The sequence below is a fragment of the Megalops cyprinoides genome, chromosome 25, assembly GCF_013368585.1.
Source record: "Megalops cyprinoides isolate fMegCyp1 chromosome 25, fMegCyp1.pri, whole genome shotgun sequence".
Lineage (NCBI taxonomy): Eukaryota > Metazoa > Chordata > Actinopteri > Elopiformes > Megalopidae > Megalops > Megalops cyprinoides.
In genome coordinates, this window is record NC_050607.1 from 13,506,021 (window position 1) to 13,575,181 (window position 69,161).

At 45.4% G+C, this 69,161-nt stretch overlaps 6 protein-coding genes across 10 annotated transcripts in view; 3 read left to right on the forward strand and 3 right to left on the reverse strand.

Moving 5' to 3' along the window:
- Positions 1-4,658: 4,658 nt before the first annotated feature.
- yeats4 (YEATS domain containing 4) lies at positions 4,659-7,274 on the reverse strand. The gene is made up of 7 exons (XM_036520141.1): positions 7,034-7,274; positions 6,737-6,856; positions 6,529-6,595; positions 6,150-6,244; positions 5,674-5,763; positions 5,465-5,552; positions 4,659-5,031 (listed from the first exon to the last, which is right to left on the reverse strand). Exons 1-7 carry the CDS (start codon positions 7,082-7,084, stop codon positions 4,862-4,864), a joined length of 681 nt encoding a protein of 226 aa, XP_036376034.1. The 5' UTR covers positions 7,085-7,274; the 3' UTR covers positions 4,659-4,861.
- A 429-nt stretch (positions 7,275-7,703) lies between these two features.
- On the forward strand, positions 7,704-15,447 carry LOC118771996 (T-complex protein 1 subunit beta-like). The gene is made up of 16 exons (XM_036520213.1): positions 7,704-7,769; positions 9,205-9,279; positions 9,377-9,442; positions 9,629-9,740; positions 10,120-10,196; positions 10,559-10,671; positions 11,118-11,320; positions 11,873-11,973; positions 12,585-12,712; positions 12,925-13,028; positions 13,144-13,263; positions 13,361-13,489; positions 13,582-13,685; positions 14,003-14,102; positions 14,518-14,659; positions 15,286-15,447. The coding sequence occupies exons 1-16, from the start codon at positions 7,767-7,769 to the stop codon at positions 15,314-15,316; spliced, it is 1,608 nt and encodes a 535-aa protein (XP_036376106.1). The 5' UTR covers positions 7,704-7,766; the 3' UTR covers positions 15,317-15,447.
- A 2,177-nt stretch (positions 15,448-17,624) lies between these two features.
- lrrc10 (leucine rich repeat containing 10) lies at positions 17,625-18,440 on the reverse strand. The gene has a single exon (XM_036519720.1). The coding sequence runs from the start codon at positions 18,438-18,440 to the stop codon at positions 17,625-17,627; it is 816 nt and encodes a 271-aa protein (XP_036375613.1).
- Positions 18,441-20,397: 1,957 nt separating this feature from the next.
- On the forward strand, positions 20,398-25,962 carry nots (nothepsin). The gene is made up of 9 exons (XM_036519721.1): positions 20,398-20,463; positions 21,487-21,664; positions 22,191-22,308; positions 23,040-23,158; positions 23,539-23,738; positions 24,110-24,235; positions 24,766-24,910; positions 25,279-25,377; positions 25,780-25,962. Exons 1-9 carry the CDS (start codon positions 20,405-20,407, stop codon positions 25,960-25,962), a joined length of 1,227 nt encoding a protein of 408 aa, XP_036375614.1. The 5' UTR covers positions 20,398-20,404.
- A 781-nt stretch (positions 25,963-26,743) lies between these two features.
- LOC118771913 (bestrophin-3-like) lies at positions 26,744-37,651 on the reverse strand. Its single transcript, XM_036520081.1, has 10 exons — positions 37,583-37,651; positions 37,218-37,378; positions 36,049-36,143; positions 34,049-34,282; positions 32,944-33,098; positions 31,812-31,889; positions 30,608-30,760; positions 28,586-28,666; positions 27,961-28,112; positions 26,744-27,646 (listed from the first exon to the last, which is right to left on the reverse strand). The coding sequence occupies exons 2-10, from the start codon at positions 37,367-37,369 to the stop codon at positions 26,842-26,844; spliced, it is 1,905 nt and encodes a 634-aa protein (XP_036375974.1). The 5' UTR covers positions 37,370-37,378; positions 37,583-37,651; the 3' UTR covers positions 26,744-26,841.
- A 2,397-nt stretch (positions 37,652-40,048) lies between these two features.
- Positions 40,049-69,161, forward strand: part of LOC118771832 (RAB3A interacting protein (rabin3)) — a 32,258-nt gene continuing 3,145 nt past the window's right edge. The window contains exons 1-11 of one of the 5 annotated variants that reach the window (XM_036519921.1): positions 40,049-40,270; positions 53,015-53,099; positions 54,540-54,809; positions 55,695-55,923; positions 61,174-61,269; positions 62,320-62,397; positions 63,317-63,520; positions 65,549-65,677; positions 67,311-67,423; positions 68,222-68,245; positions 68,963-69,062. In XM_036519921.1, coding sequence (XP_036375814.1) covers positions 54,565-54,809; positions 55,695-55,923; positions 61,174-61,269; positions 62,320-62,397; positions 63,317-63,520; positions 65,549-65,677; positions 67,311-67,423; positions 68,222-68,245; positions 68,963-69,062 — 1,218 coding nt within the window. In that variant the 5' untranslated portion in view covers positions 40,049-40,270; positions 53,015-53,099; positions 54,540-54,564. Of the gene's footprint in view, positions 40,271-52,347; positions 52,515-53,014; positions 53,146-54,539; positions 54,810-55,694; positions 55,924-61,173; positions 61,270-62,319; positions 62,398-63,316; positions 63,521-65,548; positions 65,678-67,310; positions 67,424-68,221; positions 68,246-68,962; positions 69,063-69,161 lie in introns of those variants that run through there. The other 4 variants (XM_036519919.1, XM_036519920.1, XM_036519923.1 and 1 more) reach the window with 4 other exon arrangements.

A 69,161-nucleotide genomic window follows, 5' to 3' on the forward strand; every position in this document is an offset into this window, starting at 1 on the left:
AAACCCAAGTGCCCTAACTTTAGCAAGGACACCACATATATCATGTTTGTGAGTGAAGTGCCACCACCGATTGAATGACAATTCTGTAATAGTGTGATAAACCTTGGCATGCCACCTGCAATAAGCACAATAAGTCATTAAAATTTATATACAGTCATGTTTGCTTCTTATACATGTTTATCTAGCATTGTAGGGGGCATATTACCCACAGTGATCATCAGGAATGTAGTTTATTCCAAAATCAGAAATTGCTCTTGTAACTTGTTACAATCATTAAAATCACTGTTTGTCTAGGTTACAAGTAAAACGTAATTTGAATTGGCAATGGTGTCAAGTTTGACAATGGTGCTTTGTGCTATATGACAAAACAACTTTCAGATCTTCAAGTAATACAACTGAAAATGTATAAATGAACAATATAATGCTGTACAGTTTCTCTAAATTCATGCTAGTTTCAGGTAAGTTGGTGAAGGCTCCAAGCCAAAGACTGAAGAATTAAAGCTCACAGTGAAACATGCATTTCTGTTGAGGGGGAATGAAGTGTGTGTGTATGTGTGTGCCCTAGAGGGAATCAACCTGATGACCTTTTGCAATGCATCATGGTGCTTCTCCATAGTTGGTATTGTAAAAATAAATCGAATGATACTGAGTTCTTCCCACTTGAGGACTCCAGCAGCTGAAGGATTTGACTTGAACACCTCCATAGGATTCCTGTGCCACTCCCACCATGTGTGTGCACTGTTCTAGATGCCAGAGGTCTGTGAAAGTGGGTGAGTATTCTCACACACAAACACATGCCAGTATTAAAACTAGGAATTCTGGAAACGAGAGAATTTTAAAGGCAAGTGTGTTTAATGTTTTAAATAGATGTAATAAAAAAATAATGAACCTTGCCTCAAACTGCCTCCTTGTTTACGTCAAATACCTCCGTCATCACATTGTTTTGAATTCCCTTGCTGTGCTTGTAGCTGCTCATATCATTATTATTGGATTGCACAGATCAACACTGGTCATTCGTGCTCTGCAGATGGCAGAGCTGTATCCTGTTATGAGCTAAGGGACCCGAGTGATGTAGTCCCAGAGAACCACAAAAATACACTGATACACAAGATAATACATTGGTTGTTTTTGCATGCAGACTAAAACACAAATGAAAGAAAGTGTATAAAGAGGGGTTTGAATTCAAGGAGACAGATTGTTATAGTAATTTTATGACAATGTAATCTACTTATTGGTCTTGCATTGTGTTCACTATATCTATATCTATATCTTTTCACGGGGGTCAGACTGGATTTTTTCATATCCTTTGGCTTTAACTGGACTAACTAGGGATGGATGCTTGCCCTAAATGAATATACAGATTGCATAATGCAACTACATCTACGTGAAGACCTCCACTGGTGCTTCAGAGGAGTGTGCATTTTTGTACTGATAGTTACAACAGCAGACCACTTTTTTAGGGGTAAATCACAAATAGCTTCTATAATGATTTCAGAAATATTAAAATTACACATTGTTTAGGCAGTTTAAGTGATTCATTCAAAACTGAATATCCACAATGTGCAGATGCATAAGCACCAACATGTAAAAATGTGGCCTACAAAAGGCCTACAAAAACAACAGTTCTGAATTTAACATTTGAACCTCAGCCTGGTCATATCGCCCTCGCAGCTTGAACTCCAAATGTTGCGGGTGGTTTCAGGAAATGTTCGCCTGGAGAAAAAAGCACAACTACAAGTTCCCATTGACATCATACGCCTGCCCACATACAGGGATGGTTTTACAGACCTGGCTCTACTCTTGGCCAAGATATGCTCCCGTAAATCAGCCAGAAGTCTAGGATTTGTCATGCTCAAGGTCAACCAAACCAGTGCAGGAGTGCCTGTCTTTATTCTGCCTGGTTGAGAGAAAGGCCTTATTTAATGCCTGCCAAGTCTTAAACTCTGCATGTGCACCCTGCGTCCTTGATATTTGTTATATGGTGTAATTAAGCTGTCCTCCCGTTTTACTGAATTTCAGCAGGTTTCGTTCACCTCCCCCCAAAAGTGTGCCATTACTTCCCTCTAGTGGTGAGATATGGAAAATGTAAGAACACTCCTCACTGTAAGTTTCTAACTGTACCTCAGGAAGCACTTACTTTAACTATGCAACTTTCAGAAATATTATGATACATACGAATGTATTGTTTCCAGTAAAATCACTATGGTAATATTTGGTAAATTAGCCAAGTTAAAGGCACTCCATATTCAAGCTTTTCAGGAGCCTAAAAAAGTGAACAAGTCTGAGATTTAATTAATATTTCATTTCAAATTTGATTAACGATTAAAGGCAAGTGATAGTTTTCATCAGTACACACACACTTTTTCACAATAATTATGGTGACCTCTCAACTCATCTAGGTTTGTTTATAAAGAAAACATGCAACATTTAATTGTCAGACATTCAATCAGTTCCTCTAATATATGGCTTTCCCCCCAGGTTTTCTCAGCTCTTTGTCCTTGCAAACGCATTGTCATGACCATCATGACAAGAATTACAGCGAGTTTACAGCATTCACAGGTTCGCTTCAAATGTGGCATATTTCCGAAGGCATGTCTGTAGATGTGCTTTGCACCACAGCTCAAAGACATCAGCCAGTGTGCCTTGCGGGTGACTGGAGCTAATGAACACTGTGCTCAAGGGTGAACAGCAACAGTATTGGCAACCTACACCATGTGGTAACATGCAAGCAGAGTGAGCCCTTCCCAGATGAGGTTTCCCCAGGGAGGAAGATCCTCCCCAAATTATTAAAATAAAATGGTTTAAAAATATAAGACATATAATATTGTGGTGCTTTCACCTACAGAGGTTAGAATTAAAGGGTTTCATCAGCAGAGTGCAGTTTTCAGACACCAGCTTTTGAGGTTTGCAAATCCTGTATCACTGCATTGTTTTGTATTACATCTGTGCAAGTTTAAACATGCTTTAAACGGTAATGTAATAAAAGGTAATTACAGTAGTTTAACCTTTGTTATGTAATTTACTCACTTTTGATAAAACTGTCAAGCACTACCCCACGACTTGAAAATCTCAGTATACTGCAGCGCTACAAGCAGGTCAGCTGTCTGTGTGTATATGCATGCATGTGTGTGTAACAGCTGCACTCCAGAGTACTCCAACGTAATTATGCGTCATAGGAGACCTGACTTGAGAGTGTGTTAGAGACTGGTTCTTTGCATTTGGAGAGCCCTTTTCTAGTTCCAGGCATCCTCAGCGACTGATATTGCTTCAAGCACTACCATTTCTTTACTTATCCAAGTTCTTTCTCCAATTACGGAGTATTCCTTTGTGCTTGCTTTATAATTCATTTCATTTGAACTATTCAGCCACTGCGGAGGAACACTGGCTGGCCATCTCTGTAACCGCTTTGTAAAATTAGGCTTTGAATCATTACGCAAAGCATTCAACAGGGTTCTACTTTTAATGTTCATGCAAGGCTCATATCTAAACAAATACATTTCAAAAACATTTTGGTTTGTCTTCACTCATACAAAAAACTTTAAAAAAAAGATAAACAAAACAGCATTTTAAACACAAGATGACAAAATATGATACAGCTGAGCTTATTTTATGAAGAGTCCCCATCGTTTTTGAAATTTGAAAGGGAGAATAAACAGAAAAGTACTTCCACAGATTAAATGACTTCAATGACAGGCGTTTGAAGAAAACAGTGCTCTCTGCTGGCAAAACTGGGAATAGAAATAGAAGAATAGTTCTTGGAAAATGAAATTCCCCGTTAAGTGCCAATAACTTTCCATGATGGTGACACCATCACTCAGCTAAAATCCTGCAGTGTACAGGTCACTGACATCCTTTACCTAAGGCATGCTGCACCTCCCTTATTCAGCGTCCTGTCTGCCTTTGAGTGTTTTTATACAAATTTTGAGATTTTCCTGAAACTTTCCCTGTTGTTTTACTTTCTAGCCTGTTGTCCAGCTAGGATAGCTAGGAAAGTTAAATCAAATTATATGCTGTTAGCAACAGCTATCTTGAGAACAGGTTACCCTCTGCTTCATGGTTGACTAATTTGAAATGGATTATTATAAATGCTTGTACAGTAGCTAGACCTGTGTCAATTATAATATTGTAGCAACAAGGCCTGTGTTCAGTTACTGTCATCTTCTTCCTCACAAGGGACTGCAAACCTGCAAGAATTATGTCATTATGATTCTATTCTCTAATCTGCCAGCAGTCATTCTACTTAATTAATGAGTGACTAGGTTCTAGGAGTCAGGGAAGCAGTTCCTGTACAGGATGCATGTGTGCACATGGGAAACATGAAAGAACACAGAAAGAATAGACACTTTACCACTGAACTCATACTCTAGCAGTTCATTTCAAAAGCAGTGACAAGGTAAAGGTGCACAGGGACCTTGAATCTTTTTCTGCACAGAGAAGCCTATTATGAATTTCCTGACTACTTTTATTTTCATGCTTCTGCACAAGAATCCAGGACTACAATATCTAACGCTATGCTATGTATGGCTACCTTGACCTAATATTCAGGTTTGAGGCCAGCATTAACAGTGCAATGATTGCATTTTAATACCCTTACCTGAAAAAAAAAATTAACTTTTTGAATTTCCATATAAACAGAAAACACTAAAGATCCTCTCATTTTTCCCCCAAATTTGAAACATATCAAACATTAAAACAATTAGACCTACATATTGGTCAAACAGTCTGTAAGTAGTTGAGTGGAGGAGGACTCAAGTACAGCTCAAATTTCCCCAGTCAGGTTGGAGCAGGTGGTGTCACTTCCCAGCGTGCATTGGGGCACCCACGGAGCTCCACCCTGCTCTAGAGCTACAGATCAAACCTCTCAGTGCTCCTTCACCTGGTCCTCCTCCTCCAGCTTGCGAATCTCGCTCTTCAGGAAGTTGATGGTCTCGCGGCTGGCCTTCAGTCTCTCCTTCAGCTCTGTGATCTCCTGACTGGTCTTCTTCTTCGCTGCCTCAAGCTTCTCACGTGTTCTCATCTCCAGCTCAGCGACTGAAATACAGTACGTGCACAGACCCTTGAGCAGGCAAAACCCTGCCATTCTCACCAGATCATTGGTGAATGGATACAACCGGTTCTAACCAATCAGCTCACTAACTGATGCAAAACTGCTCGGAGCTCTCCTTCTACCCAATCAGATTAGTGGATACAACATCCAATAACTCAACAGAATGTCATTGCAAGGACTCTGAACTATATTAAATTTGACTGCTCAATTCATTGAATCATTGTTTGCTTGACAGAGAGAAGTAAAGCAGGTATTAATTAAAGACTCAAAGTGCTGCCCCCAACGCCTGACCCATGACCAGCTTCCACACTGCAAATCCTACACACAAAATTTTGTGTGACACATTTGTGTAACTGTGACACAGTTATCCAGGATCTGCGCTTAAGGGCAGAATACATATGCATCTCTGTCACTCACACTCAGTCTCATGCTTGTAGGCACCCAGAGTCAGCTGTCTGGAGGTGGTCAGCAGCTGCTGCATCATGGCTGTGGGATCCTGGAAAATCTAACAGCAGAGAGACAATACAACAAATTCAGCTGCACAGAAATGTCCATACTCTTAGCCTCCCACCACTGGCTAAAGATAAACTAGCTCCAGGTTTTGGTGAACGAAAGTCGAGCCTCACCATCTCATCATAGAACTCAGACACCACAGTTTTCTTGGGCATGGCACTGGAGTCAGACTGGAAGAGCTTCAGCAGGTGGTAGAGTGTGACCTGAGGAAAGAGCAGTCCAATAATCTACTTCTTTGCTCCATAAAATTTAATGGATATACAATACAGTTAAAACAGTATGAATCAAGACAACAATTCTATTCAAATAGAATTTAATAACTGTTTGCCAAGTACAAATTATAGACAGTGTTGTTATGTCTTTGCCCATTCATAGAATGTCACACAGTACAATTTGCAAGTTACATGAAATCATATTAAATCACTCAAAATAACCAGAAGATGCATGCAGCATCATGTTTTATATCATCATTCAGTACTCTCTCAACATAGAAATACAAGCACACACCCTCTCATCCAAAGGATTTAAATGACATGGCAGGGTGCCTCTACAGAGCCATAATAAAGCATCAACAATGAGGACTACTCACCGATCTTTCATTGGGATCAATGAAGAATATCTTGATGATGATCTCAAACTCACCCCACCCAGTCTCTGTAATCTCATAAGGTGGCTTGGTGACCACTGCAGTTGGGGAGATTTACCATTAGTACATTGTAACAGAAAGTGGTGATGCTGGTGAAAATAAGACATCATAGGACTAGATTCACTTATTTAGCTGATAGCTGACAGCCATTTGCCAGCAACCTGCTTACTGATTTGTTACATCACACACATTTAACAGACGCTCTTATACAGGGCGAATTCCAGCACAAGAGAAACCTAAGTGTGTCTATTCAAGTTATAAAAGCAACATTCAACATGGTGCAGGTGCTACCCCAGCAACCGAAAGAGGCGGACTAGCTCACCTCTCAAAGGGTTTCCATAACTTTCATGGAGTTTGAACTGTATTTTCTTCACATACGCAGACATGTCCTGGAATCAAGAGCACAGAGTAAAAAAGACACGGAGACTGGCTGTGTAGCTGATCATTCTGGCATTTCGCTTAATGGTGACACTGTCACCACCACTAACTAATTTAGCTAGCAAGATGTTTTCACTGGATGGATTCTGTACCTCGTTTCTGTAAGGTTTCACATACACAGTCCACTGGTGAGTGTGTCCGTCCTCTTCTCTTTTCTTTCCAAAATATCGAGCAACGTTGCCAAATACTATTGGTTTAACGATAGTCACTCCCTGCGAAAAGAGAGCAAATCTTTTTCATCGTCTAGTTATAAGCTCTTGCGAAATTAGCCAGATAAGCGCGATACTCATAGACTACTAAAATGAGTACATTGGAAAATTAAAACGATCCATTGAAGACTGACCGAAGCTAAATAAACAACGTTAGCTAGCTAATGTTAGCTAACTCACCTTAACTCTCCCCCCGGAATCTGGACCAAATTCAGCCATCCTCTTAAACATAGTATAGTGAAGAGAATGTGGTGTAAATTCGTATCCCCTTATTGGTAGACTCTTCTAGTGCTGCGTTTTATGAAAATGTTTAAATAACGTCGCCATTACATCGATAATGCGTAACATCGTCCCTGTTCCAATTCAGCCCAAACCGGACGGATGTTTCCCCGCTCTTTCGGACCGCGTCCGACGTGCAGCGACGCACATTTTCACAGACGTACTTGGGTTCCGACCTGTGCCATTAATACTATCTGCTGCTTTCTACAAATAATTTTTCTACAAATAATTTTATTAGTATTAGAAGCTACGAATAACAATGTAGTAACGATTCATCAAGGCTCAGATTTTGGTATTGGGGTCTTAACCTCAGAAGGTAGTTAAACATTCATGGAACACACTTCTGAATATTAAATATATGGTATTACACATGATTTTTTTCTTTAAAAAATAACAGGAATAGAACACAATTACAATAACAAGTAATACTAAATAAGAAACTTAATGTAGAGTAAATACAAGTGAACGTTTAAAACTCTGTATAGTCAGCTATTTGCTAAAAGTGTAAGTTGTCTTAGAGCAAATTGAGAGGTTGCGCGGAGTAGCGACCTTCGCGAGTGGTTGGATGTTTGTCCTTCTTGGTACCCCGTAGTTGAATTTGGCAAGCGAGGCCGACACCCATACCGGCGAAATCATGGTAAGCGTATTCTTTTGTTATAATAATATGTTTTCACATCAAGCTTTTCTATGCTATGCCTGAATACACACAGCCACATTTTAAGTTGAAAAACCGATTAACAGATGTAGCTATAAAAATCTGTCGACATCATTGGCTGTCACTTAGACTGGTGCGCTTTTGACAGCGCAGACTGCACGTGCTTTCCTTTAGAGTCCGATGATCGTAGTAGTAGTTGTAACCACTGTATTTGCACAGTTTATTACGATTTGTAATAAATATACATGCGTGTTGAATTATTACACGCTAAAGATGGTACAGCCAATTGAAAAAATGTAAATTGAGGGTTACTGTAGGCATTCAGGGGAACCACCGATCATTAGCTGGCTAGCTAGCTAATTCGCATCTGAAGCTGGAGACTAGCTAGCTAGCGGTAGTTAATGAATCTTGAAGAGATGCAGATTTCCCTTGCCAAATCCTTTTTATGCAGTAATTTTACGTTGCTGAGTCAATGAGTAGTACTGTATGGTCGTTTGTCTAGAGGCTATACAGATTTAACAACGTACTTAAATTAAAGGTGAATTTCCGCTATTCATTGAACAAAGTCTAGGCCGGGTGTTTCTAGTGGTTTCTTAAGAGGAGGAACCAGCGTACATCGTACAGCTATTGAGGTCTCTGGGTAGCGTCTGAAACTGTGTCCATGTATGGGGAATTGCAAACAATACTGAATTCTTTGCAATAATTTCAGTTGTATATTGTGTTAACATCTGTAGCTTAGTAGCACACGCACCAGTTCCGTGGAATCGTTTATGAGTGTTATATTTCATAAACGATCTAAAAAACGCTTTAAAATGAATGCAGCCACTTTAAAAATAACGTATGCCTGGTGAAGCGATGTGGTGCGCTGAATGGAAGTAGTCAGGAAGAATGGAAGTAGCTGTTATGAATTTTGGGGCAGTAAATAATCATACAGTTGGGTATGTAATGTCATTACAACTCATTTAAAGCCAGTCAAGCTAAAATGACCATATAGGGGTTTCTCTGCATAACTAAACAAAGCATAAAAGATTTTTCTCATTGGAAAATGGCCAAAAAAGCCACTCAAGCCATGGGTGAATTAACATTGTCGAATGTGAAATTCCCCAGTGCTACAACAAACCGTACTGAAATGTGGAATGGTAATATTTCAAATGCCCCAGAGCATTTATAAAGAGTATATAAAAAAGAGAATATAAAAAATCGAACAATTCATAAGGTAATATTACAGGCAATGTTATAAAAGACCTAACATTGGCGTTTTAATAATGTGGTTTCTAAATAAATCAGGAGCATTTTTGGTGTTTAGTGCTAGCAATGTTCAGCTGCTGTGTCTCAACACCCAAGTCCAATAACCTGAAAAGGCTTTGTAAACATTACTGTTAGAGTGCTGGCCCTAACGATTCACACTGTCCTGTAGGCGTCCATTTCAATGGCTCCCGTTAACATCTTCAAGCATGGTGCCGATGAAGAAAAGGCAGAGACGGCTCGCCTGGTGAGAACTAAATACTTACGTCCCGTGCAGATTTTATTTCTAGTTGTGCCTTTGCAGCAGTTAACTCATACCCAGTGTTATTTGTGTGCACTCACAGTCATCCTTTATTGGTGCCATTGCCATTGGCGACCTGGTGAAAAGCACCCTGGGACCAAAAGGCATGGTATGTACACATTCACACTCACATGTGTGCATTTGCAATGGAAGGTGCTTAGCTTGTGTTAGTCTTAGTAAATGAGATTGTGAATAAGTGGTGGTAATACAGAGAATTCATAGCAAGACCATGTGAAATAATGTTATACTTAGAGTGCTCTTAACTTCCTCGTTTGGTGTATTGTCCACCCTGCAGGACAAAATCCTATTGGGAGGTGGCCGGGAGGGCTCTGTTACTGTGACCAATGATGGCGCCACCATCCTTAAAGCTGTTGGAGTGGACAACCCAGCTGCTAAAGTGCTGGTTGGTGAGTGGCGTTCTGGCAGTCTGTCTCTGTGAGCCTGATGTTTTTAGCCCTGTTCACAGAACCATCTGTCTTCAAGAATTTAAAAAGTGGCAGTCTGCAGGTGTTTAATATGATGATGCGAATAGTTAATTTTGTGTGGCTACCAAACTGTGACGTAGTTTCCTTTAATGCTGTATGGCTTTAGCAGAGCTAGCACATCCTTCATTAATGTGTGTTTTGGACTCTGGTGATAGAGGGGCAGTTCCCTCTCTAAGTATGGCCAGGGAGCCATATAAGGGGTTTGAATACAATAGAACAGAATACTAACATTGTTGTCTGATTTTTGCCGAAATGTTTTCAACTAGCCATTCTGCTAACATCCTTCACCACTCCCCCTCAGACATGTCCAAGGTCCAGGATGATGAAGTGGGTGACGGCACCACCTCTGTCACAGTGCTTGCTGCTGAGCTGTTGAGGGTGAGACGTGTGAACGAGTCTCCGCAGTGCAGGGCTGCAATAGCCCATTAGTAAATCAGCTTAATCTGTACCAGCTTTAGAGTGCTCCTCTGCCCTGTGGGCTGTAACAGCATGTACTGTTCCTGAAGAGCTGATATTCACAACATGCTTTTGCATATGCCTAGAAAAGTATTTACTGAGCTAGAAGGAGAAAGAGGTTATTCAGTTCAACCAGGTTGCTGAACATGTGTTGCATGGATGTAGTTACTGTAAGCATGGATGTAAGCATCTGCTGCTCGATTTGATCACATTTGTTCAAGTTCTGTAAAGATGATATTTTAGGGGGAAGAGGTGTGCAATGTGCAGATGTTGCTTTGTTACAGGAAGCAGAGCTCCTCATTGCTCAGAAGATCCACCCCCAAATCATCATCTCTGGCTGGAGGAAGGCCACACAGGCTGCCCGGAAGGCCCTGAAGGAGGCTGCAGAGGATCATGGGTAAGCAGAATCAATGAGATTCTCCTCTGTCTAACTACAATGTGCGGTGTTCACTGTTTCTCTTCTAAGCAAGTGTATCTTTTTGTTTCCGGTAAGTATAACTGGAAATATTACCAAATCTGTATTTACTGCTTCAAGGCAATTTCAGATGACATTTCAGACTTAAGTTGAATATGTGCTAAACTCCAATAATCAGGTCCTTGGACTTTTTTCCCAGAACAGGTGCCTTTGAAGTACAACACCAACAGGTGTAGTGAAGGTGTTTACTGTGCATGCAGATTTGTTGGACATTAGGCCCTCATATTCTAGAGTATAGCTTGAGATCACACAGAGGGGAAAAGGCCTGGGAAAGCATGTCATTGAGCAGGCATGAAGATGCTGTGACAGACGCTGTTGTAGTGATGTGTGCCCGCTGATGTGTGTGCTGTGCCCCCATTCTTCCTCAGGAGTGACCCAGAGCGGTTCCAGGAGGACCTGCTGAACATCGCCCGCACCACCCTGTCCTCCAAGCTGCTGACTCACCACAAGGACCACTTCTCCAAGCTGGCCGTGGAGGCCGTGATGAGGCTCAAGGGCTCTGGAAACCTGGAGGCCATCCATGTCATCAAGAAGCTGGGCGGCAGCCTCTCAGACTCCTACCTGGACGAGGGTATGAGGACCAGCAGCACGTGGCATTAATTTTCATCTGAGACAGAAGCAGCCAGCTACCAGTCTTTCACTAGCACACCTGAGATTATTATCTCATTACTCTCAGAGGTCTGGTGCTTGAATCTCCACATGGTACCCTGCCCTTAGTCACTTCAAGGAGAAAGCCTAAATATCTAGCCTGTTATTGTCTATACAGAATGAATTCTGAGCCCATAGACTCACACACACACCACCTACTTAAAGCTAAGGAGAACAGAGCCAAATGGTCCACCACAATGTAATACTGAATAAACAGTTGCTATCTCTGCTAACCCTTAAAACCTGCAACGAGTTCATCAGTTCTTAACTGTTTTGAGATCAGCAGTGTAGCACTCAGCTGATGGCCTTTCTGGTGGTGGTCCAGGCTATGAATTAAAGGAAAGAAGAGCCCAGGGCAAGGGCGGCATCTCTTTTGTTGTCCCAGGGAATAAGCACTTTAGGCAAAGTTATGACTATGTTATATTTGATGTGTTGAACTGGGTTGTGAGAGTGGTTGCTGTTCCTTTTTTGGTAGGCTTTCTGCTGGATAAGAAGATTGGTGTCAACCAGCCCAAGAGGCTGGAGAATGCCAACATCCTCATAGCCAACACGGGCATGGACACAGATAAGATCAAGGTGAGAGTCTGGATGTTTTTTTCCCCCCTGAGTTCACCGACCGCGGCACTCAGGGTAACCACAGCAGACACTCTCATTTCCAGAGATCTCTCCAGATTAAAGTCGCACATAACAATATGTAAACACATTCCAGGAAAGAGCGGGGAAAAAATATAATCCACAGATGAAAGATAAAGAATGAAATGGAACACTCTCCTGGTTTCAGAGTTTGCCTACAGAGTTCATCAAAGTTTATCAGTTCTGAAATAAAAATAGTCTTATGTTTAGTCATTTTCACTGGGTCAATTGCAAGTCCCTGATGTGTCACGTTCTTAAGGGTGCAGTTTCTGGGATGAGCAGACAGTAGCTGGGTATTCTAAATGGGATGTACTGGGATACGTATGTCACTGAAATAAAGTAAGGTCTTAATTTACATTATGAATGGTGTAAACATGCCCATGTTAAGGTGCCTTTTAGGTGACTAGCAGTGCAAAACTACACATAATGCAGTCATAATGTTACAGTGACAGCTCAACAGTGTGGTGCCGTTGTTGCCACATCACAGCAGCTGTGAGGGAATGCTTTGTGCGTCCTGGGATCCTCCCTCCTCATGCTCTGTCCCTCTCCTGCAGGTCTTTGGTTCGCGGGTGCGTGTGGACTCCACGGCCAAGGTGGCGGAGATCGAGCTGGCGGAGAAGGAGAAGATGAAGGAGAAGGTGGAGCGCATTCTGAAGCACGGCATCAACTGCTTCATCAACAGGTCAGCCGATCCGGTGCCGCCTGCACTGCCTGTCCCGCTCTCAGTGTGTGTGGCTGTGTTGTGGAGTTGTTCACCTTGGCCTCTCTGTCCGTGGCTTCGTGTCGGAGGGTCTTTACTGTTTAGCTTGTTCTCATCATGTAGGTGTGCAGCGGTGTTTGACTGGATGCTCTGGGATTGTGACCATGTGCTTTTGTGCTCTGTGTGCCTCGCAGGCAGCTGATCTATAACTACCCCGAGCAGCTGTTTGCTGCGGCTGGAGTGATGGCCATCGAGCACGCAGACTTTGTGGGAGTGGAGCGCCTGGCTCTTGTCACAGGTACACCTGGCAGCCAAACCAGTGGAGAGACAAGATAGTAGAGTAATAGAACAATAGGATATTTTCACAGTCTGCATCAATACCGTTGCAAATTTTTTGTGTTTCTTCTTGTCAGGCGGAGAGATCACCTCAACCTTCGACCACCCAGAACTGGTGAAGCTGGGTCACTGTAAGCTGATTGAGGAGGTTATGATTGGAGAGGACACGCTCATCCACTTCTCTGGGGTGGCAATGGGTGAGTAATAAGGGAAGGCGTGTCTGAGCTTGCTGATCACTCAGGTCGTATTGGTCGTATCAGGAGCCCTGATGCCCTGCGTGTGTGCGCCCCTCAGGTGAGGCCTGCACCGTTGTCCTCCGCGGCGCCACCCAGCAGATCCTGGACGAGGCGGAGCGCTCTCTGCACGACGCCCTCTGCGTCCTCGCCCAGACCGTCAAGGAGACCCGCACCGTCTACGGAGGAGGTGAGCGGCGGCCCTCTCTCAGCTCCATCACACCCCTCAAACTCCATTCAGCCTTACCCAGCTCTCACCCGCCTCTCTGTCGCCCCCCGCAGGATGCTCTGAGATGCTCATGGCCAAGGCAGTGTCAGAGCTTGCCAACAGGACACCAGGGAAGGAGGCTGTTGCCATGGAGTCCTTCGCCAAAGCTCTGAGGATGGTGAGCGTCATCTTGTGGCGTTGTGATTCTTTGTCTCTGTGATAACCTGCCAGTACAGCATAGATTTGGAGGTCCAGCAAGCTTTCCAGCTCTTTAAACCACTTAACAGTCAGAACCAAGGATAGATGGATTTCTTTCTGAAGATAGAATCTTTTCATTCCAACCTGATGTGTTCAGGGTTGAGTAGCTCTAACGTAGAGCCAGAGCAGGTTCTCCTGCACCACTGTTCAGAGCTGCTGATGCTGTATCTGTGCTGTTTTAAAACACATTCATTGAGTCGGGAGGTGTTTTGCTTCACCTGTGCACTCTGATTTCAGCTGCCCACCATCATCGCAGACAATGCCGGCTACGACAGCGCCGACCTGGTGGCCCAGCTGAGGGCTGCACACATGGAGAACAAGACCACCTGTGGCCTGAGTGAGTCTAGCAACACCTCAGTCTCTGCCCCACAGGGGCATCCTATTACCTTATTATCAGTAAACATGGGTTAACATCACATGTTGACCATTACACCAAAATCACCTCCCGATCATCACTCTTGTCAAAAAGGGGCATTATTTGCAGAGGTATGATACTTAGCTCAGGTGGAAATTGACTGAATGCCCAATTTAATCATGGGGATGAGCACTTTGATTTTGCTGGGTTTGACTCCGTCCAGCACAGCTGCTCGTTATGGCCTGGCCTAGAGACTGGAAACAGGGTAGGAGAACTTGGTGGGGTGGCACACTCATTGAGATAAAGGGAAGCTGGCCTCCCACCCCCTGCCAGCTCCCAACAGAGTAGATCCTTTCTCCTATAAGAGGTAGTGAGAGTGTCTCCCCCCCCCCGACAGACATGAGTCAGGGCATCATCGGTGACATGGCGGAGCTGGGCATCACAGAGAGCTTCCAGGTGAAGAGGCAGGTGCTGCTGAGTGCCGCCGAAGCCGCTGAGATGATCCTGCGAGTGGACAACATCATCAAGGCTGCGCCCAGGTGAGCCTCACCTACAGGTCACTATTCCATTGCAGCCTCCACTGTGCTGTAGTGTTAATATGACAGGAAATTCAGTCCAGTTTCACAGTTCAACTTCAAGCAACGTGGTTTTTGTGTATTGCAGTACTATTACTACTATTAATTTGCATATTTTTGCTTAACTTATCTTGAAAATGAAAATTCTGCATAAAGAGAAGCTCCTCCTGTAAATTTGTCACTTAAAGTTTTACTCCTGTGTAGTACGCTAATCTGAATAAGAGTGTCTGGTAAATGTGGGAGTGTAAATATGCAGTGAAGGCCAAACCCCAAAGCAGAGGGATTACACTCCAATTAATGATGTAATGAAAGGACATAACCCAATCAGAATGCAGGAGATGACGCCAGCCTTTCTGTACCCTGAGCTCAGCAGCTTCTCAGCATATTTGCAAACTGAGAGGGAGATTAATCAATAATCAATCAAATCAACCATCAAAGTTTAACTTTGTGGCCGGTGCCCAAGGAAACGGCGCAATAGAGGAGGAAGACGAGTCGCATTGCGCAGGAGTCTGGCACTGCTCGGACCTCTGTCTGAACACGCTGCTCCGCGTCAGTGTGCTAACCCAAACTCTCACCCTCTTCTCTTCCAGAAAACGAGTACCAGACCACCACCCGTGTTAGTGACATTTGAGGGGCGAGGAATGGGAACAGCCTGTGTCTTTGTCACCTCCGTGGCCACTGTCCCGTTTTGGCACAGACACTTACCGTCGGGGACGTAAAGGAAGTGGATACTCGATGTGTCCTGCCAGTCATCCGTGTCACTTGAATTAAAAAAAAAACTGATAGTCACCTAACTCTTGGCATTTGTATTACTGGTTTAGAAGTTGTGGCATGTTCTCTTTTTAGTTGTTTATTTCCTATTTATTCACTGCATTTGTATTGGAAATAAAACATGAGAACACAAATGTCTTGCCTCCCGCAGGGTTTGTGTCCTTTTATTGTTTTATTGAATACAACAATCTTCCAAATGTATGGGAAAATGGGATATAGTCATTGTTGTCAGTAAAATATAATACCTCAGTACATGAGATGTTACACAAAAGCCAAGGCTTTCTGAGCAGTGCGATTCTTACGTTTCCTTTTTCTTTTTGAGAAACTTGAATCAATGAAAGATTAAAACCTGTAGGAACAACTTTTCAAGCAGCATTCATTTTGTCCTGGTTGCTTAAACTAGACAAAGGAGGACCTTGCACTGGTAAGCTTTACAGAAGGATATTTTTGCCGCTATGCCGGAGGTTCTTCTAAATTGTACACAACAAGCTGCTTCTCCCATACTTTCAACAGAAGATCCTGGCTCCGCTTCTTGCACACCTTTTTCCAAACAATGTCCTGGCTGCTCAAATGAATCAGCCCATTCTCTTAAGTGGCACTGAACAATGCAGCACACTGAAGTATGCATGTGCTTGAAACCAACAATCGGTTTCGCTGACAATGAGCAGAAGCCCATTACGGCAGAACACAGTTGGCTTTGTTCTGCCGGGGGTAGATTCCTTTCCCGCATTACTCGTGTCCTGTGACTTCCGATGAGTCACGTCGCTTGCCCGCTTTCCCTCCGTTCGGGCTGGCGGCGTGAAGCGGCCACGGTTGGCGCGCGTGTGTATCGGAGCACCGCATTCACCACAGCACGGCGTTCATGTGCAAGCGGAGAGTGGCGAGATTAGCCCGCTGTGCTACTGGCGATTTCGAAAGTGAGGTGTGAAAAGGGGGAGCAAAATGCATTGAAAACAGGTTCTGGTCCACACATATAAGGAAATAGGAAACTGGCTGCATTCTGAAATGACAGCTCCTTCCTGTGGCACTTAAAATGTACCAGTTGTACAGATGTTAAAATACATATGGAAAGTGAAATCTTTGAGTCCTATTCAGTAGAGCTACTGGTTTACAGAGTGTTCCCTGTCCTGCAGAGGGGAAAGAGGGAAAAAGATGAGGAAGCGTAAGGGGAAGGAGAAAGCAAAAGGGAAAAGGGTTTTAAAAAGCACATTTTAAAGCCCAGTTAAGTCACTATGCATTTCTGAAGGTCCAACTGTTTTTAAGGGAATCCAGCAATATTAAACTATGATCATTTGTGCGCACTGTTCCATTAAATAATAAATTGACTGTGCAGTAACACATTTCTGTTTTAGTTGCAAAGAATATCCAAATAGCTGGAGGTGATTGGAAAAATAGTTTTGGAAAGTGATTTTTGGAAGAATGGTTGTAGTGAAGCGCTGGTTGTAGCTTTCTAATCTTAATACCAGGAGCCCTTGTAATGATGTTAAAGCTCATTAAAATTTTGCATTAACACTAAAGACCCGAATCTGTCAGAGCGATTATGCATAATTCAGTGTGGGAGCTGAGCTGGTGGAATTTTGCCATCTATCATGAACATTTATCTCTGCCCTGAATTAACAGCCCGAGCAGGTGGAATCAGTCATTTACACCAGAGAGAGACCCTCTACTGAATTCACCTTATCACTTCTTGTAAGTGTTTGTAAGGTTTAACCCTGAAAGCATTCAATGACGGCTCTATACCGTTGACAGGGTGGGCCTCAAAGACATGGCATGGCAGATCTGCGTTTTCTCTTTAATGCTGACCTACCACAGTAATCTCACAACCCTTTTTCCATCTCAAAAAAATCAGTCGTCCGGACAACGCTCATTCGCCTTCTTGTAGTTGATTGTCTTCTGCATTATTGCAGGAAACACATCTTCCTTATTTCCCTAAAAATCTGAATACATTTCCAGTGTTGGCCTGGTCTCTCAGTGTTGCTGTGCATGAAACACAATGCCTTTTGGTCTAGTTTTCCCACACACCATGGCATGACTGCCACTGGTGTCCAAAAGGTTATTCCACTTGAGCGATGTCCCGTACATCCTGTCCCATTCTAAGGGGCGTGGGTCGGGGGCGGCTGGGCACTCCCGTGGCCCCGCCTCCTTGTTGGCGACGCTCCTACTCGCCCTCAGCGGGCGACTCCCCCTTCTCTGCACTGCACTCCCTCTCCCTCTCTCCCTCCTCCTCCTCCTCCTCGTCGTCGGAGCTGTCGGCCCAGCGGCCCACCCTGCGCACCCCGGGCGCCACGGCGGGCGCGTTGACGCAGGGGTTGTGGTCGTAGATGACCAGCTTGAGCCCGCGCAGGTGCGCCAGGCCCGGGAAGCGGCGGATGCGGTTGCGGTCCACGTCGATCACGCCCAGCTGGTGCATCCCCAGCAGCACCGGCGGGAAGTCGGCCAGCAGGTTCCCCGCGAGCCAGATGCTGTGCAGCTCGCCCAGCGCCGCCAGCTTGGGGGGGAGGCCGCGCAGCCGGTTGTAGCCCATGTGCAGGGTCCGCAGGGCGGGCAGCTCGCACAGCACCGCGGGGAACTCGCTGAAGCAGTTGGTCTCCAGCCACAGGGTCCTGAGCTCGGTGAGCAGGGCCAGCTCTGGGGGCAGGCGGTGCAGCCGGTTGTTGCTCAGGTAGAGGGTGTTGAGCTGGGGCAGGCCGCACACGGCCACCGGCAGTTCCTCCAGGCAGTTGAAGTCCAGAGCCAGCAGCTGGAGGCTGTGCAGGCTGCGCAGCTCGGACGGCAGGCTGCTCAGCCGGTTGTTGCTCAGGTACAGCTTGACCAGCTCGCCGAAGGCACAGGCGGCCAGCGGGAGGCGCCGCAGCTGGAGGCCACTCAGGTCCAGGGTGCGGTCCAGGGGCATCTCCTTCAGGTCGCCCACCAGGAATCGCTGGCAGCGCTCCGACGGGATATAGGCCACGACAGTGCGCACGCTGTTCCCCATACTTTCAGCCCGGACTCCCCCCCTCTCTATCCTACAGCAGAGCCGACATCCACATACACAGCACCACCTCCCTCAGACCAGAACCGGGCCCCACAGCTTCCTCAAAGTCTATTCCTGTCCAGGCTGGTGTTGGAGAGATCTGCAGCAAGCCAGGAAAAAAAAGACCAGAGTCAAAGAGTTTCAGAATATCCTCTTATAAGATAGATGACAAATCTTTCCTGCTGTGTGTCTTTGACATCACCGCTGCATCCTATTAGAGGTGTAGACAGAAACCGGCCCAAAGAAAAACCCGTGAAAGACGGATGACAAACTTGTCTCAGTTGGTTCACCCCCTGGAAGCCCACAAAAAGACAGATCCCATTCTGCATACTGCTTTCCACAAAACTTCAGCAGTTTGTGTCCGATCCCCTGCAAAGCTGAAACGATCTGGCCAGAAAGGGTACAGAAAGTCTCCTCAGTCCGTGTCCCCTGTCTCCTGTCCAAAAAGCCAGAGAGTGAGAGAAAGTGAGAGAGAGAGAGGATGCAGTTCTCCGTCTCCTCTGTCTCTTGGAAAGCTCTGTCTCAGGAGCCTCGCTCTAACTCCGGAGCGAGAGATGACGAACCGTCCCCCCTCCCCTTCCCCCCCTCTTTTGAGAGATGTCTCTTCCCCTCCTGGGGTGGGGTGGGGGGGGGGGGGGGGGTGAGAGGGTGGGTTCGGGGGGGGGAGACTGTGGAATGCCTCCGATAGCTGTGGAAGTGTGTGGTGATGGAGGAGCAGGGGGGTGAGCCATGCTCTTGCCATTTATACCCTCCGTCTGAGGGCCGTGTCCCGGCCCTTATCGAGGACGCTCGAGTGGCCCTCGTCTATAAAATAATTCCCAGAACTTGTGACGGCTACCAGGCGCTGTCAGCATCAGAGGTGAGCTACTAGGTAACCGCTGCTGAACTGGGCACTGGCGCAATTCCTCCATGGGACTGTTGCCAGTGAGTCAGGGGCCCTTGTTCAGGGCAGGAATGAATAACAGTTTACACTCCCTGCTGGCCTGCTCTCCCAAACTGAGGCAGGTGGCAGTAGAATTAGGAGGGGGGGGGGGGGGGGCAGGTTGGGATGCCAGGGTTTGCCTGCAGATCCTCAGTCCCACTCTTGAGTGGGACAGTTGCCTTGCAGGCTGCTGTGGGTGTCAGGACACTCTGATTGGCTGTGTAGGTCAGGTGAACCTAATCCTGACCCTGGAGGACCCCAGTTCAGCTCTCCTAAGGCCATGAACACTCAGCACTGGGTAGGAAAGCTGGTTTTACACAATAATAAACGTTTCATCATGTTTCCCTGCAGATTAATATTTTGCTGTATTTTTACTATGATTTATTAATATTGGTGTTCAACATTGCATAAAACATGAGACATTAAAATGATGCATTTTGAACCAGCCAACAAGGTAAATAGTAGTTGATTATTTACTTGATGTTAACTGGAGCAAATCTGGCAGATTGGGTCACAATGACCAGACTGGGGTTTATACAGAGTAGGTCAATATTTTATAAGATAACCGAACAGGAACAATTACCGGTGGAGTATAATCTTGATAAATAATGCTTTTTTTGGGGGTCAGGTTCACATAGAGCATTTAAACTGTCACAACATGCACAGGATATCAGTGGACTTGATGTCAATAAAACGCGCTCTTGTAATTTTCCTGTACTTTTTCCTATTGCCAGCATCCCTGACCTACATCTGTCACCGAGATCACACAGATGATGGTGTGTTTTTGATTAGTTCTTTTTGGAAAGTTTTCTTTTCGGAAGTCACCACTCACATAGTGGCAGCAGCATTCAAGGGGTTAACATCTATGTGGACCCAAGACTGCCTCAGTGGTGAGCGAACTCTGACCTTGGAACAGAGGACCAGGCCCCGCCCCCATTGGTGACAGCCAAGACAGTGACAAAGAGACAGAGAGACAGACAGAGGTGGACAAAAAAAAACCAGCATGAGGTGGACGGTTGTGGCTCTGCTGTGCTGTGCGTTGCCGGCTCAAGGATTGATAAGGTGAGCACGCCGTTCTCGCTCAGATTCACCTCTCTCTACATTATTAGTTTTCGCTTAGTAGATGCACTTATGCACGGCAACCTATATTGCAGACATTTTATGCCTTCATACAGCTGGATTTTAGCTGATGAGATCCATGCTAAGTGCCTTCTTCAAGAGTGCACCAGCAATGCCTCTGATTTTCTCAAGTCCAGTTCCTTAGCCAATACCTTATACTACCATCACTATAGTACAGCGTTTCTCAAACCTCTCCTTGAGTACCACTTGTCCTGCACGTTTTAGATCTCTCCCTGCTCCAACACAGCTGATTCAAATGATCAATTTGTTATTAGGCAGCTTCAGGAGTTCATAACGAGTTGATCATTTGAATCAGCTGTGTTGGAGCAGGGAGAGATCTAAAACGTGCAGGGCAAGTGGTACTCCAGGAGAGGTTTGAGAAACGCTGTTATAGTAAGTTTTATATAGGCATCATTACTGATGTGACCGTTCTGGTCATGGAGAGAGACATGAATATTTCTCATACTTAAGCTATTACTAGCTTAAGCTTACTAGTAAGCTATTACATACTATTCACAGCAGCACTCCCATATTTCCTACTCATGTCTTTGGAAACTTCACCTATGTTTCAGTGACTCCATGAGCACTCACTCTTATTTTGGTTATTTCCTCATACTATTTGATAGAGTCTTTCTGTACCACAATGTGGCCCCATATTCTGAATGCTGCACATCATCTCATTTGTACCAATTAACCTCTTGCTTTTTGGTGTGGTTTAAAGAGAGCCGGACACCCTGCTCTGCTGTGGTTCTAGCGTGTCTTGTTTATGTAACGGGTGGTATCTTGCGTTGTGTTTTTAATATGATGTTACCTGGGTCGGCGAGCGAGCGAGTTTCGAACCGAGGTTCTCACTGCTCGCTGCCAACCCCTTAAAGCCAGCGTCAACGAGCTACTTCAGCTCCGCTACATTTACACAGAGAAAGCCCCCCTGCCCCCCTCCTGCTGTAACGTGTAACTCTTCCCCAGAATCCCCCTGCGACGTTTCTCGTCCCTCCGCACTGAGCTGCGCTCCGCCCAGAGGCTGGAGGCCTTCCTGCGGGACCATCAGCCCGATGTCTTCGCCCGCAGATACGCACAGTGCCTCCCCTCAAGTGCTGCCACCCGCATGGGCGCCAGTGCTGAGAAGCTCTTCAACTACATGGATGTGAGTGTGGCGCCCCCTGCTGCTCCGTCTCAGAACCACCTCCTCTGTGAGCCCAATATAGTGTTCAGGTACATTCAGGTACATGTTTAGGTAGCATTAAGGTACACAGTGAGCAAAGTGTACTTGAACAGTTTCAGTAAATATCCTGGTTTTCCTGGTCCCAACTTCCAGCCTCAATGGTTATTGTGGAAGACATCTAGACACGGCCACCCCTGTGCATCTGAGCTGTGCCCAGTGGAATATTAGCATTTAAAGATGTTTAGGTACACAGTAGTGCAGTGTTCCTGACCCCAGCTTCCAGCCTTGAAGGTTATGGCAGAGAAGACATGTACAGCATATTATGTGTTACTTTAATTGTGCAGATAAGTTCTGACCCTGATTGTTTCCTTTAAAGTTCAGTAGATACCTGTGATTTGAGTGAATAGTAGTGGTTAAGCGGTTAGTGGTAAAATGGAAGTGTTATGAAGTGACCTTTGTATGAAAGTACTGTTGACCCAGTTCTGCTGTCTGATGCCATGTATTTCAGGCCCAGTATTATGGTGAGATAAGCCTGGGCACTCCGGAGCAGAACTTCACTGTGGTGTTTGATACTGGCTCTGCGGACCTGTGGATCCCCTCATCCTACTGCGTCAGTGAAGCCTGCAGTAAGGCCTGGAGCTTTGGAATCACTGTCATTTCATCACAATGTCATTACATATCGCTACGTTACGTCACTGAATATCACCACATCGCTGCATTAAATCACTACATGTCACCACATCGCTACATTACATCACTACATATCACCACATATCTCATTCATCATCATCACTACATCACTACATTACAACACATCATCACTACATTTCATCATTGTTTGCCAGCACATATCATCACTGTATGTGCTGCAGAAAGAAATATAACTGGATAATTTCATCACATTAGGTGAATTTAAGGTGAAGGTCATGGAGATGGTATACATTCATTTATGTATTGTTTATACTTTACATGTATGTTTTCTTCTCTCTTAGAAAAGATTTCAATGTCAATTTCAATGTGACTATTTGCTGGTTAAATAAAGAATAATAAATAATCATATCAGCACTTACATAATCTTTGAGCATACAGCAGGATTTAAGGTCAGCATATGAGCTGGATGTTTGTGGAAATTAGCCAAGCCAAACCATCTGACGACTTAAATGATTAAACAAATGGATCTTAAGAGGACATTTTATTCTCCAAGGCAGAAAATAATGATGATGATAATAATGAGGACCTTTACCAAAAGGCGAGCACCGTCAGGGAGGGCTATCACAGGTCATGCTATCCTTTCCCTTTTCTCTCAAACTCTTGCTTTTGTTTGTCTCTTTCTCTCATTCACTCTCTCTCTCTGTAGTCATGCATCACAGATTTAAAGCCTTTGACTCCAGTTCCTACATTCATGATGGCAGGATCTTCTCTATTCACTATGGGTCTGGGCACTTGCTGGGAGTGATGGCCAAGGATGTCCTGAAGGTAAGCTTTGCTTAACAACACCACCTCACACTGTCTCTTTTACCATCTCACAGTCTGACTTTATGTGCAGTTTTGAAAATGGATGCAACCTTATTTATAGAATCAAGCTCTCATAAGAAACATACTGTCAGGAGTAAATTATTATTGTCGTTAAATTAATTAACAGGCACGTTAAATCAGGGCAACTTACATAGCTCACATTTTTACTTATTTTCCATTTAAACAACTGGGTATTTTTAGGTGTTCTGCCTTGCCAAAGAGTACTGTAGTAATGCCCCATCTGGGAATGAAAGCTACAGCCTTTGGGTTATAATGCCTACTGTAAAACTAATGCTATCCCATTGGATGACTGAGGTCTATGATTGCCTTCTTTTCTTGAGGTTGGCACTATATCGGTGAAGGATCAGGAGTTTGGGGAGTCAGTGTACGAGCCAGGCTTTGTCTTCGTCTTAGCGCACTTCGACGGCATCCTGGGCTTGGCGTACCCCTCTTTGGCTGAGGTGGTGGGTGCCCCTGTTTTCGACAACCTGATGGCCCAGAAGCTGATTGACCAGCCTGTGTTCTCCTTCTACCTGAGCAGGTAGGTGGCTGAGCAGAGTTGGGATGTCATGGCTTTGGATACTAACAGCCTTTCTGGCAGATCAGCTAAGGTCAGGTGCAAGATTTGTTCATTTTCCATAAATGGTGACATCAGTGTGGAGCAGTGGTTCATTGTGGACCGGAGGGTTGTGAGTTTGAATCCTATGTGCAATGCTAATGTTTCACTCAGGATGTAGAGTAAATTACACCTGTACTGCTCAGAAAAACATACGTATTAGATTTAATGAATAAGTTGTAAGCAATGGGAGTTATTCATATTCACATTTCTCTTTGAAGCAAAAAATGCTGTAATGAGAAATGGTTATATGATGATGATGATGATGATGATGACGACATGCTTGTTTGCCCCAGGAAGAAGAACTTGGCTGACCCTGAAGGCGAGCTGTTGTTAGGGGGTGTTGATGAGGCCCTATATAGTGGCCCTATCAACTGGGTTCCAGTCACCCAGAAGGGTTACTGGCAGATCACAATGGACAAGTAAGACTGTAATATTTCATTTCACTGGCTTGTTTCATAATGGCATCACTGCAGTGTCATGTATGAAGTGAGAAATGACATTTTAAACATACAGCACACACTTAGCGCATACCATGAAACTGCAGAAGCTCTGTAGAAAATTCTGCGCAGTGTTGTCAGTCCATTGTGGGCTTATTGGGGTTATGGTGCCCTCTGCTGGGAAAAACTTGAAAGTGTAAAAAAATGTATTAAGAATTAAACTGAAGAATTGAATCTGAATCTGCTCTGGTAAATTCCAATCAGGACTAAGCCATTAAGTGTTTTAAGGCTAAGGTGTTAACAGTTAAGCTGTCTGCCAGGCATCTGGTGGCTTTTCCTTTTGACAGCAATACACACACACACCCTCAGACCACATTAAATGAAGATCGCAACCATAATAAAACATGACAGGGCATCAATTGCCCACTGCTCATAACTGTCCTGGTCTTGTTGCAGTTGCAGAATGACAGGATATCTCTGACCTTGCCTCATGTGCTGTGTTTGGGCTGCAGTATTAAGGTCCAGGGGACCGTGGCCTTCTGCCCCCACGGCTGCCAGGCCATAGTTGACACAGGCACCTCTGTCATCAGCGGGCCCTCCAGCGACATCCTGGTCCTGCAGCAGCTCGTCGGAGCCACGCCCACCTCCATTGGAGAGGTGAGGGTGCCCAGCTGCAGCTACATTCAGGTCATGCGGTCCGAACGGGCACCACAGTCCAACTGTGCAAACCCTGCCGTCGCCTGCGCAAACCTGCTCCTCTGCTCACGTTTCCCGCCTCAGCATATCTGCCCCTGCTGTGTGTCTCTTCCGTAAACCAGCTGCCTATTTAATCCTGCCTTCCATCCGGGTCAGAGTTGGGCTCAATTCCATTTCAATTCAGTCAATTTCAGGGTATGGATTCAAATTCATTTTGCTAATTGAAAAATCATTATGGAAAATCATAGCTAAACCTCTTGGGATTATCTTTCATGGGGGCACTGTGTCTATTTAGCACCTGAGGATGTAACCTCTTTTCTGTCTTGTAGTACCTGATTGACTGTGCCAGGCTCTCCAGCCTGCCCCAGGTGGCCTTCACGCTCAACAATGTGGAGTACGTGCTGTCCCCGGAGTTCTACGTGAGGAAGGTGCGTGGCCCCTGGCTGGGAATCTCCCTGAAATCTGGCTGGACTGGGTCATGCTGAATGCACCCGTTGTGCCTTTGTAGCCTGCTATAAGGAAACCTATCAGCACCATCTGAAACTTTGGAATGGCTGATGGTTAAAGAGAAGTCTTTCAATGTGCTGAAACCACAGAGTGAATAGAACTAGGGCTATTGCAAAAGTCAAGTTTGCTACAACTTGCCTGATTAGTTTTATCTGCGGACAACTGAATCTAAGATTCAGTTTCCTAAAATGTATTCACTATTGGATTTGACCAATAAACTGACCCTTTGACTGACTCTCACTGAGAATGTTCACATGTAGAGATTGTGAGGAATGGCAGTTCTGATTGGTTGTTAGGGTGAACATTGATGCTTGCCTCCCCAGGAGATGATGGGTGGTCGTGAGATCTGCTTCAGTGGCTTCCAGGCTGTGGACGTCCCCCCTCCTGCCGGGCCCTTCTGGATCCTGGGGGACGTCTTCATCTCGGAGTTCTACACCATCTTCGACCGCGGGCAGGACCGGGTTGGCTTTGCCCAAGCCCGGCAGGACCGTAAAGATATCCTATAACCCGAAATCTTGTTTCCTGTTACTCTGTGTGAAAACATGGTGGCTGAATTTGTGGGCAAATATGACATAAATAGATAAAATATTAAAGTTCATTTAATGGTTGATTAAACTAGCTCCAGCAATAATGCTTTTTTTTCTGAAAATGTTTCCTAAATGACAAATGAATATACAGTCAAGAACCTTATAGGATATAGTTTAATAGACCTTATCTGCCATGCTCCCATATTGATGACCATGTAATGTAAATTTTGTGCTGTTACATTTTTGGCTGTGACTTGTGACAGCTGTTCATGGCTCCCACTGTGGAAATGGTTGTACCTTAGATGGCAAAAGGACATTAATAAGAGTCTCCACCAAAGTAGTTGTAACTTCTAAACAGTGCTTATTCTGTTCTTAATCATTAGGATTTTATTGACAGTAATTCATAAAAGATCAATTCAGAATTCATTTTTGAGCACAGTTATACAAATATACTTTACAGAATAATTTATCTTTTGTGACCCACTGATTGTCATTATTTTCAAAAGGCACACAAAAAAGCAGCCTCGGCTAAGGCTGTTTCATTTAATTAAATTAAAGAGCTTTATTGTCATGATTTCTTTACAGGAGTGTTTTATATCTCTTAAACCTGCATTTTCCTGTGCACATCCTGAGAGCCACACACCAGAAGATGTGTGAATTCTAAAAACAACGACAGGAACCTGGATTATTTTACAGCAGAAAATGAGAGAAAATCAGGTACAGCAATGATACAAGGAGAGAAAAAAACAGTACAGTGCAAAATATATGTATAAAAAAGTAATGACACATTGAGAGTCATTTTTGAAAATGGATCTGCTTTTCGAAAGGCACAGCTGGTTGATACGGTGGGTGTGAATGCTAGGAGAGGGGTGGGGGCTCATCTTTGGTGTGGTGGTTGCAGGACTCCAGGATGTCAGTCTCTGGGGCCTCCTGGGGTTCCTGGGTGTGGGGGGCCTCGTCAGGCGAGGGGGGGGATGTGTTGAGGCCTCTCTTCCTCACCTGGCCCTCGGGGCTGGGCAGGCTGCGGAGGGAGCCTCCCGAGGGCTGGCGGGAGAGCTGCCGGCTCAGCTGCTTGCAGCGGTCGGCGGGGACAGTCCAGCGGAACTTGTGGGGGCCTCTCTGTGTGGGGTTCACTCCGACGTCCTTGCCAAGGCCGGCCCCCTCCAGAGTCTGAGGCCTCTGGCGGGACTCTGTCTCTGGGGAGCTGTCCCTGCTGCTCTCGCTTGGCGTGTCTGGGGTTTGGGCGGCTTTGTCGTGACCGAGCTTCAGCCCGCGGGGGCCCGGCAGGGGCGGGGTTACCACCACAACGGGCACCTCGCCAAAGGAGGGCGGATGGGGCTGGGTGTCGGGTGACGAGGGCGTGCTACTCACCTCTCGCAGGGTGGTCAGGGTTTCGTGGGGTGAGTGCGGGGGGTGGAGCAGGTGGGGCCGGGGGTGGGGGTGCTCCTCAGGCCCCGGGTGGACCCGGCTGTCGGGGGCAAAGGGGAAGAAGACGCTGGAGACGTCACTGCTGTGGCGCTTGTAGGTGGGCCGGGAGGAGCGGGCCACGTCAGGTGGCTCCTGCACACTCAGCAGACGCCGGACGCGGCCCAAGACCGACTCCTGGCGCCGGTGGCGGAAGTCATGGGTGTCCACGTCCTCATACTGCAGCACCTCAGACAGGCTGGAACAAGACAGGAGAGAGGTTATATTACGATGAGAGATCACAACCGCAAAATGCTCAAAGGCCCTTCAGTGTAAGTGGTTTCACCTGCTGTGGCCACAGTAGAACAAGGTGTGAGTTTAATATGCTGCTGTCTGTGTGTCTGTGTTTACACCTTGGTGTGCGTGAGTATGTGTGTGTACCTGCGTGTGCCTGAATGTGTGTACTTGTGCATGTGTGTGTGTTTGCGCATTTGTATGTATGTGTGTATGCGTGCATGTGTGTGTGTGTGTGTGTGTGTGTGTGTGCCTGTGTGTTTGTGTGTGTCTCCTCACCCCATGTCAGTGGTGGAACCCAGGAAGGAGGGGATGCAGTAGTCGGCGGCGGCCAGGGTGTAGGGAGGCCGCAGGTCAGAGTCGTTCCAGTAGATATCCTTCGTCATACGGGGAATGTTCATGTGCATCTCATCCACTGCCATCAGAGACACCTGGGACAGAGAGGGTGGGTCACTGTGTGCCAGTCAAACCACTGGAGCTCAACGCAATGTACTGAAAGGCAGGGTGGTTAACAGCTACCCCACTAACACAGCGCATCCAAAAAAGCATCACTGCAATGATGTAGTGTTTTACAGAAACATAGACAGAATGTTTCCTTTTGTGCAACTTTGGAAGGGCCAGTGATTAACAGATATAACGTTTCTCAACGAAACTATTGTCCTCTGAAACTATATATTTGAAACTGTATATCACTGTCTTCCTTGGCTCCTTCTATCAGAAAGTACTTTCGCATTTGTAAAAGAAACCCCTTGTTTGCCCATGGCACCTTTCTGTCTATGGGAGGAAAGGAGAGCCTACTGAGGATGTATGCTTTGCCAGACACGTGCGATATTTGCACTGCATGGTTGGCAGACAGCCCTGAACTGCTCTCACAGAGGCAACGGTCAGGTCCCTCTTTACTGACCTGCAGGTTTCTGTCAATGCACCAGTTAGCCTCAAAGTCGTCGTCATCCTCTCCAAATGGGTTAATGAGCTGCTCAGCCACCTTCATGAGAAAATAAACACAGAATTATGGGAAGAGGAGCTGGAAATGGGAAGTATGGCTCAAAGCCTGGTGCTCAAATCCTAGCACAGTCATGTTATTACTGCCCTTGACCAGAAAATGTACAGTAGCCTGAATTTGTGTCACGCTACTTCATACCTCTGTTGCAGTGCTGGGGTTGTTACATTAGAACAGTATAACACTAGGAAAGCCATGCTATGAGATAACAGAAGTAATCAATTATTACATGGAGAACTTGTCTCCAGGAGAAAAACAAGGAGCACTTGACTTCACAGCCCTGATAACGCTTGATTTCAGGGTAATTTGTCACTTATTATTTACAATTAGGTAATTTCTGCTTTGTTTCTGTGTAACGATATATAAACTCTGGAGAAAGATCAATTAACTGCTTTGTAACACTGCAATAGTGCCATGCTTTAACCAGGTTATAACCCTTCATCCGCTGTCGGATGAAGTAATCTGAAATATTACTGAGTAATCATTCTGCTTTGCAATACACAAACTTGGGAGGACTTTCAGGTAACTTCAAGGTAACATTCCAGTATAACTATGTTTTATACCATATCATAACCCCTTTATCACGATTTATAAATAATCAGTGCAACATAACATATGTAATACAGGATGTCAGTGCGTGGTATTGTGTCTTTTGAGTCCTTCCTCCAAACAGCCATCACCTTGCCAAAGAATTACTTTCGTGAAAAGCCTGTGACCTCCACGGTGTTGACTGGCCGGATTATCTGTCTGTTCTTTGTGCTCTGCTGTATAAAAGTAGCTGGCGCATATCCAGCTGTGACCAGTTTAAATGGAGTGCTTTTCGTAGTTCTCTGTGTCCGGTTATTTGTCTGTTTTATAGTGCTATGTTTGGTTGTTGTTCTGTGTGTGTTTGTGTGGTTACTTGTTTGTGTGTGCCTGGTTGCTTATGCATGTTCATTTTTGTGTGCATCTTACCGGTGTGAGAGGTTGTTTGTGTGTCCGCTTGCGTGCCTCCGGGTGGCGTGTTTCTGTTCGTTGCAAGTACAGTATCTGAGCAATGAGTCTGTTGTGAGTGTTTGTATGGATTGTGATTTGGTAGGAGTTTGTGGCTGTTTGTGCATCCCAGCGTTGGGCGTGCCTCTGTTATTATGGCACGCGTGGCTACATGGTTAAATAAGGTTCTTGCTGGTCATTATGTGAGTGTGTGTGGTTATTACATGTACCCCTGGTTGTTATGGTCACTCTCCTGTGCTAATGCTAGGTTCTGGGTGGTGTGCTGCAGTAATTGGACTGATCTGGCTCTGAGCAGGATATGGGAGAGCAATGTTATTTAATCACACGGCGAGCCAGCCAGGAGCTCATTTCCTGCCTGCTGTCTGGAGGACTCCCGTGGGAAGGGAGAATTCTGGTGAGTGGGTCAGGAGGGTGGTGAGGTGAGGCTGTGTGTAGCAGTCAGTACCTGATCCCCCCGGTTCAAATTGTTAATCCATATTGACACTATCATAATGGAAATATAGCCCTGTGAGTCCTAATTATAATCTCTTAATTAATGTTACACAACCACATTAATCCATTTAGATTGGATGTGTGATTGGGTGTTGTTGTGATTTTGCTGTTGAGAGTCACACTGTGTGCCTTCCTGAATCCCATCACCTTTCGTGATATGATTATTCTCATGTGATTAGCCGTGCTGAAATTACTGCCACTCACGCTTCCATTGCTGTTAATGACAGAAACCCAAAACACAGTGAGGGGGCATCTTTTTACATGAGCAAACTACACTGGCCTCTGAAAAACAGCTGTAACAAAATCAGTCAGCTGGTTTTGTCTGTTTTATTGCTCCCAATAGTAAATAATATTGTTATTTAAGTTTGATAACAGAGGACACAACATGAATACTCTATACCCATGTAAGCTGAGGTGGGGGAAGGGGGGAAGCTCTCAAACCTTCAGCCAGCCGGAGTAAAAGAAGAACTGCAGCAAGGTGAAGACAGGAACATACAGGTCCAGGTCGTGTCCTGGGTAACCCCGCTGGGGATCCAGGAACTGTCGCCCGATTATACAGGCAAAAAAGAAGGTGTAGACAGCCAGGGTCACGACCTTAAAAGACAGCGAGAGAGAGAGAAAGAGACAGAGGGAAAAAAAGGGGGAGTGGAGAGAACATTATTATTTTTAGCTTCAGTAGAGACTCTTGTCCATGACAACTTGTACATGGCTTCCATTTTAAGCAGCTGCAGGGAAATAAATGCCCCCCCCCCACAGGAAGATGATATGCAGCCCAGTGAAGCTCCTGGCAGCCAGCATGAATGGGGGGAGGGGCTGCCCTCTTTGATCCTTCCAAAAAATAATGAATGAATGAAGACTTTGCATTGCGACTTCAAATACATAATCTGCCGCGGGTCAAATACCTTGCATCCAGGGGTGTACGTATGTTACTAAATGGTGTGAAATTATAAATAACTATCACAGCTGATGAGACCGTATTATCTCAGTTGAAAGAACACCGAGACCGTTTGAAGCAGAGCTCTGTGAGCGGACTGAGCAGCTGTTGCTCCCTGTGGCTTGTGAGAATGCACAGAGGGGCAGCCGTCCAATTAGCAGGAGGATCATCTCTCCCCGGATCTGTTATTCCTGCGTGCGCCTTCATTAGGGGAGGCGAGGCCGGACATGACCCCCCACGAAGAGACACGGCCACGGTCTCGCGCCTCCACCCAGGAAAGTCATTAGCTCGATCCAGCTCTATCCAGCCAGGGGCGAAGGAACACCGCGAGCCAAAAAGGCTCCGGGGAATCAGAGACGGGCGTCCCCGACTGCAGCGGGATGACTGGCGCGGTTTGGGGGGGCATAAAAAGCAAATGCATGACGGGTATGAGGTGCACAATGCAGACCATGGCGCTGTCACTGAGCGCGCTCTACAGAGGGGAAGAGCACTCTGCTCGTACTGGCTAGTTTGAATCAGACGTGATGGTGTACACTGTTATGTACATTGTTATGAGTAATTGAGCCTGTGCTTCCGATCTATAAGTGCAATGTGACCAGCAGTGAGATTTGGTCACATTTTTGGTTCCTCATTGTATTTCACCAACAAGGATTCTTGAGCTCCTGCCATGAATCAACCACAAAAACGCAACCTGAGACGCCGGATCTTTACCTGTGTGTACACCAGAGGGATTCCCACCCAGTCATAGCCGAACAGGGTCGAACACCAAGTCCTGAAGTGGTTCATTTCCTGAATCAAAATGAACAAAGAAGAGAGAAGGAGATCAGTTGCACAGAGAGCAGTTATCATTCCTGTTTTTTTTAATATATTGTTTATCTTTATTGCAGTGTGGAGGAAATTAAGAACTATCGCATTCAAGGTTATGTTCCAGGAATCAGTTATTAGAGTGATTGGTCGTGATCACAGATTAGCTTGGTGATATGTGTAAAAACCATGGTCTTGATACTACTATTTCACTATCCATACTCAGTATAAATCCCAGCTCTGAAACTGGACCTGACCTGGACTCCTGTCTCACAAGTTCTGAGGTCTCCATATACCTCAGCAGACACCCCAAAATCAGACCACACATGTCACATGTCACAATTCAATACAACAACAATGCCCCATGCTGAATTTGTTCTCATGACTCTAGCCACAATTACCACCAGCATGTCAGACTGGCCCCATTCAGCCTAGCTGAACATCTAGTGACAGCCATGCTCCTATCTGAAATAGGTATGCACTGGCCACAAACACAAGCCTTCCTTGCAATCCTCTTATAAAGGGTATCTTATGTAATGAGAAACAGCACTGTGGACAGTGCTTTTTGATTGCTCAGCACACTCTCCTGATGTGGAACACATTTCTTACAAGACTTGCTGACATTCCTGATAACCAGCTGGTAGCTGCTACTGCTCCTTCACTAATAAGACACACAAGTGTCTTTGTACCTTCCTGTCTCTGCTGAAGAGCTACACACTTGATCTCTGAAATGGAGACCACTCGCTATCTGCTGATCTCTTCACATAAATACAGAGGGGCAGTCATGCCTGAAATGCATTACGACTCTGAATGATTCTAGGCCTGCTACAAGGGCTCTCTAGACAACGGGATTATTACCAGAACCAAACAAGTGGCAAGTCACCCTGCTAATAAGCATGCACACACGCCAACCTCCAATTTTGCTCTTCAGATTATGCAATGACAGGGATAGTGTGACAGGGACTAAATGTGATGTGCTTGACAGACGGCCGTGTCTCAGTGCTGCTGGCTGCAGTATAGAGGTAAGCGTGAGCCTCACGTTGAGGATGGTCTGCAGGTCCACGCTGTCCTTGATGCGGCCTTCCTTCCGGGCTTTGGAGGCCAGGTTGGTGAACCACACCACAGGCACCCAGTATTTGAGGTGGGGGGACTTGAGGTTCTCGAAGATCTTCCTCTCCTCCGGGGTCATGAACCCTACATGGAAAGAGAGAGCGGGAGGGCTTTGTATGCCTGTCAGACACACTGCTGTTTCCATGGTGAACATTCTACTGTACTGCACGCCAAAATATCTCCTTCACAGCGTGACAGATACACTTATAGATCTTTACCCAATCACCAACAGAACTGTAGTGCTGATAAAACATCTGGCACAATAGCTAACAGTTATAGCAACAGTTATTTTTTAATATATATAGCTGAAGAAAGCAGCTGAAGAAGCAAACACCTTTCTTAAAGGAAGGATAGAAGATCTCCGTTCCAGGGCCACCACACTTGATACTGGTTGCTATGGACTGCTTGACGTCTGTTAAACACTGGTGGGCTGGAAACAATTTTGTGTCCTGCGTGTTCTTTCTAGGCTCTAGGTCATTGTATCCAGGTGGTATTTATAGTTAACCCGGCAGAGGCCTAGACTAGTGCAGCACATACCTGGAATTCTGACAGAATGAGCAACACCAGTGCAAGGGAGATGACCTCTCTGAGTGTCCCCCGGCACTGTAACGAGCTGTGTAATGGCTGCGTAATGACCAAGAAGTGACTGAATAATAAAAGGATGATTACTATCATCTAGACAATGACTGAATAGTGGCTCTGGAGTAACCGAAAAACGGCAGCCCAGAGATGTGGGTGGGAGGTGACCTGAGATTAGTTCGGCTCTGTACTGGATGATCGTTTCCATTCCCAGCCTCAGTAAACAGAAGCTTAGGCTTTTCCGCTCTTCTAATATCCCTCCCCACTGGTGTTGCTCTAAGACTGCAGAGGCATCATGTGATTTATGACGTCCGATGTGTAACATATGCCTAATGACATCTGTGTGCTGTACACGCTTGATGCTTTGTGTGGTGCACAATAACCACATGTATCATGTGTATCCCCCACCCCACCAGCAGCACCACACCCCCGCCATGCTGGTCCCGGGCCCCCACCTGCCTCCACCACATGGTCCATGGTGGGGAAGCGCTTGCAGACGGCAGTGCTGACGGAGCGGAAGATGAGCAGGGAGGTGAGGTTGACGTAGCGCATTAGCGTGCGGCGCAGAAGGCGGCCCTGCTCGTCCCGGCCCTGCACGCAGCTGGAGATCAGGAACATCAGCCGGTCTGGCCAGGGCAGGTTCACAAACTGGTTCCACCAGCGGTTCACCACCAGCGTCACATAGAAACCTGCGGAGGGAGGGCCGTGATGGATCAATCACCAAAGCTCTGACTCTGGATCAGTTTTAGCATTTTTTTTTAGCATGGAATGGTTTTGGATTAGGGTATCAGCGTATCCTGGATCAGTGCTTACTTTTCGCAAATTGTTACACATTTTACAGTGGAGCTGAGACGTGGGGTTAATGCAGTATAGGTAACACAAAGCACAGCAGTCTGGAAGCAAGCATACACTGTCACTACAAGTGCATACAGAGAACAGGGCCCAGCCAACCAAGCAGCAAAGCATTAAAATATACATCCATTTCCCTGTAGGAATTTGAAATCTCTGCACTGTAAAGGCAAATGGAACTTTCAGTCCAAATCCAAAAGTCATGTCCAAAATCGGTGTCCCAGGTAACAGCTGGTCAGATGCCTAACACTGCACAGTTATTGGTTCTGCAGGAATATCCTGTATTGTGTACTGATTTCAGTAGCAGCTGCCAATCTGCTGTTTTTCTTGATGAATCCATGTATGTATGTATGAGAAGCATCAGCTTTGCCTGTTGACTCTTCAAATGTGCCTCATCTTTTTGTGCTGTCACTTCAACACCCTGTTAACTTCCTCCAAGATTCATGCTAGGGACGAAGACTGGATGCAAGCAAGCCAAACCTTCCTCATGTGACCCAAACACCCAATCAGCTTTAGCTACAGCAGTTCCCTGTAATCATGTCCCTCATTGGTCACTGGCCAGGATGGAGTGGGTGTACTCAATCAGCAGATTTCTGTGCCCCACTTTTCATGCATTTATTATTGACACTTTTACATTTACATTTTTACATCTACATCTTTTAACATTTTCCTTAATGATTTTTTTTCCTTAACTGACTGGCCTACTGAAGCCAACTGAATCCTTTCCTCTTTCTCATCTGTTAGCACTTCAGTTCTCTGTTGACAGTGACTGAACTAATATGACCCCACTCTATATATATACATACATACATATACTACCCAACAGTTATTACTGTCACTTACTCTACCTATACCAGGAAGATCTCTATATAGTGCTAAAGCAGTATCATAATTTGGTTGCCTTGCTACCTTACAGAGCAGTTCATTGGCTGTGACTGTATTTTCCACTGAGCACGGTCTGTTGGCAGGGTTACATGGTCATGCACCCCTCCGTTTGCAGATGGTCTGAGAGGTGCGTGACTAACGCATTAAATAAGGAGCGTTATTTAAGTATGGCCTCATACACAGCGCAGCTGTCTCGAAGAACCCTTAAAGGGCACCTTGTGTTTGTCCTCTGGCAACTCTGTCAGTGAACTACTCTCATAGATACGCACCCATCTAACTGGTGCTTGAAAGTAGTGTCAGGTGTTCTGGAAAAAATCTATCAGGATTTGAGTTGAGTTGAGCCCAGAGAAAGTGTTTGGTTGGACGTACAGAGCAAGCTCTTAGAAGACTGATGGGTAAATTGCTCAGCACCTCCATGGGTATTTTCCTTGGGTTTGTGTTTGTAGACGACAATCTTGTTGTGCCTGGTAATAGCATTCCATTTACCTTTGAGTTGTAGAAGCATGAGCCAGAAAAGAACATCTCAGATTGAACAGAGAAGAAACAATAATATCTCACTGGGCAATCACTCATGGCCAAACAGTGAGAAGCAAGCAGAGTCACGCCGCACGTAGTTTCAAACACAGACACGTCCAGCGTCACATCACATGGTCAGCCTGGCCAATGCTGGGCAGCAGTCAGCAGTCTCAGCACACCTCAAACTCTGAGGCCATTGACTTACCTAGCACAAATGTTACCGGGATCTGCTCTGCATATCTATCACAGTAAAGTGACAACTTTTCAAAGTATCGCTTTTGTGTTTCTGAAAGAAAGAGCCTGGGGTAGACAAGACAACAGATTTGGGGAAATACGGTTATCTTAGTTCCACAACTGTGGACAGTACAAAATATACATATGATGAAGATAAAGGAAGAACTGCATTTCCTCCTCATCTCTTCCAGAATTAACTGGAATCAATACACCCATACAGTAAAACTAAATGTCCCCACTGGATTGGAAGGGTTTCTTACTCAAAAATGTATTACATCTTAAATGTAGAAGGGATAGTACCACAAACCTGATGCCCTAAGTTAAAACAAATATGGACAAGTGTAACATTGCTCACGGCACGATGAACCCCTTGTAATATATGATTTTCACAACAGAATAAATCCTCAGACTACTGGACCTCGTAATTCCATTCATGAGTCACTCCACCACACAATCTATCATTAAAATCAAGCTGAGCCTGGCAGGGCAAGGGCAGTATTTTTGGTCCTGAACTGCAGTGGTTCACACAAACACCAAACAATGTTTTTATCTGTATTCAGTGAAAACAATGACAGACTAAAATGAAATCTGTCTATCTGTCTGTTGCTTCCAGTCTTCCATTACAGGGCATTACAGTGACCCTTTTGTAAAACCCAATATTGCCATTTTATGGCAATTGCCCAAAACAATCTCTGATGTTTCAAAAGCTAAATTAACATCCACATAATATTCCATTACTTAAAAGCAAAACCATAAAAGACTGTCTATAAATATGAGAAATAAATCATAAAATGCACCAATGATGCACAGGGCACTTATTTTAAATAGTCTCAGAATGATATGTACTTAAGTTAAAGCTCGTAACTTCTTACCTTTCTGAGCTCCAAGGTTGTTATATCTAATCTGTCATTCACATGCGTTACATATTATCCATGCAATTCCATCGAACAGATCATATCTCATTATATGCATTTTTACATAAAGGGTTGTTATTGGAAAAGTTATGCTAATGTACAGCTTGGTGTGTTTTCATTAATTTAATTTACTGATTGATACCAAATTAATATCAAGACACTCTAAACAGAACAAACAAAAAATGCAGACAAATTGAAAGGTATGGTAACAAAACTGGTCGACTACCTGTATACGACGCTTAGCAAGGTGTATAAAAGAGCGAAAACGATGAACTCCCGGTAGAGAAGTTTGTAGATACTGCCTCTCCAACGAAGCAATAATCTATGGAAACCGAAGAATGTAGCGTTGGCGACCTTACTGGAGTAAGTCACCGTCATCTTTCGTTACTGCAGAAAAATAATAAGTAATCATAAGAAGACAGTATCGAATGTGATTTCAACCTAATTAAATAGTGTCACCGTTTTTCCTTCTGAGGAACAATTACCAAAATATTATAACTCATCTGTATCCCCACACAGAGCGTGCACTCCTGACCACAAATAGAAATCTAAATAAAAAGATAGCGCAAATAGACACTTTTTCACGCTTACCTTTACGACCCCCTACATCACAAAAAAGTGTGTGGCTGCGTTTCCTAGATGGTTAGTCAAGTCTGAGATCTCAGGAGTGACTGAGCTTTCCGCATTTAGCACGGTGTTTTTGCCAGCATTACGAGTATGAAGAGATGTGTGCCCACGCCATGAAACAAACACACAATCATTTGCTGAGGCAGCTCCTGCTAAATTTACTTGCAACTGCTTGTCGACCGGTTTGGGCACAGGAGTGCAGATTAAAACGGGTGTACTCTCGCAGACCCCTGAAACTACGAAATTTAAAGCATCCCCATTCAATCATACATGAACTGAAACCTGAGCCTCCTACGAATCATTCTCCCTATTAAGCAGTATATTGAAGCGTGATAGGGGGGGACTACATTTAAAATCACTTGTCTATGAATATAAATATGAAAATAAATAAAACCAATTGTCAACACAGCACGTCAAAGTCAAAATTGTAAAACTGCGGCTTCACATTCCCTCCAAAAAGAGGCAAGCCTTTAACCTTGAAATGTTCAGAAGTGGAATGTTTGGCAAGCCTATATAATCAAAAAGGACAGTGTGGTTTGTGCCTCTGGCATGACTTAAAACCATATTTCAACTAAACATGGCACGAGGAACCATAAACTATTTTCTTGCATGACCAATGAAAAGAAGAGATCAAAAATAGTGGTTTTCAGTGGCATGCGCAATATGCGTTATGTGCAAATGTAGCTAAATGTGAACACCTTCACACATGCAATGCATGTAGTATTGTTCAGAAAGTGGACTTAAGATGCAAATTCGCAAAATTATGTTGCTGCTCTGTGCTATTTTTCTTAACATTTTTAGACATTTTAAGATCTTTAAGAAACTGAAAATTGAGTGCGCAAATGCATCTTTTTAGTTAAATCACGCTTTTGGTTCAACGTATCAGATGTGAAGAAATATGCAAGCAACTATACAAGCAACAATAACCCTAAACCTCACTCCCCCTAATCCTAAACCACACTCCCCCACAATCAGACGGAAATGCGTAAACGCTGGACACAAGTACGCTTGTCAAGCACGCGGAAAAATGGACTTCAGTCTAAACATCTTTATCAGTCTAAACCAATAACATCTTGAACACCATGACAACACCATGATTTTATTTTTGAATTAAACAAAAGCGTTAATTGTAGCAGTTCAGCATCAGCTCTTGCTTGTATGACATTGAATGTTGTAATCCCTTTACCACAATAACCTGTACCGCAGGACTACTACACTGGCAAATTTCATTCGTTGTATCACCTCTGTCGACCCCAATCGAGGCTTTGACCGTTTCATAGTAGGCTATGTAAATAGATTGTTTTTGCACTGTGTACCAGGCAGAAATACATGTAACCGGTAATGGCATCTATTTTGGCGTCAATGTCACACAGGGCAACCGTGAAGGGAACATAATTTTCTCGTGACAGGCTAGTACCATTTATAACAGAGTGCAACGTCTTAAAATACATAATCAAAAAACGTAACATGCGGCCTCTATATACTGTTACATGTTAATTGAAAGCAAGCGAGTCCTCTAACAGTGAGTGTTTTGTAAAAAGAAATTTAAACAGAATGACATAACACATTGATGTAAATCTCTCTGTGATCCATAATTATAAAGACTAGTCACACTATATACTTATACTGCTCACACTTTCTGGAAGGATCCAAAATTATATTTCAAATACTAATATGAAGTAAGTGCATTGTGTAACCTATTACAGTAAATGTTTTACATTTATTTTACATCTACATTTGCGTTCATATTTTACATTTACATAACTATTAAAACTTTATTTAATTATTATTATTAATTAATATAGTTATTATTAAACTTTATATTGTATAAATTGCAATGACCATCTAAAACTTCAAAAAAAACAAACAAACAAACAAAAAACATTATTCTGTATGACAGTCATTTGGTTTCATAACCCACATGTTCTTAGGCGGCTCATTTAAAAATCGTAATGGACAGCGTAAAACAATCTTAATATTTGTGCATGTACAAGCATTTCCCAGTGGACGGCGCTGTGGTGCAAAAAATATTGATCAATTGAACGTCATTGATAACGTATTGTAAAAGCAAATACATGCATCTTGTCCTCTTCACATTCATTCAGTAGCCAACATCAGTTGCCGAATGAGCTTGACACAACCAAGACTTAACTTTTTTCATGATTTCATTGCAAAGAACTGTAAATCGGCCTGTACATGATTTTGTCGAAGTTCCTTTGTTTGTTACTATTTTGTCAGTGTTAAATTGTCATTATTCCAAATCTAATTTTATGAATGGTTAAATGATCGACTATACGACACAGACGTGTTTATGATATGGCGTTGTTTTTCTGTACCATCCCGCTGGTGGTTGACGTAAAGGTAAACACGCGGAGAGGGGCTGCAATGAGTGCGCATGCGCGTGTAGTAAGCCGGTCTCACTTGGCACCTACGTAGAAGAAAAAAAGGGCAGGTGTAGCGATCCGACAGACGCTTCTCTCACTCTGAACGCAGGGGCAGACCGCTAACGTTAGCGAGCCGCAACCCTCATCCATCCCCGGCCTGAAACGAGTCGGCGATTAGGCTGCAGTATCCACCGGGACATTTGGGCTTATGGTTTTTAATACTCTCGGGAGGCTGCTGTTTAATTCCAGGCGTCCGTGGTCATAGTAGGTAAGTTCGCTAACAAGATGAAAATTCACAGCTAATTAGCTACTGGTAGCTAGGTGACCAAGTAGCTACATAACTATCAAGTTAGACTAGATATATAAACGAAGATATGGGGAAAGCTTTCACAGCTTGTCAGCTCGCTAGTCGTCTCTGCCTAGCTGTCTTTGGATAAAAGTCATATTTATGTGGTAAGCTATCCAGTTAGCCAGCCAGTATTCTCTTGAATACCCAAGATTAATCTCTGGCAAGCGGGGAAAGCTTAGCTGGATATGTTATACTGCCTACGTCGTAGAGTTCGAAGTGTAGAGTGTCTGTTACATCAAATATGATATTTCTTTGCTGGGTTTCTTATCCATCTAACAGCCATCGTAAGAATGTTGCAATCTAGCGTGCGCTATCTGTGCCCCATGCTATTACACCTGTACAATTGACAGTGACGCCTTTGTGGTTTGAAAGGTTGGTATTTTGCCTTTGTATAAATATCAACCTCGGATTCTAGTGAGTGAAGTGAGCACGATCCGCCATGCTTATTAATTGAACTGGACTTGTAAGAGGATTAGCTAATGCTTTAATGTGACATTGAAGAGGCTAACGTTGTGTCAGGGATTGTGTTGCCAAACTACGACCTCACAAGACTCAAGCATCACGTCCACAATTAGGTTGTGCAGATGGTAAGAGGGCTGGCTTGGAACAAGCGAGCTAAACATCACATCAGCGACTAAACATGAAGGCGTGGCAGGTTTTAGTTTGGAGTTGCCCGGTGAGCAGCGTATCTTTCAATTGACAAGGTGTAAACGGAAAAAGCCCCGACTCAATGGGCGGCGTGAATGGATCATTTTAAAAAGCGTCGAATCCACAAGCAGCTAAGTTTGAATTATGTTCTTCAGATGACGATGTGGCAGATCCTTTATTTTTTTCGGCGTGCCTCTTCAGATTTAGAACCAGTTAGCTAAACACTTGACCGCATTTTCGAAATCCCTCATTACGACTGGAAGAGTGTAGCTAACGTGTGCATTTCTTTGGGTTTAATGTGACAGTTCATGCACGCCGTTCATACGATGGTGAAAGAAAATTGTTATATTGCCGAGACATGCCACAAACGCCAGTAGTTGCATGCTGCAAAACGCACACGGTTTTACTGTGAAATGAAATGTTCCATTTGCTGGATCTTGATGGCTCTTTAACAATAGAAAGGCATGTGAATGGCATGCTTTTTTCCCCTCTTGTGGCTCCGTGAACAATGCAGCGGTAAGTGTGTTCAGAAAGACAGTCACAAATACCTCATCATCATCATCAAGCAAGACCTGGTTAATATTTAACCAAACCGGTTTCAGCACTTATGCGTAAAGGATTATGTCCTTGGAGATCTCTTAAGCTTCACTGAAGGGCTTGGTCCTTTCAGGCGATACAGTAATCCATAGTAAAGATCAAGGAAGGTGATGGAATCGACCCTTGGGGTGCATATTGAGCTCAGGCTCGGGGAGGTCAATGCAAGATCAAGTTTGGAGGTAGTGGAAAACCACTGGTGTCCTTTTTAAGCAGGCATGTCGTGTAAGCACTGTGGAGTTATGGGTTCTCCATTGCTTCCTGGTCACCCCTTCTAAATGAGGAGCTACTGACAGGACAGCTCATCTTCTGAATGACAGCACTGAAATCTGAGAATAGCCCTATTATGACCACGATCCTCTTGGAACAGCATCACAGACTGAGAGGGCCCTATGTTGTTCTTGCATTCTAGTGTATGCCTACTGCCTCAGCCTGTTTAAAACGCCTCCAGAGAAGAGGCACAGCACAGAGAGAGTCAAACAGTGCGTCAATCATAAGGGCTTTTTATAAGAGGACAAGGCCAGCAGTAATTGTATGCAAAGCCGAGGCTTTGCAGTCATTTCCATTGTGTGCCGGATCCACTGTTTTAATAACGCGCCGTCTCCCTCCAGCCCTCGAGTGCAGTCGGTCGGACGCGGCGTAATTCTGAAGGTCTGTTTGCTGGCCGTCTCTCTCTGGAGGGGTGCACTCAGCGAGAGCGGCGTAACAGGATTATCCCCCCTCGCCGCTTCGTTCCCGTGATTTCCGCTCAATTGCATTATCAAATTTACGCTCACGGCTGCGTCTGAAAGAACGCGTAGCGGGCAGCACGGGCAGCTGGGTGGACAGGGTCCAGAGTCGGCAAAATGTGCAGCGACTCAGCTGTCAGAGTTGGTGTGTAACGCCGGAGGGTCCAATTTAGACCCTGTTGCAGGCGGGTTCTTCCTAGGATTGAAACCGAAACTCAGAAGCGGAACGTGAGCCTTTGGTAAGAACAGAAGGAGGTCCTCCTGCTATTTCCAACATCCTTCAGCTCAAGTGCTTTGATCTAATGTGGATTTGCTGTCCTGAACAAATAACGGTTTTAAGAAAGCATACAGGGCTGTTGTTGGTGAAGTTATTAACAGTTTAAACTAACAAATTTGACTGCACTTAATTCAAATTTGACTGCACTTAATTCTATTGTGGGGAAAAAAAAACATCAGCTTGTGAGCCTATTTAAATGTGATTTCCAGGGAAAGTGCTTAGTTTGTCCTACTAAGCATTCCTCAGATCAGTGGTGCCTGTAAATAAAACCAGTTTCCCTGAGTTTTATTATTGCATAGGGGAACCCCTTTGGGGATTTCTAAAGCACAGTCGCAAAACGTGATGGGCACCACAATCTCAACACGCCACGCTTTATGTCACCTGTTTCTTGGGGATAGGAATGGCAACATGTAGACACCTGTGACAAGGTTAATAATGGCCCCCACATTTTCTCTTCTGTTGTCAGTGTGTATTTCTTTGTATCAGAGACGCTGTGTTTGCATGTGTGTGTGTTTGCTGGAGGGAATAAGATAATGCACCTTTGTAGCAGCATGGGAGTGTGGCGGATCGCAGTTGTTGGGGATAATAGGTGCTGTTAGAGTCAGACAGGGCTATAGAAAAGTGCATGGCTGGCGTTATTTATTGTAGCCCAGCGTCGCCTGTGGCCGTACACATTGGCAGGTCTCGTTCATTATTTATGGCCAGCCTGCGATGTGTATCAGTGGAGAGGGAGAGACTCAGTTGAGGATGGAGAAGGGCCCTGGCAGGCGGGGGGTGGGCACTTGAACGAACCTGACACGGAGGAACTGATATGCAGGCAATGCATGATGGGTAGGGAGCTAAGTGCTTGAAAGGGGTTTCACAATCAAACCGTTGTTGTCATCCGTGGTAGACCATAATACTGTGCCCTGGCGTCCTAGTCTTTGCCTTTGGCCTGAAAGTTAAGGAGAAGTCTTTTAAAAGGATGTAAAAATGGAGATATTATAATGCAATTACATGATGATATAATTCAGAGACTACAGTCAGATAGACTATTATCACTGATTTGTGGTGTTGTTGTGGTGTTCTTTTAAAGCTGGGGAGGAATGAAGGTCTGAAATTTGTCATCTTCATGCAATGAGGCCTGCTTTGAATGCGCTGTGGTGTTATTTCCTGCTCCATGTAGATTGCTTCATCTTTAATGCTCTCCACATGCTGTACCTACTTCATGAACTTTTATTCAGGTGTTCAGCACAGTGGAATATTTATGACCTTTGTGATACGCAGGTCTGTCTATTGTGATTGCGCTGTTTTGTTGAAGGTCTTTCAATAAAGATCCTTTTGTGCACTAGTCAGTCGTAAATACAATAGTACAAGTACATTTAGCCAAGAATCTTCTCTCCCCACCAATGCCACCAGTGTACTCAGAAGCCTGAAAACATTATGGTACCAGAAGGGTAGCTTGAAAGTAATTTGAATTCACATTTAGTTAGTGGGTGTTCTTGATATGATGTTCATGAATAATAAATGTAAGTGAATTTCTGCTTGAGTGCCCAGAGTCAGTGTAAGTTACAATCATATGCTCGTCTGCCCCACTTCTCTGTAGTAGAGGTGCTATGTTGTGTGTAAACAAAGGTTAGGAAGGGAATAAGGTAAGCTTTGTCGTCCATTTATATGGAGATTGATTTTTTGTGTGTTTTTTTTTTTTTGGTGTGCGTGACGCCCATTAGTATGGGACTGTTCTTCCAAATCGTGATTCACGCAACTGAACCCTTCTTTTCTTCTGATCTGTGATCAGGCATCATGTCAAGACATGTGTGAGACTGTGAGGGGAGCTTGTGGGTCACTGATCTGAAACCAGGAGGGATTGTGGGAGCAGGGAGCAGAGTTAAAGGCTATGGTCTAGAATGCAGAGAATGCAGCTATTACAGCAGAGTGATATCCCAGCATCCTTTGGAGCCCGTGATTGACCGGTCTGGACTCGAAGAAGAGAACGGATGAAATGCTGAGTTTCCCAGAACAGCCTGGTTGACCCTCTGATAGCTGAAGTGTTCAGCACTTTCTGCCATCTCTGAAGAACGCCATGTAAGGAGGCAGAGAGATGCTGTCTGCAAACATCTGCAGCTTCCTCTAATGCAGCAACAGCAACATTCATCCATGTTCCCCGGTTCATCTGAATGACCATTTACTACACTAAAGGTGAAAGGCCCTCAATACATCATCCACAGTAGCTTTCTTCACCCAAAGCATCTCTCAAAGCATTTAACAGACCCCTTTGAGTGAGATGAACAGGCCAGAGCGTGGGGGATATTTATAAACATGGTGCGTCATGAATGAGGCTGTGATTTATGTCACATCAAAAACTCAAAAAGCAAGTATAAAAGCACAGATCACTTCGTCAATTTCAAATGGGTTAAAAGCATAACTTGTTAAATTACTCCGTAGACATGCAGCTATGCAAACATGTTGAGTCTCCTTTTGAAATGTTCCTGTTCCTGGCAGTTGTCATCTTTGTGGGTTTACTGTAGTGGACAACAGCCCTCGCACATGGTTAAGGTTGTGAGGAGGCCACAGCGGTGACAGAGAGGGATGTTTTTGTGGATGGAACACAGCCACATCCCTCACCAGGTGCATTGCCCTTCTCATACTTTTCGGAAAATACTGGTAATGCCGTTGGTACAGATGACAACAAGTTGCTGAGTTTACAGTGTACAGCTGTTTACCCTAACAACAGAAAACGTAACTGGCCAGCTAACCGCGATGCAGTTTGAAGCTGGTTACACCGGGATACAACCGACTGATCCAGTGTCATTTCAGTTCACAACGCGTTTGTCGAGAGATACCAGACCACCTAGCATTCTCACACGATGTTCTCCACGTGAAGTGCTTATCTCGGGGAACTAATCTTTCCACCCATACAAAAATGTATATATACAAAATGTATGTTGAGGATGTATACATTTTTAGCTCTATCAGTACATTTAATATGTGTAATGTTTTTCTGTATTGCAGTATACTTATGATTAAAAGTGTCTGCAACTCATTTCTCAGTATTTCATTTTATTATGGGTATATGGTCTTGGGTTTTAGATCCTTGACCAATGCAACGCTAATGTGAACAGAGCTCTCTGGATGTAACTGCGTTGTGCTCAATGTGAAACAAAACTGTAGTGCCTTTACATCACTTATTTTGTCTGCATAATGCCTGTCATTTAGCAGAATTGCTTTTCTGAAATCACAGGCCTGGTGCCAAGCCCAAGTACAACTGGCAGTGTTGCAGCTGCATTGTGGCGATGTTGTGCATTGAATTCAGTAATTACTTCTAAGAAACAAAAGCTTTGTAACACCTCATCAATAGCATGTGCTTTAAATTTTCATTGTCTCAGTATTCGTTCCTTAAAGCCGTTATGAGAAAGCACGTTCTTCCATTTATTGACTTGAAAAATTGACGGCAGAGGTCAGGGGTTATGGGCCTGGGCCTATGTTTAATAAATAGACTGATAATTTATGCTGAATCAATTGGGTGGAATTTCTCATTGATTTTTTTCATGTATCCGTTTTTGGGTCACCAACCCTTGCAAAGCGGTGTCTCCAGAATGGTTGCCTCGTTGCTCTTGATGGCTGACGTAGTGGGGGCTGGCCACCCTTCCTCTCCCTGTTTAAGGAAACACAGGGTTATGGTTCAGGACACTTCATAGTGGATATGTACTGTTTTTCTCAGGGACTTTCTCATTAAGGACACTGTTAGCTATGAAGTGGGATTTTGCTCCCTCTAAAAGTAGATAACACTTGCACCAAGGGAGTGAGATGCTGTACAGCTTTGTCATCATGGGTCTGTTTTTCTCTGATAGCAATCTGCTGTCAGTAACGCACGTTTTGCCGCGATAAGGGAGGCAGATGGTGTCATGTGACACGTCTGAACGCACAGCCGATACTGGAGCATCTGATAGAGAGGACTGGACTGACCGGCACAGGCTCCTCCTGCGTGGTGCGGGCTTGGTTTAGGCTGGGTGTAGTGTCAGTGTGGGACATACTGTGATGAGTGTCTGCTTAAGAAAAATCTCAGCCAATAGTTTGTTGTTTTATTGTTTATTTGGACGGGGAGAGTGCCGTTATCCACAGACTGATTCTTGAAGAAGTGCGACAAATGGTTGGGTTAGGGGACAGAGGTAATTTTTCAGCGTGGATTTGTGAGACTCTCAGAGAAGCATAACAATAAAGACAAATAGGTACGCAGAAACAGCAAATGAACTTTCTCACACATGACCACAGATCATTTATCATCATTGAGTGACCTAGTCCTACCTTCACTGACTGCAAAATTATGAATGGATGGTTGTTTATGAGCTGGTAGACCAAACGCATCAGATTTTGAGAAGAGAACCCTTGCCCTAGGGTGCCCTTGCTCCCTTTCTTTTACATTATGAGAACCTTGAAAAGATTAACCTTTGAGACTATTTACAATGCGGAAAATGCTGTTGATAATGTTGCATGGCAGTATTAATGGAGAAAACTTGCCGCTGTGCCGTTCTGCAGCATCGATCGAAATTTTTTTCCCAAGCTCTTCAAAATGCGCTGTTGCATAATGTTCCCTGGGAGCAATTGAAGAGGGCAAAGATGAATGTTAGATACTGGCTGGGGGCGTGGTACGGGCCCCTGACAGATCGCCCCGCGCTCGGCAGCCCGGGGCAGAGTAATTCCCTGTGTCATGTTGTGGAAAGCGGACTGGCTCGGCGAGGGCGCGGCCGCTGCAAGCGGTCAAAAGAGCCCGGGACGACATGAATACACCTGCCACAGGCCTTTGCCTCCAGTTGGAAAACATTGCGCGCCAGCCTGGCCGGTAATCCACTTTAATTAAAGCTCCCCTTGGCGCCGGTTAGGGGGGAAGCACCCTCCCCGCGGAGGTGCATGCTGGTCGGGTCCTGCCAACAGTGGCAGGAATGATAAACAGCCGTGTCATTGCTGAAGAGGACGCCTCTTGCGGTCAAACGGCTGAGGCTATCCGTTTAGCCCGCATCAATATTGTCAATGTCTCCTTTCTTCTGGGCAGCTGGCTTTTAGCTGATTAAAAAATTTTAGTTCTGATAAGATATGGAGGTGGTCATAAGGCTTCATATTTGGCAGAGGATGATAGAATGAGACTGAGGGAGCGATGAGAGGGAGGAGGTAGTGGCGGAGGCTGGAAGAATAGCATGTTGGGAATTGTAGGCTTATTTCATCTGACAGGAACAATTAATACTTAGGCCTGGGGCACTGTATACTATCAAACAACCATAAATCAATAATCCATGTTTCCTGGAAGTGATTGTCTCATTTGAAATTAAAAACTTCTTGTTCGCAGATAGCTCTGCCAGTATCTGATGTCTGTGTGTATAAGCGGTAGCAGCTTCCCTGACAGGCTTTTTTTATGCCGTCAGGGGATGATTTGTTTAATTGACTTTTTGGTTTCTGTATTGACTCCTTCTGGAATAAGCACCCTGTTTAGCATTTTATGACCTTGCAATTGTGGAAATGTGCTAAAACAAATAAGTTGCAGCATTATGGGACATTTAGAGTTAACGACATGGATTGTGGTTACATTTCATCCACGTTATCAGCAGCGAACGTCACCGCTGCTGACATTCAGGTGCGTCCCAGACCGGTTCTGCCGATATATTCAGCCATAAGAAACTTTGAAGGATTACCTTGTGAGCTGCAGGATGTATGTGTGGTGGTTTTTGTATGGCTGAGATTATCCGCAGATTACCGGAGCCAGGAGGGGAAGGGGGTTCTGAATGTGAGCTCTGTTTCATGGTCAGTCAGTGACCCGGACTGGAGCATATGACAGAGGGCTAATCCAGACTCCGATCAATAGCAGTCATGGCTCTGCGAATAGCTCATGTTTCAGCCTCCTGGACTTTGTCTTGTCTTATTTCAGAAGGGTCACTGACTTCTTTTTAAAAAATTAGGCTTCTATAATTGGGCTGCTGAAATGAACCAGCGAGCTGTCAGACCAAGAGAAAGAGTAATTTGTTTGTTTTAATATAGAATATTATTCTTTATTTGAAGGCTGTGCTCTTTGTGAATGATTATAGCATAAAGGTAGCCTGTAAGACATTAATTGTGGATGTGGTGATATTGGTCTCTTGAAAGTATATATCTTAATTGGTGTTTAAGTCTTGAAGTTTTGGTAGTAGCCACCATTGCACTTCCTTGTCAGAAAGATGTTATTTATCCCTGAGATGGCCTCTTGGAAGCCAAAGAACTGGCCCTCTGTAGCCCTATTCTCCAAACAAGGTGAGCTGGTTTTCGAGAGCAGTGTTCGTGATATACTTCAGAATCTTTGGCCACTACCTGAACACACGATTTCCTCCTTCGTCGCACTGATAGTGAATGAAATGATTTTGCACACAGTTGTAGGTTCTGCAGTCTCAGCCCTTCGTGTTCCTAGAGGACACCCATCACGGTGTAGCTGCCAGAGTGCAAGAGCAGCTGCTTGTTGGTCGACCTCAATATTTGATGAGAAATGAGACTCCTCTGTATCAAGTATCCAGTGAAATCATCAACACTGAAAGGTAGCGTGTCGAAGTTATCTAGTGAGGAAGCTTGCCATTACATCACCTCTGTACTTTACATCTAGTAAATGCGTCATATACTGTGTGAAAGGGTGCAAAGCTACACCTATGTAAACCATGCATTTTACAGAAAGTGTGAATATTCAGAGGGGGGAAAGGTTAACCAGAGTATGGATTACTGTTTGAATGGGCCGTCAAATGAACCAATGGATCTATGGGTTTCACGTAATCATGCAAGTTAAGCTTGTGAGGTGACCAGTGTGGCCTACAGCGGGGATGGTTGCTGAGCAGTTTGATTCAGCATGAGGGTATTAGAAGCCCACTACAGTGCAGGGGCAGTTGGACAAACTCTACCTGTGTAAAGGTATCTTATCTCCCTTTGCAAGTGTGCGTTTAAGTGTGTGTGTGTGTGTGTGTAGGGGGGGGTATAGTGTTACCATGGACACCAGGCATGGTTCCCTTGGGAACTGAGGGCCAGGTTTCAGTGAATGCTCTGCGGGTGCTGCTTTCAAGTGTACCTTTCAGGATGCCTGCCCTCGTCATAGCCTACAACAGGGAACGGGCAAGTATAGGCCAAAAAGATGGCTGACGGCTGCTGCTACAACAAGTTATTCTTGGAGAACTCTTGCAAAATGCCTGTCCCCTCCTTCCGGTTTCTAAACTGTTTGTGCTCTCTTGAGCGGTGGGATAAGCTAAGCGCGTTTACTGGTCTGATTAAACTGAACGACAGCTAAGCAGCAATTTTTTTAATCTGGAAAGCTGTTGTTCACTGAGCTTTGCCAAATATGTTAAACAGGCCCTACTGACCGCTAGGGCGATTAGAGCCAGTTTAAACACTTGCAGCAGAGACAAAACAGTGGGTGGTCTTTGACTGGAGTCCGTAGCGAACCATAACAGACATTTGAACAAAACAACCATTTAGTTCATGTGAAAAGTGATAGAGATGTAATACATTAATCAACCTAAGATCAGATATTTCTTCAGCAACATCTAGTTGCATTTAACTTTTACCAGTAGGATGCCCATCATATTTTGGGAAAGAGATTTGATACCCCTCATTTCACCTGAGTGGCAGTGTCCAAGGGCGTATGATAAAGTGGCCACATTTCTGATTTGCCTGAGTTGCTCCTGTAAAAATCCCAGTGGTGTAATGTGGTCTGAAATGTAAAACCATGCACCTTGTAGAATGCCACACATTAGGCATTGTGCTGACCAAATTAACAGTGTTATTATGAGAGGGTTTGGTCTTTAATATTGAGCTGAGCTCTTATGTCTCCCTAATGTCTCTCCCGTGTTTTTTGCATTGGAGGCACTCTGGGAGATCTGCATGGCCTGCCCCCCCCCACCCCCACCCCCCCTCGCTGTGTGTGTCTGGTAGGGGCAGGCATTTTCAAACGACAGGTGGCTGCAGCGAAGCATTTTGCGGGGGAGCAGAAATCTGTCTTCTCCCGACAGCTCAGTATGTGTTCGTTCCCCTCCTCTGGACTGCCCCCCCCCCCCCAACTCCCAGCCTGCTGTGGGACAATCTAGGCTAGCAGATACAGATTACCCCACCCCCTTCCAAATGCTTGTGCGGATTAAACAGTAACCGTAACCACAGTCCCCGTGCTCACACACTGCTCGGTGGCCATCTCTGTGGAATGTGGAAGGCAACTGTTGTATAGAGCAGTGTGCTACATGCCCAGGGCCTCTAGTGAGTCCGAATGGAATGCACACGAATCCGTCTGACCCGAAGATGATGCCAGACGCTGTCTCTGACTCCTTCCTTCCGGCCTCTCTCTTTCTCTCTCTCTCTCTCTCTCTCGCCTCTGTGTATGTGTGTGGGGATGAGACTTGCCGTTGCTGGGCTGTGTGAGGGCTGTGTGAGAGGGGCTGGGACATCCTCGTATCGCCCTGTCACATTGGTAAGGATGTGAGGAATCTGTCGTCCCCGTGGGAGGCGGAGCTCTGAGCCCCGCCGCCCGGGGGCTGCCAGTGTGGGCTGGCAGGGCTGCAGGCTGTGTCAGGTGCAGTGCACATTTCTCATGGATTGGTGGTTTCAATGCCACATTGACTTGAAATTGAACTTTGGTGCAATTTTTTTTTTTTTTTTTTGCAATAAGCATACAATTATCGTGCAATCTTACCCTGCTCTCTTTGCATTCTTCTACGGGAAGTCATATCTGGGGCACCCATTCCTGTCATAATTTCATGACGAGCTATGCATTATTAGTGCAGATATGTGCGGAGAAAGAGATGGAAGTATGAAGTGGTGACTAAGTAGTCAGTCCAACAGAGTGTGGGCGTGATTCAGTGAAATATTTCCAGCTGTATCTCCAGGAATTCCCACCCAGCTAGCGTGTTCTCTCAACATTGTCACAACATGACAGGGTGTTCGGAGGATGCTCTCACACAGCGGTGACCTCGAGGTCCTACAAGATCTCAACTGGTCTGAACTGGCTACATTACTCACTTGTTTCATATTGTAGGTTTTTTTGACACTTGTTTGAGAAAATACCAAAAATATATGTCTATAGAGTAGAGAGGGATGTTGTCCTGACAGAGCATGGTGTGGCAGTTGTCTTTTTGTTTCGCCTCTGTACGCATCACTAATCTTCCAGCAGCTCTGAAATTTGCTCTCCAAAGCCTTTTGGTGAGATAAGGCTGAGGTGGTAATTTATTCATACATGGTAATCCTCTACGCTTTATAGAACACTTCTTTTTTTTAGCCCCCTTTAATTATATTGTGTGTCTCCGGAGAGGAGATGTGTAGAATATTGCCATGGTCGGTAATGGAGTGTCGTTGACTCCTCCTCTTGCTATAGACCTTGATAAGCCCGTTGGCCAGCTGGGAGAGGAGTGTTGAAAACGCACTTGTCGGTGTCATGTGGAGTGGCGTTCTCCAGCCCCCAGAGCTGATGAGATATTAAACAGCAGTGCCTCTCCGCACGTCTGTTGACATCCATGGCGGCTCGTGGTGGTGGGGGGCTGACGTGCTGTCACCGTCCCGGCTGTTGGCGTGGCAGCCGGTCTGACGGACAGGGGCCCTCAGCGGCGGGCTCCTCCCACCCTGTGCGGAGCGGCGATCTCCAGCCGCGGGGTTTCTGCTGCGGAGAGGGCCCTGCGATAAGCTGCAGCGCGCTGCGGCCGTGCGTCTGCCTAACCTTTGGAATGTGAAAGTGGGTGTGCCTCCGTGAGCGGTGGCGCGTGAAGACGGGAGCGTCCTCGCTGACGGGCAGGCTGTTCGGGTTCGGTGTGCGCGTGTGTCAGTGGCAGTGCTGTTAAGCATGGCCTGACCCCCCCGTTAAGGAAATCTCTTGTTTTGAGAGAAAGGGAGAGAGAGAGCAAGCTTTCAGTGGTCCCTTGGTTTGGGAGAGGAGTTTCTAACAAACACGAGCGTGAGCGTGAGTGTCTGCTTTTTTTTCCTCGCTGCTGGGATCGGGGGCAGTTTGTGGGAAGGACGTGGCAGCGGCCGCTTTCCTGTCTGCGCGCCTGCATTCCAGCGGGGGCCCGTTTTAGAAAAGCCACTTCCTCCCTCGCCCGTTCCGTCTCCTTTCGCTTCATCCTGCTCTGTGGGCTTTGACGTTCGGGTGATCTGATTGAGTCGGCGTGCGGCTCCTCGCAGCCCCGGAGCGGGTTGCTGTCTCTGTGTGCCACAGACACTTGGCTGGCTTGTTTGTTTGGAGGGCTCGGATTGAAACGCAGACTGCACACAACGGCCAGCAGAAAGTCGCGGCTCACTGACCGCAAGTGCCTTTCATTGTGTTATTGTATGTGTATTATTTCCTTTTTTCCTTTTCCTCAACACGAAAAGCTGTAGCAGTTCGTCTGCTTTTCTTTCGCAGAGTGTGTACTGGGTACATTCCTTATTCTGACAAGTGCTTCTTTCTTTTTTTCCTCTTAGGAGAAACACGCAGGCCACGCTAACTGTCTACTGGGTGGAGGAGGCGGTCACACCTGGACGGCTTCAGATTGAGTTTTTGGCTCCGGTTTGTGTTCTTGTTTCATCATTGCGCAGACACATTGATCAGAATGGTATGTGGTTTATTGAAAGCAAACCGTTCATTGAGCGTATGAGACCATGTCATGATCACACCACTCAGTTCACGCCAGAACTGCTTGTTTACTCTTGAGTGGAGAGTATTTCAGTGAAGAAGGCCAGTGGATGCAAGCGTTATCCAAAGGTTTATGTAACGTTGTAGCCACGTTCTGTATGCTGCATTAATATTGTCAGAATGCTGTGCTGTAGCTCTTCCTTTTAATGGTGCCCTCATGCTGACCCAGCATCCTCCAACAGACCAGCAGTGACCGACATAAACCCGTTATGAAATGAAATGTATGGATGCAGCATTTTAATGAAAGCACATCATCAATAAAACTAGCCCAAGAACGTTAACAGTCTGTTACAGGAGGGGGCAGTGAAGCAGTTTTCCATCTATTGGAAGAATAAATACTATGGGGAAGGTCTGGTCATGCATGTACATTTATAAGAAAACACCCAACAGCAAATGCCATTGTGTCAAAAAAAATATTAAAACACAACCAAAAAAAAGGGTCTGTACTGAGTGTACACTTTATGGTTTTTGTGTAGTAAAGTCTGAAGCTAAACATCATGAGCAATGGACAAAGGAATGCTTGTTATGTAGCAAACATAGCTGATTAGTTACAGAGCTATTTCTAGCTAAATATGGAAAAGTTACTCTGCTGTCTTTCTTAAATTAATAATAAATGGAGAGTCCATTGTTCTGTCTTCACGTATGCGTTATCGGACCATACAGCAGAAAGGCAACCTATGGTACCATAGCTCACCAGTTCCTAAGTTTAATCACTAACCATTCCTACTTATAGCAGCACAGCATGGTGCCGGTTGAGCAAATCACTATAAAGAGAGGCCTGAAAATTAAAATCCCAAATTGATGTTGGCATTTGTTTGGTCTGTTGGGGGCACACTGGGTCACTGTGCAAGCTCCTTAAAGCTGGCATAAATAGATGTTGTAAATAATGATCTACTTTATCAACTGTGTCACTGATGCATGGAAATGTACTCAGATGTCTCCGTTTCCGTGTCCTCTCTTTCCTTCATGCCCCTGCTGTGGCTTCACCCTCCACTGTGGCTCCACCCCTTGATATACCTCTGTTCCTGCCGTGGCTCCACCCTCCACTGTGGCTCCACCCTCTGATATGCCTCTGTTCCTGCTGTGGCTCCACCCTCCACTGTGGCTCCACCCCTTGATATACCTCTGTTCCTGCCGTGGCTCCACCCTCCACTGTGGCTCCACCCTCTGATATGCCTCTGTTCCTGCTGTGGCTCCACCCTCCACTGTGGCTTCACCCTCTGATATGCCTCTGTTGCTGCTGTGGCTCCACCCTCTGCTGTGCATGTGCCCCCGTTGTGGCTCCTCCCCCTGCTCTGACCCCGCCCCCTGCAGAGGCGTGTATGATGACTGCAAGGCTATGGCCAGCGAACCCCTCGAAGGCTTCCATGAAGTGAACCTGGCTTCTCCCACGACCCCTGACCTGCACGGCCTCGGGGAGCCCCGCACGCCAAAGCACAGTGCCCTGCCCAGCGCCTTGTACCGCACGCCCTCCCTCAACTCCAGCCCCTGCCCGCCCAACGCCCTGCGGGCAGACCAGCTGCCCACCCAGCCGGTCTACTCCGCCCCCAGACACCTGGGCAGCGAGGAGCCTCACAATGGCAGGTGGGCTCCCCCAGAGGCACCGGAGGGCTAGGTCATATTCAGAGCTCCATTAGCGACAGAGCGGGCTCCCATGGAGAGGAGTTTGGGGATTCTGTCTAGATGTATAAAACAAATGAGTTAGTGAACATGAAACATTAATTTTATTCAAACACCAGGGGTATTTCAGAGTCGGTGGCTAAAGTGGAGCCTTTCAGTTGAATTAAAATGACATAACTAGGACCTCCTCTTTATGATTATTGCACAGTCAACAGTAGTTTCTGTCACTTTTTTTTTCCACTTCCTGTAAAGCGAAGTACAGGACACACAGTAATGAGCACAGAAAGTACAAAGGGTAAAGCCAGTATTTAACTGTCTTGGGAGGCAACCTTTTGTTGACTTACAATATTTGTTACAGCTTTTTATCTAACAAATCAGCTAGGTGCTGTTACTAACTCTAGTACTAGACCTACCAAGCTAGTTATTTAGGCTGCTGACCATTTTCCTCCATGGAAAATCGGTTATCCAGTTAGCCTCCTGTGGTAGCACGTAGTTTACCAACCTGATGTTGTTAGTATTTATCAACCTCATATATCACTGCTTGCGTTTTTTCCTTGCTGTCTTAAGATTTCTGAAGCTAGCCAGCTAGCTATTGATGGGGGTCTTGTTTCTTTGTACAGAATAACTTGATCATAGTTCCCGTTGTCTGCTGTAACTGGACTTGATTCATTTAACGCTATCTTTCTGCAAATTTCTAGGAGCATGTTGACATGTAGAGTGTTACAAAGGAAGCTATTATGCCGCGTTTGTTTTCCTCAACAAACCTTGCTCTGTGTCATTACGTCTGCTAAGCAACAGAATTTTAACGTCGACGGCGACGATGTTGACACGCCTGCTGTGTCTCCGCAGCGTCCCAGGGTTGGATATCCAGACTTCAGCCTCTGGCCCCGCCTCCGCCACAGGCTCTGCCCGGCTGGAGGCGGAGTCCGCCGAGGGTGTGGTCCTAAGCAGCGAGGAGGGGGAGGACCCCCTGACCCTGAGCACCGATAGCCTGTCCCACCTCAGGAGCCCCTCAGTGATGGAAGTAAGAGAAAAAGGGTATGAGAGGTTGAAGGAGGAGCTTGCCAAAGCGCAGAGGGTAAGGACTTTTCAACGTCGTGGCAAGAACCCGTTCGTACCGCTTTTATGTGCAGTCTGATGGTCACCTGTTTTATTCCACAGCTGTGTGCAGCTGACGTGTTTGAATTGCTATGAATTGTTATACAAAGTGTTTTTATAACATGTACTTTATGTTCAGTTTCAGATCCATTTTTCGTACTCCATTCATTATCATGTAAGCTTAAGCTGAAAAGGGATTGTTTGAGTTGTTCTGTAGAATATTAAAACTCAGGGTAAGTGTTTGGTTTGACATTTCAAGCGTCTCTACATCTGCCTTGTAAGGGCCATTAAATAGGTGTCTCCTGGGAAGAGTCTGATTGTAGAGGAGTAAGAATGTGCCCATGCAGATTTTACAAGGTGCTGGTTGCCTAGTGAAGTTGTAACTGATTCCTTTAATTATTGATAAACTCACACCAGCCCTGCTATGAGTTAATATGGGGGGAAAAAGAATTTCGAGTAACGGAGTACGTGGAAACCTCTTGCTTTCCCATGGTTGGTCCAAGCAAACGCTTTCCACAGGATTCATGTTCAAATACTTGTTTTTTTTTTCTGGAACCTTACAAATTCATTTCATGCTCCATTTAGGTAAATGTCACGACGGTTGAACTGCAGATAATTTTCAAGGATCAGCCGTGGATGTTCTGATGTCCTTGTATGCTTATATAATCTATAGAATCTGCATCTATAGAATTGAGTATAGATGCTTTAATGGAAAAGCAGTGGTTGTTGTTTTGTGGAGTATCCCCCACTGTTGTATTTTTAGCCTGATGCTGCCGCTTCCAGCTTGAATGAGTGAGAGTTCTCGCTGTGCTCACAGCATGGAGCCAGATCTGCCCTGGAGCCAAAATGGCTCCTTTTAATTCCCTAATCTTGCAGTTGGTGACTCGTACAATGGTATGGTTTAGTGGAACATTTCTGCCGGTCAGAGATGAGCCATCTTGCAGCACCTCCTTTTTAATTTGTGTGTTGGTTTGTTTTCTAGAGGAGCTTGAACTGTCAAAACATATCCAGGGATGTAGAGATGGATTCTGTCATCCCTCCAGGTCACTGGGCTAATTGCAGCCGTCCTCGCACTTTGCCTGAACAGAAATCCCAGCTGGAGAGGTGTGGGAAATGAGAGACGGCCATCCTTCAGGGACTTGCAATAGGCATAGATATCTTTAGACACAGCTGGGTCTGTGTCCCCCCCCAGGCACTGCTTATGAAATCAACCAGGGAGGAGAAGGTTATTACGGTAATGGCCTTATTACAGGAGCAATCTGACCGGATTTGATTGACAGTTGCACAGAATTATCAAGATCGAAGTAGAGTGGTTGTGGGAAATATGGGGGCGCTCAACTGTCATGTCAGCAGCAGGAATAATACACACATCTGTAAGCACAAAATAACAATGATGATTTATTGTTTTGCGTGTATCTTACATTTAAGATACATTTTGTTATGTTTTGTTATGGGTAAGCACATAAAATAGCACTCACACTGCAAGACGCAAACATTAATAGTAAAGTTATATGAAATTACGGGCTGTGGGTCTGTCATTGAAAAGGCAATTTGTGCAGAGAGAGGATCTGATGATTCCGTGCACCTCCACAGCTCTGACATTCCGTGTGACCTCACAGTGACCCATTATGACCTCACAATATTCGCCTGTGACCTCACGGTGACTTCTGCCTGAGGGGGCCAGATGCACACACACTGTGTTGCAGAAGCTCAGGTCCCCTGTCACAGTGTCATTGAAACATCTTCACTGGCCTTGCCAGCTGCCGCTATTCCCCGAACAACCATCAAAAAGCCCTCAGTGGGAAATGAGCTTTCACAAGGCTCTGGATTATCCACATAAATCTAGACGGATCCTGTATATTAAGGCCAAGGAGGCATGCTGCTTTCTGTTTCCACCTCCTAATGTTGCAATCTCGGATAAGGGGTTTCGAAACTAAAGCATTCTTGCTGTGCTGTTTATTTTTTCTCCACAAATGTCCCCCTCAGCGCTTGCCAGAAATTCTCCATCTCGAACAAGATGGTGTCTTTTGTCAGCTCGCGCCTCCCTCTTTACGTGCTGAGAAACCCACACACAGCTGAGCGGAGTGGGCCACAGCAGAAAGAACAGGAACCGCGAGCTCTGGCTGCTCACACTGCAGGGCAGCTCTGTGTCTGTACTGCCTGCTTGAGTGAGTGTGTATGTGTGTGTGTTGTTGCACATGTGTATGTGCTTGCCTTTTTTGTTTGTGCATGCGTGTGTGTGTGTGTGTGTGTGTGTGTGTGTGTGCTTGTGTGTGTGTGTATGTGTGTGCGCATGCGAGCGTGTGTACATGAGTTTGTATGTGTGTTTGTGTATGCGCTTGTGTGTGTATATTTGTTTGTCCGCATGCGAGCGTGTGTACATGAGTATGTGTGCGTACGCTTGTGTGTGTATGTGTGTGTGTACACTTGTGTGTGTCTGCATGCGAGCGTGTGTACGTGAGTGTGTGTGTGTATGTGTGAACGGTGAAGTGCACACGGGGAATGTAGGTTAATCCTCAGATCAGGGCAGCAGCCCTTTAGGGGGAGGGGCTCACTATGACTGACAGGCATACATTTATCACCCAGTTAAGGCAGTGGCAGCCCAGCCTGGAATGTGACAGGACGGCCACCGCCCAGTTAATGCGTAATCTTTCCATAACGTTCCCATAACACTCAGCTCATTCAGCACTCATTTTTGCAACGTGGTTATGCTGAAATAATATTTAGGAAGCGTAATTCCATTATGTGTGAGCTGGGTCCCTGGCTGGGACACACTTTCATAGGGCCATCTGACACCCTTATTACAATCAGCAGTAGCGTGTTCCTGTTTTGTTTCCTAATATTAATATTAATTCCTAATATTAATTAGGATATTAATATTATAATTCCTAATATTAATATTAATATTAAGCTTTATGAATCGAGATAGTCAGCTCTTTAATTTGAGTCCAATCAGCTCGTGTAATCTGATATGTTTTAATTGATAATGAGCCGTGGACCTGAACTGATTTGATAGAAAATGGCCTCCGTGTGGTGCATTGGCCAGTGTCCAGGCTCCAGCATGTGGTCTCTGCGTGACTAACGAGGGAGAGACGAGGGCCTTCTGCAGACACTCACTCCTCTGTCCTGGAACTGCCTGACCCGCTCAACCAGAACGCAGCATCTAGGGGTGGCCAGCGATTTACCCAGCGTCCCCTGGGCCAGCGCTGGTTGGAGAGATGAAGGGGGTGGAGGAGGAGAGGAAGAAAGAGACGACGCAGAAAGTGAGAGCGGGAGAAAAAGAGAGGGGAGGAACGTGAGAGAAAGAGGACTGGGAGAGAGAGGTATTGCAAGAGGTGGACGGGGTGGTTGGAACAAGTGAGAGAGAGGAGATGGAACAAGAGGTCAGAGCGAGAACGAGAGAGGGCCAGATTTCGGGTTTCGTTAATCCCTGCTTGATGTAACAGGCAGAGGCAGGGTGCAGGCAGGTGCTGGTGAAAGAGCAGACTCAGATGCTGGGGTCAGCGTGGCCTTTGAGCCTGGCCTGCTCGCACCATGTGACCTGCCAGACTTTTTTTTTTCCCCTAGTTGTGTTTGTTTACCAAATGACTCCACCCGAAGGCATTTCACAACGCATAAGCCTCAAAGAGGAGTCTGCATCCGTTGCCATGACGATGACCCTGAAACCACAAAAGGTTGCCTTGGGAGTGTGCAGATGAGGTCTGTTAACCTTCCACCAAAAGAAGCCTGTGGACACCCGCTGCTCTGTGGCATGAATAATGCTCCAAGAAAACACGCTAGGTGGAGTTTCTATAAGGAACAGGTTTGAATTCCTAGAGACAATTAGACAAAGAAAAGGCTGGACCTGCTGCTGCTGTGGCAGTGACAGGTTAGCACGCTCGGTGCTTCCCCGGGCTGCAGCAGGACTGCGTTCCACCCGCTTAGAAATGCACGCTGGCAGCACAATGCGAGCTCTCTGCTGAATGTACGGTATGTCAGAGGGGTGTGGCTCCCGGCGAGTTACGTCAGCGGCCATGAGTGTACAAAAAAAAAAAAAAAACAAGCCATGGAAACTTCGCCATTGTGACAGGCCGCTGCGGACGCCGTAACCGACGCACTCAGCAGAACCTGACAAAACAGAGAAATGAAAAGATGTGCACTAAGCAGAAAACGCAGCAAAGACAAAAACCGCTAAGAGGAATGAACTGTGGGAACACAGAACTCAACAAAGCACCCAGACCAAAGGCGAAACCTCCTGCACAGGTCCAGCTGATTGCAGAAAAGCGGTTTTCTTTGCCTGTTGGACAGGGGGAAGGTGTAGTTAATATTCACATCGGCCATTCTTTGACTTTGGTGAAACCTTTAGCTTTTTTTTAAAGCAGAGTGGCATCTGAGGCTCAGCAGTGTACTGCCCTGAGTGGGGTTAGAAAGTTCTCCTTGTGACCTTTCTCGTTATTTAGTAGTGATGTCTGTGCCTAAGTCCAGAAGAGGAGGGGGTTGGGTGGGGGGGCAGGGGGTGTTCAACCCCTCCCCCAGTCTCTAATGAAGTGAGCTTGTTACTTGTGTGTGTGTGTGTGTGTGTGTGTGTGTGTGTGTGTGTGTGTGGCTTTGGGCTGGTGTGGTGGTGTCCCAGTCATGCCAGTAAATTGAATCTCAAGCTGAATTTGATTTGACCCCTCCGTACACGCTGGCCCAGTTTCCCTGAGCAGGCCGTGGAAGTGTCGTCTTCAGCTTTTCCCTGAAGTCTCCCAAAAGTTCCCCTGGACTGCACTTACTACAAAAACACCTCCCGTAGCAGCACCGTTGTTGACTGAATAATAATGCAAAATCATATTCATAATTGACTAATGAACCAGATGTTTGTTCGTTTTTCCCCTCATGTTACAGATGTTGTGTTCACAGTATGCTTTTGTGTGCAGTGTTCATTTGCTCGGAGAATATTGAATGTGACATTGTTCATTTGTCAGACAATGAATGAAGTGTGTTATAAGTAATATAACACAGTCTTTAAATTCCAGCCATTGGGTCTGATTCACAAGAGATCCAGAAGAACTTGGCAGTGAAGTGAAGCCTGGAGGTTTTGTGTACTTTCTAAAAGAGCTCCCCCTTGTGGTGCTCTTTAAAAAAAAAAAAACTTTAAACACATCCATAAGCCATGCTGTACAGCTTTTTTAAGTTTTACATTTTTTTTTCGGCAGAGAAATAAGGCACCTTTCTTTTTTATTTTGTTCATTTTATTTCGTTTTTGAAGGAACTTAAGTTAAAAGACGAAGAATGTGAAAGGCTATCTAAAGTAAGGGACCAGCTCGGGCAAGAACTGGAAGAACTCACAGCTAGCCTGTTCGAGGTTTGTTCGGATTCTTCATCAACCCGAGCCACAGAGCTGTCTGTAAATGAGCACTTAGAGTCTGGACACTTTTCAAAAAGGCATTAAGCAATGCGACTGATTTAACACATCATCACGCTGCCCAACGCCGGTGGTGGACAGTGCCAACCAATGACAAAGCAGCACTTGAAGGTTCTGGCGGGGTCTGCTGTAATGCATTGGTTCAGAATTTCCACATGCTGAAAATCAGTTGACAGTAAAACTTTAGACAGTGAAGTGTGACATGGCTTCTACTGCAGTAATGTGGTCAGTGTGTTCTCACACAACAAAAATTACTCATGAAATTCTGACAATGCAATACATGAGGTGGCATGTAGGCCAAATATTTATCAACATACCAATTCCTCGTATATTTATATCTTATTAGACTAAAAACACCGAATGTAGGTTACAAATGTGACAACAGTAAGCCTTCCACTAAAAATGTATCCCAATAATTTCAACAGATTGAAAAATAGTTTTGTCACTTCAATCTGGATGTTATTTCATCTGTATTAACGGATTAAATAATTCTTACCTTCATCCAGGCAGTTATTGTTCTCCGGTCTCTCAAAAAATATTTCATTAAAATTCCATTTTGGAATGATCTGTTACTGATAGAATTGACAGGACAGATTTTGAAAAGTTCCACAAGGTTCCACCATGCCTCCAGACACCAGCAACCAGGTCCACCACCAGTGTGTGCTAAATCAGTCAGCGAGCTCTATGCTGTTGAAGTCCTTAGTTTTTCCCTGTGATTGAAAATGTTTGGCTTTTTTCCCCTCCTCCTAGCTTAACATTTTTCCCCCTTCTCTCTCTCTCGCTCTCTCCCTCCTTCCCGCTCTCTCTGTCTCTCTCCTGTTTCAGTGCTCTTGTTCTTAAAGGCCCTGACTAACGCTTCTCTGGGGGTGCCCTCTGTAGCAGGCTTGGCTTGTGTTGGGGTGTTGATGTGGAGCAGGGTGGTGCATTCTGGGAAGGGGGCGGGGTTGAGAGCGGGGATTGTCGGGGATCTGACCTGTCACGCCCCTGCAGGAGGCCCACAAGATGGTGCGCGAGGCGAACGTGAAGCAGGCGACCGCCGAGAAGCAGCTGAAGGAAGCCCTGGGGAAGGTGAGGGAAAGGGGGCACCTATTTTAAGGTTCACAGAGCCTCGCTTACCTGTTACTACAGCTTTCTGAAGCTAGATTCTGTCCTTAAGCACTGATCCATTATCTTTTCCCGCCTTGCAGTTTTTAGGGTTAGGGGCGGGGTAAGCTGATCTTCTGTTGTTTGTTCCAGAGAAATGGGCTCCAGAGCCAAACACACTCTCAGTTCCAAACAGTGTCTGTAAATGGAGTTTCATGTGAAGTGGTTAATAGGACTCTGATTCTAGAATCTAGAATCACAGCAGCTTCTATTGACGGTAATGGATTTAGAAGATTCTAATTCGGGCCCCTCTGAAATGGCTGCATGGCCCTCGCACATTCATCCACTGCTTGTAATTAATAAAGGGTCCCAGTCATATTGCGGTTGGCAGCTGGACCAGCACTAATGGAGCAGGAGAGAGACTCAGAGAGACTCGGACTCTGCTGTAATGAGTGGTTTATGTGCAGAGGGTCAGGCCTGGGTGGCCATGTGCTGCAGTGGCGTTTGATGGGGGTGAGTGCTCTGTACCAAAGGCACCTTTCAGACCAGTCATTGAGTGCCGCTAATCCAGACTTCCAAGTGGAATCATGGACACAGTTCATGGAGCTGCCAGTGAAGTATAGTACACACTAGCAGTCTGTATTTTTTAACTTTGCGTATGTATGTGCTCTCCCACTCTAATGTTTTTTTGTGTGGATAGAAGCTTAACTCCATTTCCCTACTGTAATGATGAGAGTAGCACTGCAGACCTGTATGAGGAGTGTCTCTCCTATACTCAGGCTCCCTGTAATAAATAGATAAAAAACAGATATTAATAAACAATATTAGATAAGGAGTGATAGCAGTTAGTGAAACTCTACTGCAAGTGTCCTACTCACTACGGTGTCTGTAATTTGGCCTCCAGATTGACGTGCTCCAGGCGGAGGTGGCGGCTCTGAAGACCCTGGTGCTGTCCACCTCCCCCACCTCGCCCTGCAAGGACATGCCTCCGGGCCCCAAGGCCCCCTTCAAGAAGGGCCACGCCCGTAACAAGAGCACCAGCAGTGCCACGCTGGGCAGCCAGCAGGAGTTCAGCGTCACCCAGCCCATCGTCCGCGACTGCAAAGAGGTACCAGCTCCGCCCCAATATGCCCTATGCATCCTCTCACCTTCATGCCACACCTCCACTTCCTGCCTTGCCCCAGCTCTGGCCACGCCCCCTCACCATTCCCCTGCTGCCTCCAATCAGAGCTGTTTGTATTGAGCTATAGAGGTATTGCCCCACCCCTCTCCACCCTCTACTTTTTACTCATAATGAGTAAATGGTAATGGTAATGAGTAATGGTGTTTGGTTTACACTTGGATGAAATAATTATAGATCAGTCGTATAAAGTTCTGTGCTTGGCACAGAAGCTCTGCCCTAGAGTGAATTACTGTAAGGACAAAAAATATGTCAGTCAGCCCATGCCAGCTGAGCTCATTGAAGTTGAATTCACACTCTCTTGTGAGTGTGCTGCATTGGTCTGTGGTCATTATTATGTCCTTTAGCTCATATGGTATTGATTAAGCCTGTCTAATTGTCACTCTCACTGGTGATCGAGTGGAGTTCAGGAGGATAAAATGTGCTGGGAGGGAGATTTCAGTCTCAAGCCGGAATATTTTTTGCCCATTTCGTTACAAGCGCAGACTCATGTTACATCTTGTGTCTCTGTTATAGCAGAGCAGTTTAGCTTTGTGTGAACGTGCCGTGTGTATCAGCGCTTCTGCGCGCAGGGTTGCAGTGCAAAGGCAGGCAGTGATTGGTGCGTCCCAATCCGTCTCTGCTGTGCTGAGCTCTCACTCCTGTGTCCTACCTCACTTCCTGTGCCCCACACTGCCTCCCGGCCTCCGTTCCCAAGCCTAGAGGCCACTGTTGTACGCTGGCTCTCAGTCTGACTGGGCTGGAAGCATAGCGCTGTTCTGTCGCTCGCATCTCCCATGAGTTATCTCCCATCAGCCCCTTTGTCAAATACGTGATTTATGGCGTGCTTGGCCCAGCCAGTTTATAAAACTCTGGGTATTTCCTCCACCTGTTTGCATTGGCTGGTTAATCGCGGGATCGGTGGCCGTGTGTCGAGGACGGCTTCCTCCTTCCTGGTGTGACGTCTGTGCCTCTGCGGCCGGAGCTCTTCCTGGTGGGCAGAGTTCATGCAAAGTCTCCTGGTTTCATAACGGCCCTTATCAGAATCGCTTGCGGGCCTTATCATGGCCCTGGTTTCAGCCCTGATAAGTGAGATGCTGTTTTGTGGTGACCTGAATCACAGTAAGTGTTCCGCCCCCCCCGGTTTCTCCTGCGCTTATTTGCGGTGGTGCAGAAGCCAGCAGCGATTAAAAGGTGTTACTTCTGTCATTGAAACTCTATCTAATCCTATAGTGGCAGCTGCTCTTATGTGACTGTAACGCTGGTCTGCACTGGGCAGTGATTTATGATTTGCTTAAGTAATGAAGTGCATGTTTGTAATTGAGCTTGGGCTCAATTTGGGGTCAGCTGGACTCCAGGAAGGAATGCTGTGAAGTGGTGAATCGAGGAATGGAGTTCAGTTCAGTCCTGGACTCCACTGAGAGTGTCAGGTCACACTAATCTCTTGCTAGTGTTCATTTCCACATTTACATTTACATTTTTGCCATTTAGTAGACATTCCTGTCTAGAGTGACTTACAAAGTGTGAACACATTTATTTTTACATTGTGACATCCAGCATATACTTACATCCAGAGTGACTCCCAAAGTTAAATTGCCATGCGTGAAGTGCGCCCAGCAAAATGTTGGGTGTGTTCATGTTCATCACAGACAGCTCATTCCTCTATTGAAAGAGGTGAGTCTTCCAAAGGCCATGGGCATTAATAGTTTTCTGGCAGTGTGAGTTTATTTCTAGGCCACTATGACACTCCGGACTTCATGTGTGTATCTACATGCAGGTGTCAAAGTGGTCTTTGTGTCTGTCTGTATAGCAGTGCTCAATAACATAGCGTATCTCTTAATGAAGACACACTGCACTTTAATGAGTAAGTGTGTGATGTGCCTGTATGAAGAATGTGTGGACAGAGAGCAGCATATGTGTGGGTGCTTCTCGAGGTGGATAGTAATTGTGTGTGTGTGTGTGTGTGTGTTTCTCCAGGTGGACGCGCTGCTCTTCAGTGAGTTTAAGGCCTGGAGGGAGGATCCCACTCTGGAGAGGAGCTGCTCCTTCCTGGAGCGAATCTACAGAGAGGACATCTATCCCTGCCTCACCTTCTCCAAGAGCGAGGTGCCTGTCAGTCTGTCTGTTACAGTATTCCAGCCATCACTAGTGTGACAAACCAGTGGTTTTTCATCGTAGAAAAAAATAGATTAAAAATAAAAAATAGCTGAAACAAGCATTCAGCTGTTTCTGTCGGACATGTAGTTTTCTATTAGAGTCATCTCTTGTCCTATTACTGTATGTATATTGAGTTAAGCAGGGTGCCCCATGGAGGAGTTAGACTGATGTCATTAAAGCTGGCTGATGTCATAAAAGCATCTTCCCTGGCATTAATTATTCATGAGCTCCTGTGTGAGTGCAGAGGTCTGGCTCCGCCTTTAGCTATGAAGTTGATTGTCACACATCACCACTGAGAGCAGCTTACTGGGGATATGGGATAGAGATCAGCTCTAAGGAGTCATGCCAGTTGTGGAGATACTGGTGTCTGGGTATAAATTAGTTATACTCTACATGTGTAAAGGACAAAATAAAACAGCTACAGCATATGCTGTTTATAGAGGTGGTACACGTGTCCGTTTTATTTTTCTTGGATTCACTCAAGACAGTTATTTGTTGCCTTGCTGTGGTAAATTTAATTTTCTTATCTAATAAGTGAAATGTACAGAGCCTTGCAGTTTCCCCCCAGCCACCCTTTGAAATAAATGAAATTTTCTGCTACCATTTAAATGATAAATGTCTCCCTTGATTCAGTGTGCTGTACATTGATTGGTTTCTTTTCATCTCTATGTAACTAGTACGTCCAGTTTCTGTGTAGACTCAGGCTTTAAGACAAATATGTGCTGAGTTATATTTAAGGACTGCTGAAAGACTGGCCCGCCAAATTCTCTGTGTCTGAATATTTGATGACTTGAAAACATGCATTATTCAACTATGAAATCACGGAGTAAGAGGTGTCTCATGATTATTTCAGCACCTGTAATGTAAAATGTATAACCTAAGGGAAGGCTGTTTGGATGCCTTCTCTCCGTTACTCTGACAGCACCATCCTGAAAGTGCCAAGCAAGTGACAACCAAATTGCTATTGACAACAAATTTGCTGTGGTGAAAGCCGCAAGCACGGGTCCTTTGATGTGGTTGGGTGATTGTGTAATTATGCAATACACAGTACAGGGCTTGCTTGTCTTAGAATCGCATTCATTCTTAAACAGATATGTCTACCATCTGCCTGACCGTGGCTTCTTTCAAAACAATTGATGACCTTGAAAATGAGGACAAAATGTTTCCATCTCAGTGTGAAGTTGTCTCTTGTAGTCACCCATGCATATCGCTTGTTGCTATTGAAACTGTAAACTACAGCTTGTCCCTGCCTCTGTCGCTATCTGTAGCTTGATAGTGCCTCCTCTACTTCCCAGAATCTGTCGTCCTTTCCCATGATCCTCTCTCTCGCTCTGTGGTTTTATTATTTTATTTCCATGGTACTTTTATGATATATTTTTTTTTCCTGGTACCAGGCACAATTTCACCCTCTGTTGGCAAAAAGAGCACCTGCCAGTGTTGTTGACCTTAACCCTGTTTATCGCACAATGTCTTAGTCCTGTTGTGCTTAGGGTGTTTTGATACCACCCTCTAGTGGCAGGATGCTGGTACTGCAGCAGCTATGTTGGTTCAGTGATGACTCTGCTCTGTCTCTGTGTCCTAGCTGGCTTCAGCCATCCTGGAGGCAGTGGAGAGGAACACTTTGAGCGTGGAGCCAGTGGGCTTCCAGCCGCTGCCCGTGGTCAAAGCCTCAGCTGTTGAGTGCGGGGGACCAAAGTGAGTACACCCAGCAACATCTCGGAAACATTTTTGGAATGTTGTAGGAGCACTGTGTCTATGAAAAGGGCTCTGTGGCCAGGCCAAGCATCTCTGTGTGGCAAGGGAAATCCAGTGTTCTCCAGCCTTCTCCATTTCGTTGCCTGCACTGAAGGGTTACTGATTCTTTCGTTTTTGGTTTACAGTGGTGAAATGAGGCATGGGTGACTTTGAGCATGGGGAAGCGTTCCAATGAAACTGTCAGTCCTTTTCAATGTACTCCATTTTATCCATCTCTCAGTCTTGTTTAATTTAATTATTAACGAAGATTAAAAGTGCTTTTAGTTTTTTTTTTTTGTGGTTCCACTTAAATTCAAATCATGTTTTAAATTCAGTTTGAACTTGTCTGATCTTGATGGAATATTAAATGGGAACAAAAGCTCCCGAATGTTAAGCGGAATCACAAAGTTAAACCTGCAGGACCACTGAAGCGTAGCAAATTAAGCTTCCCAACTGTCAATTTGCTTTGCTGCCACGGCCTTGCTTAGCACATTGGATCCAAACTTTTTAATGTAAATTGTCTTAAACTCAATCAAAGGAAGCATAGCGAATCAGCAGAACTGTGGGCAAATTGGCTCCTCCCCCCCACTGAAAGAAACAAAAAAAATCTGATGTCCTAACGCAAGACGGCCCTCACTTTTACCCACGGTGCACTCTGCTGTTTCACCTCCTCACTCGTTTTCCAGCTCGGCCGCCTCCTCTTCATCATCTCCTCATCTCTCTTTTTCTTTCTGTTGTCTCCCTGTCCGGGCGCTTTAGTGGCCGAAGGTCTGAGATAGTCACGTAAGTGGCCTGATCTCTCTCTCTTTCTCTCTCTCACTTTCTCTGTCTCTCGTACCCTGCTCCTGCCATTTGCTCTCTGCAGACCCCAGGTCTCTCTCTCTCACTGTGTTCTTAGCAGGGGCATCGTTGAGGTTGGGTGGGTGGGTGGGGGTTGGGGGTTGTATGGGTGTGGTTTGGTAGTCATAGAAACAATTAGTGCCTAAGGATGTATAAACACTGAATTTTAGTGAGTTAGTCTGCCTGCTTGTTTTCAGTGTGTGGTTTGAAAATGGTCTTTGCGGTGCTGTAGTGGTATCTGAGTCCCTGGAATTTGTCCAGAATCTTAGTGTCTACTCAGTTGTGTTGGAAGATAAAAGCAGTTTGTCTTTCACAGACACTGAGTACCTTGGTCTAATAACTCAATCACACATGTGGAAGGAAAATCGTGTTCATTGAATGTGTAATGTTTAGCCCTGGTTTAACAAGCACCTGTGAAATATCCTACTGTTGAAATACTGTGTAAGAGCTCTGAGTAAGTGTCTTAGGATATAAAGATGTGACTTAGACTTTAATCCGTAGAGCCCCAATGCCATGATGAGAATACTCAGTCAAAACCCATGCCCTGTAGTCCTGAATGTGTCTCTCTCTGTCCGTTTCTGTCTCACTCTGTCCTGCTCTCTCTTTCACTGGTCCTGTCTCTCTCTCTCTCTCTCTCTCCTCCTCTCTCTCTGCTCACAGAAAGTGCGCTCTCAGCGGCCAGACCAAAACCTGTAAGCACAGAATCAAATTCGGAGACTCCAGCAACTACTACTACGTGTCTCCCTTCTGCCGGTACCGGGTGAGTCATTCACCAGAGGCCCGCCGGCCTCGCGGTGCTCCGCCTCTGAGTCACGCCGTGGTAGGGGACGCTTATCACTCCTCTCTTATTAATCCGTCC

What these genes read in the sequence shown, in the direction of transcription:
- nots (XM_036519721.1), top strand. Translation starts at nt 20,405, where the DNA reads ATGAGGTGGACGGTTGTGGCTCTGCTGTGCTGTGCGTTGCCGGCTCAA. An exon ending in CTGCGTCAGTGAAGCCTGCA is followed by an intron (nt 22,309 to 23,039) that starts GTAAGGCCTGGA and finishes CTCTCTCTGTAG; the next exon opens with TCATGCATCACAGATTTAAA. An exon ending in TGGCAGATCACAATGGACAA is followed by an intron (nt 24,236 to 24,765) that starts GTAAGACTGTAA and finishes TTTGGGCTGCAG; the next exon opens with TATTAAGGTCCAGGGGACCG.
- LOC118771996 (XM_036520213.1), top strand. An exon ending in CCCTGGGACCAAAAGGCATG is followed by an intron (nt 9,443 to 9,628) that starts GTATGTACACAT and finishes TCCACCCTGCAG; the next exon opens with GACAAAATCCTATTGGGAGG. An exon ending in GCGCCTGGCTCTTGTCACAG is followed by an intron (nt 13,029 to 13,143) that starts GTACACCTGGCA and finishes TCTTCTTGTCAG; the next exon opens with GCGGAGAGATCACCTCAACC.
- LOC118771913 (XM_036520081.1), bottom strand. Translation starts at nt 37,369, where the DNA reads ATGACGGTGACTTACTCCAGTAAGGTCGCCAACGCTACATTCTTCGGT. An exon ending in ACCTGCAGACCATCCTCAAC is followed by an intron (nt 31,890 to 32,943) that starts GTGAGGCTCACG and finishes ATTTTGATTCAG; the next exon opens with GAAATGAACCACTTCAGGAC. An exon ending in GGTTCCACCACTGACATGGG is followed by an intron (nt 27,647 to 27,960) that starts GTGAGGAGACAC and finishes GTCTTGTTCCAG; the next exon opens with CCTGTCTGAGGTGCTGCAGT.
- yeats4 (XM_036520141.1), bottom strand. Translation starts at nt 7,084, where the DNA reads ATGTTTAAGAGGATGGCTGAATTTGGTCCAGATTCCGGGGGGAGAGTT. An exon ending in TTGATCCCAATGAAAGATCG is followed by an intron (nt 5,764 to 6,149) that starts GTGAGTAGTCCT and finishes CTCTTTCCTCAG; the next exon opens with GTCACACTCTACCACCTGCT. An exon ending in CTACAAGCATGAGACTGAGT is followed by an intron (nt 5,032 to 5,464) that starts GTGAGTGACAGA and finishes ACTGTATTTCAG; the next exon opens with TCGCTGAGCTGGAGATGAGA.
- lrrc10 (XM_036519720.1), bottom strand. Translation starts at nt 18,440, where the DNA reads ATGGGGAACAGCGTGCGCACTGTCGTGGCCTATATCCCGTCGGAGCGC.